The sequence below is a fragment of the Martes martes genome (assembly GCF_963455335.1).
Source record: "Martes martes genome assembly, chromosome: 5".
NCBI classification, from domain to species: Eukaryota; Metazoa; Chordata; class Mammalia; order Carnivora; family Mustelidae; genus Martes; species Martes martes.
In genome coordinates, this window is record NC_137892.1 from 92,739,923 (window position 1) to 92,811,282 (window position 71,360).

General features: G+C 49.4%; 1 protein-coding gene across 2 annotated transcripts; it reads right to left on the minus strand.

The window, feature by feature from the left end:
- Nucleotides 1–12,631: 12,631 nt before the first annotated feature.
- SLC25A48 (solute carrier family 25 member 48) lies at nt 12,632–52,147 on the minus strand. Of its 2 annotated transcripts, none has more exons than XM_080804285.1 (8): nt 51,907–52,147; nt 47,333–47,376; nt 42,675–42,746; nt 40,360–40,618; nt 24,113–24,370; nt 21,618–21,751; nt 14,522–14,651; nt 12,632–13,419 (listed from the first exon to the last, which is right to left on the minus strand). In XM_080804285.1, exons 1-7 carry the CDS (start codon nt 51,950–51,952, stop codon nt 14,529–14,531), a joined length of 936 nt encoding a protein of 311 aa, XP_080660411.1. In that variant the 5' UTR covers nt 51,953–52,147; the 3' UTR covers nt 12,632–13,419; nt 14,522–14,528. The 2 variants fall into 2 exon arrangements, with proteins under 2 accessions (XP_080660411.1, XP_080660412.1); XM_080804286.1 differs by having other exon boundaries at nt 51,156–52,027.
- Between the last annotated feature and the right edge of the window lie 19,213 nt (nt 52,148–71,360).

Below are 71,360 nucleotides of genomic sequence, written 5' to 3' on the forward strand. Positions count from 1 at the left end.
CTGTTTCATTACAATACCATTTCAATGACAATTGTTTCAATGATCATTTATCACCCTCACTTTATGAGAGGAGGAAACAGAGAAACAGATGCTCAGTGAGCTTAACCAATTTGCCTAAGGCTAGATACTTAATAAGGGGCAGAGTTGAGATTGGAAGTCTGGTCTACCTGACCTCAAAGTCCCACTCTTAGCCATGACCTTGGAAGGACAACCAAAAAGAATAATAAAACGTAAAGACTCAAATAATCCTGAGTTTTCCTCTAATGAGGAGATTTAGGACCATTTGATAGGAATGTGTGTGTGTGTGTGTGTGACACCCCAGGAACAGTAGCAGAATGTTAGCCACCTGCACTATCTATGCAACATGCTAGCCCCGGACCTTCCCAAGCATTTGCCCTCTGTCTCAAGCCCCTGTTACCTGCATACCCCACCCCACCTCAGTACTCTAAGCAGGGTGGTTCCTGGTCCACACTGTTCTAGTCACTCTGTCTTCGCTAACTTTTCTCCCCACAGTTTTTTTCCTGTGAACAGCCATGTAACCAAACCACGACAGGCAACACGCTGACGTTTCTGCAGAGTCTCCAGGAAACTCTTCAGAAACAAAGGGCGATAGGCAGAGTCTGAAGATGAAATATTATTTATGCTATTTATTGAATGAAAAAGCCTCCTCTTTAATCTGGGGCCATTAAAAAATCAAGTAAAGCCATGCTAAATCAGAATCAGTTGTAATTAACTTGTTTAAAATTGTATTTTATTTTGGAATAAATATATATGAAGAAAAAGAACACCATCTGGTCTCCAGGTGCTTATTTGCTCCTTGCTGCTCAGAAAAAAAGAAAGCTACAAACACCATGAAGGGACAGAATGGATCAAGGACTTCTGTAATAACAAGATTTCTTATCCTGAGCAGACTGGGAGACCCACTGCCCATGCCTTGGGACACAGAGGGCACAGTTAGGAGGGGTGTGTGGGGATCATCTGAGGGCTGCTCTCAGGGAGGCTCAGGGCACTGTACCTGTGGGTGCTGAGGTAGGGAGGCTGAGGTCACTGCCGAAGAGTTCAGGGTACTAAGAAACCACCTGTGTACCTGAAATGGGAGAACACAGTGTGGTAAGCCCAGGAGGTAGGAGCCTACCCAGGAATGTGTTTGAAACTAAGCTGGGGGAGACCCACAGGACAGACTCTCTGAGTTAGAGCAACCTTGGGATCAATAGTCACCTATTCACCCTCAAAGACCTTCCACTAGTGCCCACCACACGCCGGGCAGCATGCCAGCCAGGGTGCGGAGCCTAACGGGGACTCTCCCGAAGGGATCTTTGGACTAGATTGTTGACTTGGCATATGGGGCTCTCTCTGATGGTACTTTTTTTTTTTTTTAAGATTTTATTTATTTATTTGACAGAGATCACAAGTAGGCAGAGAGGCAGGCGGGGGTGGGGGGGGAGGGGAAGTAGGCTCCCCGCTGAGCAGAGAGTCTGATGCGGGGCTCCATCCCAGGACCCTGGGATCATGACCCGAGCCAAAGGCAGAGGCTTAACCCACTGAGCCACCCAGGTACCTCTCTGATGGTACATTTTATATGTCAGCTTGACCAGGCCACAATGTGCCCAGATATTTAACTAAACATTGCTTTGAGGTGTGTCTGTGAAGGTGTTTCTGGGTGGGATTAGCATTTGAATGGGTATACGGGCAGCTCAGTGTGGATGGGCCTCATGCAAATCCACAGGGGCCTGAAAAGGCCAGGGAAGAATTGGTCCTCTCTGTGCTGACACCCTGAGCTGGGACACTTGCTCCACGTAGACTGGGACTTACACCATCAGCTCCCTGGCTCTCAGATCTCTGGACTCATATTATTCCCACACCAGCTGCTTTCCTGGGGCTAGAGCTTGCAGACAGTGGAGCATGGAACTTCTCAGCCTCCTTAATGGCATGAGCCAATTCCTTATTATCTATCTGTGTGTCTATTGTTCGATTTCTCTGGAGAACCCTAGCTAATACACTATCCACCTGACTTCAATATTCAACCAGGCCCTTCCCCCAGGAGCCCAGATCCTAACTTCTGTTCCATGGTACTGACTACCTTCTAAGATGCTCTGGCATTCCTGACTTGACCATGTTTGTTGTTTGTTGTCTGTCTCTCCCTGCCCAGATGTCAGCTCCCTGAGGGCAGAGAAATTCCTCAGCTCACTGTTGCAGTCCAGATGCCTATCCTGAGCCTGTATTCCTTGTATGCCAGAGCAGAAATTCCATAAATACAGACTGACTGAATGAAAGACTTTCAAGATGAAGAAGCAGAGTATGAACTGGTCTGGCGGTCAGGCATGTACTCGCCTAGAGAAGACATGGCGACACACTTGATGTGCTCACAGAGGTGAGGTCCCTTCACAGAGCTCCACGCTGGCCCCAGGTTGGGGTTCACATTACCTGGTCACTTGGGAGGGGGCCCTCTGCCAGCAACTTCCTGCCTGGCCTGCCTGGCTCTCTGGGATTGATAGGGTGGAGGGAAGGTTAAGGCAAGGATCTTGGGGTTAGGATGGTCTGACTATCACAGTCACTCTCTCCCCCACCATCTGAAGGGTTAGAGGCTTGGGAAGAGCTTACAGGAATCTACCATGGGAAGTAGTTTTCCAGGTACTGTCAAAATCAGAATTGCTTCTCCTCCCTATTGAGCTAGAACACCCTTGGGTACTTTTTTTTTTTAAGATTTTATTTATTTATTTGACAGACAAAGATCACAAGTTGGCAGAGAAGCAGGCAGAGAGAGAGGAGGAAGCAGGTTCCCTGCTGAGCAGAGAGCCCAATGTGGGGCTCGATTCCAGGACCCTGGGATCATGACCTGAGCCGAAGGCGGAGGCTTTAACCCACTGAGCCACCCAGGCGCCCCTCCTTGGGTACTTTTGATGACAATAATACAGAAAGTTCAGAGCATCAAGATTTCCTCAAGGAGCTTCACTCGGCTTTTTTTTTCTTCTTTTAATCAGTTATGATGTTAAACAATATCAGAACTGAACTTACTTCATTTTTTAAAAAAGATTTATTTATTTTAGAGAGAGAGAGGTGGGGGAAGGACAGAGGGAGAAGGAGAGAGATTCTTAAGCAGACCCACAGCCTGACACAGAGCCCAGCACGGAGCTCGATCTCACAACTCTGAGATCACAACCAGAGCCACCGACACCGAGAGTCGAGTGCTTAACCACCTGCACCACTCAGATGCCCCAGAAGTGACCTGTCCTTTAAAAAGCCCTTATGGCGCCTGGGTGGCTCAGTTGGTTAAACCACTGCCTTCGGCTCAGGTCATGACTTGCATTGGGCTCCCAGCTCCATGGGGAGTCTGCTTCTCCCTCGGACCTTCTCCCCTCTCATGCTCAGTCTCTCTCTCTCTCTCTCCCTCAAATAAATAAATAAAATCTTTAAAAATAAATAAATAGATATATAGATAAATAAATATATAAATAAACAAATAAAAAGCCCTTGGCCAAAGTTAAGATTCTCTGAAACTCTAAGTAGCCCTGATCCCCAGAGTTGTGCAAACCCTTTAGGGATGGGAGGCAGGGGGGATGGAGAAGGAATTTTTAGCAAAGACTGCCTCACTCAGGGGGGCTGGGCTATCTTCTGGAGTGCAGAAATTATGGGTCCCTGGGGACATCCAATCGTAATTGTTTTAATCTTAGTTTGCACAGAAAGAAACAAGTTTCTCAATGATTTATTTATAGTGAAATGAAGATGAAAGGGCCAAAGCCGGATTTTCTCAGTCAAGAGGCTTTCAGAAGGGGACCCACAGTTTAGCCTTTGTTCTCTCTCAGTGCTGAAGGCCATAAGCAGTTTGCAGTGGACACAGACCTTAAGACAAGCAGACAGTCGTCACAACTTGTTGATCCACCTGCTCCCCAAGAGAAGTGAGAAATATCATGTAGCAGTGGTGGGTGGGTGGGCCGGGGACATTGGGTCTGCCAAGGAGAATTCCTGAGCATCTCCCAAAAGAGTGGGTGCCAGACTTCATGTTCCACTATGACTGTTTATAATAGTATATCCCAGCATCTCCCACATGATTCTTCCCCCGACACTGGAAGTTTTGAGTACTAAACATCCTCAGCACCCTCCCTCTTTCTACACAGGGCTCCTCAAGCTGGGTGCTGTTCCTGCCAGACACCCAGAGCATGGAATCCAGGTGTGGCTACCTTGTCTGACTCCCTGGCTGGTCTGGGATCCCAGTGCACAAGGTACTGAGGAAAAAGGTCTATCTGGCTAATACATACATTGTTATCTACTCATATTAAGCATGTAATTACTAAGCACTCACTCTGTATGCACTAAGCATGCATTATCTCATTTAATCCCCTAATAAGCACAGGAGGTAGGGATTATTATTTCTGTTTCATAAGTAAGGAAATCAAGACTCTGAATGGTTGAAGACCTTCCCAAAGCCCTATAACTAGTGAGACCTCGAGCACCACCTCTGCCCCAGTGTCTCATCCCAAACCTATTGCTCTCTCCATTCTGTTCCTTTCTTATTTTGTTTATATCAGCTGTGTTTCCTCTGACAACAGTCTAAGGGTAAATCAGATTCATAATAATATGGGCCCACACTCCCTGCTTCCAAAACCTGAGGACCAGATAGTTTTCAGAATTGAAACTGTTTGGCCTTCTAGAAAGGGAACACATAGCTCACGTGCTATGAATTACATAATCCCCAGAGCAGGGCCCAGGGGCAGGATTCTATAATGAAATACATTAATATTCTGAAAAAAAAAAATCCACTTGAGCTGTCACACAAAGTAGTCAGGTTTTGCAGCCAAATGCGTCTCAGCAAATCCTGGGCTTTCAGAACTGTTTGGATTTCAGAATTGTAATAATTCCCTAGTCCTGGCCCCACTTACAGAAGGCGGGGGGGAACTCCCTCCCAAGGGCTCATCTGGGGCCAGGCTGGGCATCTCCAGGAGGGACAGAGGCTTTATGGCCTCCCGAGTCTTGGACACAGGGCCTTCTCTCGTGTCCTTCACTTGGCTTTTCTGAATGGCCCCAGACACGCATTTCCCAGTGTAATTTACAGCCTGAGGCAACTGGGGCCACCCCCTCAACAGAACTCACCCTGTACGGGGATCAGAGCAAGAACAAATGCTGGTGGCTGGTGATGACTTCGGAAGAGGCTGCCGGAGACAACGGGCCCGGAGATGAGCTGCAATCCACTGTCACAGATGAGTCACCAGTGTCGTCTGGTGGTTTCCCTCAGCTGTTCTGCAAAAGTCACATTAACCCACAGGATACACCCCTGCAGGCCAGCTCAGCCCACAGTTCTCAGGGCCTGTGATGAGGCGCACAGTAATTACTCTCCTGCCTTTGTCAGGAGAGTTGAGATTTATCTAAAAAGCCCCTTGGAGAAAGGAGAAGAAGGAACAAGTACCAAGCATTCTGCTAAGCATGTTTTATGGAATATCTAGTTAGATCTTTACAAGAACCTCATGAGGTAGATATACAATTTTTGTATATAGTTATTCCCAGTGCACGGATGGGGAAACTGAGGTCCAGAGAGGTTAGTATACCTTGCCCAGGGCACATGACTCACAAGAAGTGAAGCCAAGGTTCTGACTCATGTAACTGGCTCTAGAGCCCCATCTTCCATCTAACCAACAGGAGAGTGGAAGCTCTCAACACAGCCATCCACCTTGTCCAGGTTGCCCAGCCCCAGGCAGAGTTGTTTCCAGAAGATTCCGGTCCAGGGCACAATAACACTGACCAAAGCCAAGCCCACAGTTTACTGACTGTGACCAGTCCCCATATGTCTGTCTATCTATTTGCCCATCCATCCAATTTGAAGCAGGAAGATATGGTGAAGGCTCAAGACTACCATTCCTTTCCTAGCCTGCTCCCCTCACCTAGTATGGACCAAGAACTCTCTTCCGCTGCAAAGGGAGCTCTCGGAAGAAATGTAAAGACCACCCACCCACTTCAAGCGTAGAATTCAGTGGTTTTTAGCATCATTATAGGGCCGTGTGGCCATCACCACGGTCTATATTCCAGAAAACTTTCTTTACCCCCAAAAGAAACCCTGTACTCATGAGCAGCCATTCCCTAGTCTCCCTTCCCCCAGCCTTATCAACCAATGATCTACTTTCTTCTCTATAAATTTGCCTCTTCTGGATTTTTCCAATAAACAGAATCATACAGTATGTGTTTTTCTGTAGCTGGCTTCTTTCACTTAGTATGATGCTTTCATTCATATTGTAGCATATATCAACACTTCATTCCTTTATTGCTAAATAATATTCTGTTGTGTGGATATGCTGCATTTTATTTATCCATCTACCAGTTGATAGACATTTGGGTTGATTCCACTTTTTGGCCATTATGAATAATGCTGCTATCAGATTCATGTAAAGGGTTTTGTGAGAACATGTTTTCATTTCTCTTGGGTATATACCTAGGAGTAGAATTGCTGGGTCATATATATACATATACACATACACACACACACACACACACACACACACACACACACATATACATATATATATGCATTTTTTTTTGAGAGGACAAGAGAGGAAAGGAAGAGGGACAGAGGGAGAGTGAGAGAGAGAATCTTAAGCAGGATCCATGCCCAGTGCTGAGCCCAATGCAGGGTTCAATATCACACCCCTGAGATCATAATCTGAGCTGAAATCAAGAGATATTTAGCCAACTGAACCACCCAGGTACCCCTATGTCATATGGTAACTCTATTTAACTTTTTGAGGAACTGCCAAACTCTTTTCCAAAGTGGCTGCACCATCTCACATTTCCACCAGCAATATACTAGGGTTCCAATTTCTCCACCTTCTTGTCAGTAATTGATATTTTCTATCTTTTTAATTATAACCCTCCCAGCAGGTATGTGGTGGTATCTCATTGTAGCTTAGAGTTTTATTTCCCTAATAACTAGTGATGAATCTTTTCACGTGCTCTTTGGGCACTTGTATATCTTCTTTGGGGAAATGTCTATTCAAATACTTTATTTTTTTTTATTGGGTCACTTGTCTTTTTATTGTTAAACTGTCAGTGTTCTTTATATATTCTAGATAGTAGTCCCTTATCTAAGATTTGCAAGTATTTTCCTCCATGTTGTAGGTTGTCACCTTATTTTGTTGATGGGTTCGTTTGTAGCACAAAAGTTTTAAACTGTGGTCCAAAGCGTATACATTTTTCACTTGCACTATTGTTATTCTAAGAAACCACTGCCAAATGCAAGTTCATAAAGATTTATTCCTATATTTCCTTCTGTGATATTTATAGCTTTACCTTTTCCCTCTAGGTATATGACCCATCTTGAGTTAATTTATCATATATTATGTGCAATAAGGTCTCAACTTCATTCTTTTGGTATGTGGATGTACACTTGTCTCAATACCACTTGTTATAAAGACTCTTCTTTCTCCATTTTTTTTGTCTTGGCACCCTTGGCAAAAACCATTGACCATAAATGTCAGGGTTTATTTCTGGACTCTCCCTTGTATCCCATTGATCTATGTCTCTCTCTTAATGCCAGCATCACACTCTGATTACCGTAGACTTGTAGTAAGGAAGTGTGAGTCTTCCAATTTTATTCTTCTTTATCAAGATCATTTCAGCTATTCCAGATCTTTTGCATTTCTATATGAATTTTAGGATTAGCTTGACAATTTCTGAACCCCTCTCTCCAAAGAAAAAGCCAAATGGGATTTTGAGAGGGGTTGGAGTAAATCTATAGATCAATTTGGGAAGTACTGCCACCTTAACATTCGTCTTCTGACCTGTGATATGGAATACTTTTTCATTTAGTTAGATCTTCAAAATTTTCTCTCAACAAGGCTTTGTAGTTGTCAGTGTATAAGTCTTGTGCTTATTCTGTTAAAATATGCCTAAATATTTGATTTTCAAAGTGTATTGTAAATGGAATTGTTTTCTTAATTTCATTTTTGGAATGTTCATTGCTAGGATATAGAAATATAATTGATTTCTGTTATTGATCTTGTATCATGAAATCTTGCTAAATTTGTTTATTGGTTCTGACATTTTTTCAATGGATTCCTTAGGATTTTCTACGTACAAGATCATATCATCTGCACAGGAGGTATTTTAGTTCTTCTTTCCAATCTGGATGACTTTTATTTCATTTCATTGCCTAATGGCCCTGGCTAGAACCTCCATATCATGTGGAGTGGAAGTAAGAGCAGCCCTCCTTGACTTGTTCCCAGTCTTCGTGGGAAAGCATCTAGCCTTTCACCATTGAGTGTGATGTTGGCTGTGGACTTTTCATAGATGCCCTGTATCAGGTTGAGGAAATTCCCTTCTATTCTGTTTGTTGAGTGCTTTTATCACCAACGAGTATTACAGAGATGTCAGAGAGGAGAGGATGACAGCAGACACCGGTGAGGGCTCTGCCGGTAAGTGAAGCCAGGGGATAGTGGTAGCAGGACTCCAAGGAGGGGTGAGTACTTGAGAATGGAGGGCTTCTGGATTGCTTATCCTGGGAGACAGCAATCTGAAAAGAGAATGCCTCCTGCCATCTAGCACATGGTGCAGCATATGGAGCCCCCAAGATGGGCTTGATGTAGGCCCCTGAGTAGTTCTGATGGAGAAGCCAAGGCTTTCCCAGAGGACAGAGAGGGGTCTAGGCTTGACAGAGAAGGCTGTGCTTGGACCACAGATCAGATGGCCAAGATCGGAGAGGAATAAAGATGCTTCCCCAGAAGCCACCATGGAGGGGCTAGACAGGAAGAACTCCAGCATAGGATGGAGCACCTCCCAAGAGCCAGGAGCCAGCCTCTCCCTACACCCCAGCCCCCCAAAATCTAAAGTCATTCCCAGGAGATGGAGGAGAAGGAGAAAATCCTGAACTGCTTGCCTTTAACTTGTTTCTGAGTTTTACCCTGAAATGGCAAAATTACTTCTTACTGCCATCGGATGGAATGGAGGGCTGAAAAAAACTAAAAGAAAAAATTTAAAAGTCTTCATATAGGGACTCCTGGGTGGCTCAGTTAGTTAAGTGTCTGCCTTCAGTTCAGGTCATGATCCCAGGGTCCCGGGATTGAGTCCCACATCGGGCTCCTCAGCGGGGAGCCTGCTCCGCCTGCTTGTGCTCTCTGACAGATAAATAAAATCTTAAAAAAAAAAAAAAGTCTTCATTTATTTGTTGTATACCGGAGGGTGTCGTGGAATCATTCAGCAGACACCAGTGAAGCATGCAGAGAGTGCCAGGGTCTGGACTCAACACAGAGAGAGGATGCAGGGGTGTCTCCAGAATGTATGCGTGTGGACCCAAGGGCTGGTCCAGGCAGCTGGGAGGCAGGAGGTACAGGAACTGGGGACCGGTGTTACGACTGGCAGCCGGGACTGATCTCAGAGCATGCTGGCCCCACCCCACTCTTAGCCATGGGAAAGAGCTAGCCATTCTCCTGATGGTTTTTCTAACTCTCAGGTACTAATGGCCTGGATTCCTCTGCTGGATCAAATGTTTTCTGGGAAGCCCTTTGCTGTCAGCCTGACAAGGGGCACTAGAAGTCAGCATCCTGAAGGGCTGGCATCCATAATTCATCAGGCATCCTCAGCATCAGCAAAAACACATCAGTATCTGTACCCACCCTACCCCAAGCATGTGCATTGACTGCCCCTTTGGACATCCAAAGGCCTAGGGGCCAGGCACCGGTACTTCTCGGGTTTCAACTGTTGAGAAAAGGTCCAAAGAACACCACTGCAGCCACCCTGTATGGCAAAACACCCAAACTCACAGAGAGGAAGGGCAGTCTAAACAAGAAACCAGAAACATCAGATAAGCGATTGCCTTCCCTGCCTTCTCGAATTCCTGTTTTTTACTTTGCAGTTTACAAAACCATGTTTGCAGTTGATTCTTACGAAAGCCCTAGTAGGTAAATAATGGAGCCCCACTGTTAAATCCCCCCATTTTACAGGTGAGAAAACGGGCCCAGACGGGGCAAAAGTGGGCCAAGCTCACCAAGATAGTTGAGGATAGCCTCGACCTGGAATGCTAGGTGGAATTCCCTCTCACCTGAGGTTCATTCCACAACAGAGAAGTAAAAAGACAATAACAACGTAGATGGTGAGATCCCAAAAACATGAAGAGAAGTGTCACGGGACTCAGATACTCTCACCGTGGAGGACCCTGGGCACAAGCTACCAGAAGCTGACATCTGTGGATGGTTCTGTTGACCTTTGCTGCCACCAAGTGGTGATTCTTCAGTTCCTCAGCTGAAAGCCTTTGAGTGACTGATTTTTTTTTCTTTTCTTTTCTGTAGTGCTGCAGGAGGGAACAGAGAAATCAAGGAAGACAGTCCCAAAGGGGAAAGGAAAATAATCTAAGGATATTTTCCCCACTGGGATTTAAGCTAAGAATGGCAATTAATCTGTATGCCAGCTCTGCAGGCCGGTGGTGGTCACCCAAGGCCCTACACTGGGGATTCTCAAGTGGCATTTAGCGCGTCAGGAAAAGGCTCTCTGACTGATTAGGGATGCCTGTTGTCAGCACAGAAGTGACAGTGACGTCATGGATCCATGTCACAGGACAGCCAAAGAGCAGTGGCCTTCCCATGTGGTTCTAGCAAGAGGAAAATTCAGAATAATGAAACCATCCTGGAAACCAGACTGTGGACAAAACATTTTATTGTGTTTTGTTCTCCACGTGACAAAAAGGCCCGGAGAATGCCCATCCCAGCACGCTCAGCACCACGGCCTCCGAAGTGCCTTACCAGCGCTTGCCACCCAGGTGGCAAGCCCAGGTGGGAAAGCTCTTACGGGGCTGCCTCTCCTTCCGCGGCGCCCTCCCTGCCCACCTGGGCCAAGAGAAGCCTGACTGCCATCCTCGCTTTCCCTTCTCACCTGCGTGGAGAGGGTCTGTGGGCCAGCGCCACCCACAGAGGTCTAAACAGAGAGAAGAATGAGGGTAGCCAGTGCCCTTGGAAGCCAGGCAGAAACACTGGATTCAGAAATGACCTGAAGAGGTTTTCAGTGTTTTTATCTGGCAATGTGGAGACCGGGGAGCTCCTCCTCGAACTCCCAGTGAACACACAGCAGACACACGGGCAGGGTCGATGTTACCCTGCTTTGTACCCAGGGCCAGTGTGGATCGGAATTAGCTGGTGTCAGTCAGCAGTCCACTGCTCCCTTCCCAGGCAGCCGCTGAGGGGCCCCAGCCAGGAGGTAAGGAACAGAGTACTCAGATCAGGGAAAGAAGGGATTCTGAGGTCTTCTCAGCGCCAATGGCTGAGCACCCACCCAGCCCACAGCGTAGGTGGAGAAGAAGCCTTCTTTCTCTTAAGTAAATTCACTCCCATGGGTTTCTAGATGGCTGCCTTCAGCGGTAGCAAAATGAGGCTGTGGTCAGGTGACACTGGCTCTGGGGGAAAAGGATGAAAAAAATAGCCTTAACCTAACCGGGTTATCAATCAGCAAGATCTAAGGGTCAACAACCCACTGAGAAAATCGTTTTTCTTGAAATTGAGTTTCCTAGGAATTGAAAGTAGATCAGTGAGGTTTGGAGCAAGAAGGTCACAGCAGGAGGTAGACCAGCATTACTCCAGGAAGCTTCTGGGACAGCGGATCCTGGTCTGTGGGTAGGGGATGGCCCAGCTGGCATCATGGGCTTCCAACAAGCTGAAGAGCTGACTGCTGACCCAGGCTGGGACCCTACTTCTACCAGCAAGGGTCGTCTTTCTCATGTTAGTCTGGTATCTCCCTGTGAACAGATAAAACGAACCACATCCCAAAGCACCACCTCAAGTGGCATTCACTGGGTTTCACACAGCCCTTGGGTCACTCATATGTATAATCCTGGGGGACAAATAACGGAGAGGATGAATGAAAAATAAGCGTTCTTCCTCCATGGGAGCTGGTGGGGGGTGAGGGAGAACTCTGCCTCTGCTCACTGGAAGGAGGCTGTAGGAGTTGCAGGTTGGACTCTGCTCCTTGCAGACACTGGAAACAGTCCCAGTCCATCCACCACCTACATCCAGGGACACGAGAAAGTCACCCTCCCACCCGCTCTCAGGGACCACGGGGGCTCTGTGGCTCTCTAACATGGATCATCTCTCACCCCGACCCCAGTCTGGACTCCCGAGGGAGCCACTGTTTCCCACGCCTTCAGAGACTGGACACTGCTGTCACCTAGAGCTTGACTTGCGCATGAACTCAGAGCTACTTGGTAAATTCAAATCCAGAGCTTGATAAAGGGCCTCAGAAGCTGTAACTCCTTGGGTGAGATGATGAGGTCAGGATGAGGCTCCCGCAAGGTCAACGGGGATCCCTCTCTTCCACCAGAGAGCCACAGCCTCCTGTCCCACACCTGTAGGCCAAGGCCGGCCCCTGTCTGTGCCTGCTTTCCCATGAGAGGACTTTCAGAAAGAGGAGCTTCCAACTGGGGTGGTCGCTCTCTGAAAGGCCAAATCCAGGACCATCAGAATTTGGCCTGCTAGAAACTTCTTCCTCCCTCCTAAAGTAGTTAATCAACAGGGTGGTGACAAGTGGCTGGGTGTGACAGCTCAGGCAAACATCCACCTCTCCAGGAACTGCCAGATCTTGGCTCTCAAGCCACCTTGCTGCTGAATATTTAACCACATAGAAAGACGGTCCTGAGCTCTTAAATAGGAAGAACAAGTAATAAAATATTGCATAAAATAGGCGTTTTATTTTGTTCTTTCTGTTTATATTTTGTTTTTTTTTTTTTCTATAGTGAAGAGGCACTGATTTTATTATAGGATTTTTTGGAAAGCCACTTTCTTCTGGTCACAGGGAGATTGGCCATTATCTGAGCACAGCTTTGAGAACCAGACTATTCCTCTGCCTTGCCCCAGGCAAAACCCAAAGACAGTAGTGCTTCACTCAAGGTGTTTAAGTATGCAAAATGTGTGACTCCTCTTTTCCTTTTGTAAGAGAAGGCGAAGAGCCAGGAGAGCCATGAATTTGGGTGCTTTAGTGAAAAGCTAAAGCATTTGATATAAAGCTGCCGTTCCAGGGCTTGTCCTCAGCTCAGGCTTGTCGGCCTCATCCATCATGCCCTTCCCCTGGGTCTAGGGTCTGGCCCCATTCACACATGCCAGCAGGCCTTTGTTGCCCCAGGGGCAACAGCAGGGAGGTTTGCTAGACCTTTCTGACGAAGGCCATCCTTCTTGACAGAATTTGTGGTCACCAAGGCCGAAGCAAAATGGTTTCTTGTTGACTAGAAAATTCACTGACTCATTCCCCTTTGTCTTCTCAGGTCTGCAGTTACCACTGTGGAGCCAGAGAAGGAGAAACAGGGAGGAAGAGAAGAGAAGGAGCTGAGGGGATACCGGAAGTTGATTGTCCATCTTCTCAACGATGTTTCTGACTGGCCGTCTCTGTGTCAGTCTCCATGCGAGGCACCAGCAATAGAGAAGTGAAGAAACAGTCACAGCTCTCCCAGGACTTTCATGCTGGCTGGGGAGTGAGGAAAGTCATCAGGCAGTTATGATGCAAGGGGATGTGGTAGGGGCTGAGCAGGGGCTGCAGGGGAGAGCCTACAGCAGGCACAACTCATCTTGGCTGAGGCATAAGGGCAGGCTTCCTGGAGGAAAAGACTTGTAGACGAAAGCCTGGATGACAAAGAAGAGTTGATGAAACCAAGGACAAGGGGGACGGGGTCGGGCGTGACAAGATGGTGTGAGATTGGGAGAGTTTGTGCAAAGACCCAGAGGCAAGAGTAAGAATGTGATTTTCAGGATGCTGGTGATGATGGGGTTGATGACTAAAACTTTACCTAAAGGGCAATGGGGAGCCACTGAGGGCATTTGATGAAGGGAGTCATTTGCTCAGATTTCGTTTCTTAGATCCCTTTGGCTGCAGTGATCTTTTGCAATGAGAGATGAAGAAAGGGAGTAGGAGGCAGGGACCCAGGGCAAAGGCTGTCCTCCAGGGCTTTGGGAGCCACTGGTGGCTCTCAGACTCATGCTCTGAGTCCAGGAGGGAGGTGGGGAGATGATGCCTGTAACAGGGGGTGGGCAGTGTGGTTTAAGTCCTCATTTCTGGACCTCACCCATTGAATTTGTACAGTAAAGTGAAGTACACTTCTCTCCAAGGGCTGTTGATGCTGCTGGATGGGAAAACAGATCGGTGAGCTCACTATCAACAGGTAAATTCTGTGCCGATCTCAGTTACTGGGCACCAGCCACAGGTGGGCTTTTCAGAAGGGTCTTCTGATGACAAGAAGGGTGGCCATTGTAGCCCCAGAAATGACAAAGATTAGAAAAGAAATGAACGACAGGGACATTGGAAGGGGAGGTGAACCATGAGAGACTATGGACTCTGAAAAACAACCTGAGGGTTTTGAAGGGCCGGGGGGGTGGGAGGTCAGGGGAACCAGGTGGTGGGTATTAGGGAGGGCACGTATTGCATGGAGCACTGGGTGTGGTGCAAAAACAATGAATACTGTTACATTGAAAAGAAATAAAAATAAAAAAAAAGGAAAGTCAAGTGCTCGTGGCAAAGCAGAGAGTGTCAAGCCCTGAGGAGGTGCAGCTGGCTGGGAAGGAAGCACACTGACCTGGTGCTCAGGGGCTGGGCACGGTGTGGTCCCCACGGATCGCCTTCAGTGAAAGCTCATACCCAAGGAACATGGCAGCGCTCATGGGGAAGCCGCGCACGGTGTTCACTGTGATGCCTCTGAAAAACACCTGTGGCAGGAGGCAGCGTTATCACAGAGGACTGACCCAGACCCCCTGCAGGGCCACCACTGAAGCATGGAGGAAGGACTGGAAATGTTGGCTACTTGTCCCAGGCTGGACTCCACAGAGCCCAAAGGACCCTGGAGAGCCAAAACCACCCCAGATGCCCCAGTCATGCCTCTGCCTTGACCCACATCACCTGTGACTGGGCTTTTCCAGCCCAGCCTTGTACACATACATTAAATACTGTGGGCAAACTGTTCACCACGGACACCCACATACACTTGCTTAATTGCTGCTCTTTCTCATGTATATACCCACCTGCACGTGTATACACACACAGACACACACACACACACACATGCATGCAAGCACCAAATTCTCTGGAACCTGGATATCTGAGCTCTGCACTGCCCTCACTTTGCAATGTTAGACAGAGCAGCCAGTCAGGACCAACCATTTTGACAGGGTGTCCTCAAAGGGGCAGAGTGGGGAAGAACTCTGGCCACACTTTTAAGACTGTAGACATGAAGTGGAGACACAGCTTTGGCATTTAACAGCTGTGTTACTTGGGCAAATGGCGAAGTCTCTGGAACTCAACTTCCCAATGGCAAAATGGGGGTAATGATACTACCGAGCAAATATGGCTGCCGAAGGAATAAACGAGATGCTGTTTTCAAAGCTCTTGTACATGCCTGCCATGCAGCCAGTGCTCCTGGAAAGCTAACGGTCCCCCCACCCTCGTTCTCAGTAGCTGTCTTTACACAGAGGGGCACTCAATTTTCAATCATCAGTATGAGTGCTGAGGGTACTGGCCTGTATCGATGAGCTGCTTAACTAGCCATTCATACAAGAACCCTGTATCTGTCTTCCATCCCTTCTGTTGCGAGGGCAGATGATAAGATGTCTCATTCCCTCTGAATCTTCCTGCCCAGTGCTGGGTAGAAGTTGATCAATGTAATATGGTTCCAGCCCTTGCCCGGTTTGAAACTTACCAGGGAGAGATAAGCCGCATGTGGGAATTATTACAATACAGTCTAGAATGTGATGAGAATAGATCAGGGCTTCGGGGTGGGGGGAGGTGGGGAGAGCCTGTCCTTGAATGTCTTCCCTGGGAAGAGACAACACATCTAAGGGAAACACTACCCAAGCATAAATGACCCAGCAAGTGTCAGGAATATGATGTACACCTGTTAGCTGACTCCTGTATATTTACTAAGTGTAATAAATAGAGCTGGTATGGAAATTTTGAAGAAGTAGAAATCCAGCCCCAGTTTTCTTGGTCGTGAGGCACTGTGGTGTGAGGGTAGGTACAGGCCACTGTCACCGGCCAGGACAGCAGGATGTCTTCCTTCAGGCGAGGCTCCTGCCCCCTAGTACTCTGTGTCAGCCTGCAAGACATAGCCTGGTTGTGATGGGGAGAGAATGGCCTTTGTGGGTTTGGGGGGAGTCTTGACCCTCACAGGGAGGGGAGTTGATGGACAAGGATCCCCAAAAGGGAGCAAGTGGCTCAGCTAAACCCAGGACTGATTCAGTCAAGGGGCAAGCAGGACACTTGTAGCATCTAATGTCTAACCTTTCTGGAATTCCCCAGGCTCACCCAGAGTGACTGAATAACAACAAGGAACTGGCCCGAGCTCCAAAAGGAAAATTCCATGCTGGGTGCTCATAAACACTCCCTTGTGGGCCTGTGCTTGGCTCTGCTCTGTGAGGCCGAGCCAGGCAGGGCCCAGATTGGAGTGTGGCCTTCCTCTCCCACAGCGCTGGGCCCTACGGGAACCACAGAACACTCCAGACATATAGACATGACCTCCTTCCAGCAGCCCTGGCCTTCTCTGCTCTGAGACCCAGAGATGGCAAAGTGCAGACCTGCTGGCTTTTACCCTGAGCTTTTGGAACACAAAACCACCAGAGCTGGTCTCTCCTCATGAAGCCTCAATGGCTCCCCACTTCCCAGGGAAGACCCTTATGCTTGGACCCTGCACTTTCTCAGGGAAGCCTCTTACACCTGAAATTCTGGGCAAGTTAACAACCTGTCATTCCTCCAAGAAGCCAGCTCTCTTCCACCACTGGGTGTCTTCTGTTCCGTCTGTTGGAATGTTCCCCAGGCCTGGCTGTATCCTCTAGCAGTCTTCCCAGGGCCACCCCAAGCTGGATTGTGGCCTGCTGTCTTCTGTGCACTCAGAATCTCTGCCATCACAGCACTTCTCACACTGTCCCTAACTATCCATCATTTGTCTGAATCCCTGTTAATCTCAGTCAGGGCAGTGACAGCAGAGCTGTGTGTGGTTTACCTTGGAACCCCCAGCGTCTACACATCCGAATCCCCAACATTTACACTTCAGAACCCCCAGCATCTAGTGCTTTTCTTGGCCCAGAAGGCCCTTTATAAATCTTATAAATGAATCAGTGGACGGATGAATGGATGGATGGAATGAACAAATTTCTTGTTGTGAAAAGGGAACAGTCTCTGAGCTCAAAGAGTCTTGCTGAGGTTAGTGGTAGTGGGGGATTCTGAGAGTGGAGGGACAGCCCCAGTCCCCAGATGGCAGAACCAAATGGCAGCCAGCTCTGCTACCTCAGGAAATGGCTCTTTCTACAAATGTTCCTCTCCACCTCTCCTTAGTCTCAAGTTCAGTCTCAAGCCACTGTCATAAACCCCCTCCCAACAGCCACCTCCGTGCAGCTGAAGGATACCAACTCCCTCTTCTGGCCTCCTGATCTCAATGGTAACTCTCCCAGTGTGTGCAATGGCCCAAGTAGCCCATGACGAATGTCACAGCAGGCAGAGAAGAGACTTCTTTTTTGATTTGGGAATGCCCCCAAAGTCCTAGACTTCTAATTCCCTTTATCAAAAAGGCTGCTTTCCTGATAAGCATGAAGTGAGTTACAAAGAACTGCCAAACTTGGCAGTGATTGGGTACAATCACAATTATTCCACTCCTTCCTCAATCTTTATCCCCACTGAGTTCTCCTTCCATAGGGAGGTGGGGACAGGTTGGCTTACCCTGCCTCAGTGTGCCATGGTACAAACAGTTTGGGAATGGATGTGCCACAGAGCCAGCTGTGACAGGAGCCATCTACTGGGCCCCCAGAAAAGCCATTCCTCCTGCTGCTGGGAAGGACTTAGAGACAAGCCAGCTGTACAGGGCTATGTGGGATGTTGTTGTCACATTACTCTTTGTGTTTACATGCAAACACATATACAAACATATATAAATATAACTATCCACATATAAGCTTGCACAGTATGTGAATGTTTTTGGAGTACATTAGAAGAAACTCACAACAATGATTGCCTTTGAGAGAAGACTGAAGACCAAGGAGGGCCAATTCAGCCTTATATCCTCTTTTACCTTTTGAAACTTCCTATATTCATGCATTATCTATTTTAAAACCAACTAATAAAAAAATTAAAAATGACTTGCAGTCAGTGAGTGATTAATCCAAGCTGAATACTGCTACTTCTATCTAAAACATATCTCTGAATATAAACTATGGACCAATGCTACTGAGATTAAGAAATCAATCATCTGACCTCAGTTGCCTTCCAGGACCTTGTTCTTAACAGAGCACAGTAATTTTTGGATGAAATAATATAAGCAATATATTAAGACTCTGTAGACTTTATAGGATTAGGACACATTAATATGTTGACACATTAACTTGAGTAACTTGACACATTAATATTTTAATTAAGAGCGGACAAGAATATATAAAATAAAAGAGCATCCTGTTTGACTCTCTCTCACATGTCCCTCTGTACACTTCACAAACTGTGCCTCTACTAAAATAATACAAAAAACAAGTGAGGTGAGGATTCTAGGAAGGTGGCAGAATTGGAAATGCCAGGAGTCTCCTTCCTTACCTGGATAAGAGATGCACTGACAGAATCCACCTGATGTAACTATTTTGGAATTCTGGGGTTTGTTAAAGGCTTACAACTTCCAGGAGAAGGTTTGGACAGTAAATCTGGTTAATTTCAGTCCATTTAAGCTCATAGCAAGGTAGGAGCTACCCATCCTCCACCCCCAGACCTGTGGCAGCAGGTGCACACACACTCTAGGAGCAATCTGCACACACAGCTTGTGGAAGCCAGAGTGGACAATAAGGACCCTGTCTTGCAAATATGGGAGGTCTGTGTTTTGATCACTGATTGCTGTTTCTGATCACAGAAGTGCAAAGAGGAAAGTAGCCATGGTTGTTCCTTCTACCCCCACAGATGCAAGTCCTTCCTCCTCTGGCCAATGCCCCTTTCCCCTGTCATTTTTCTCTTTCCTTTTTCTCTTTTCTTTTTGGAAGCTAGATGTTAAAGACTAGGACATTCAAAAGCAACTTCATGTATGGGAAAATTGGAAAGTAACCATGCATTCCCAGAGAAAGGCTCAGAAAAGAACTGAGAAGACCTTAAGTTTACATTTTGGGCTGATCTTTGGCAAAAAGACAGCCTACGACAATCTGAAAAGTGAAACAATAAACAAAAACAATAATAAAACACACTAAACACTGGGGAAAGAGGGGAGAAATCTGATTTCCAGCGTTAACACATAATTAAATTAAAATCATAATTAAATGAAAGTCTAATCTTCAATAAAAAATAACAAGGCATAAAATGAAACAAGAAAGTATGGTCCATTCAAAGAAAAAGTAAATCAAGAGAAACTGTCCCCTGAAAAAGACCTGACAGCAGATCAAGCTGACAAAGACTTTGGAACTATCTTAAAGATGCTTGAAAAACTAAAGGAAGAAATAAAGAAAGTCCAGAAAATGATACACGAACAAAATGAAAACATCAATATGAAATAAAAAATCTAGAAAGAAACCAGACAAAAATTCTTCAGCTGAAAAGCACAGTAACTGGAATGAAAAATTCACTAAAAGGTTTCAAAGGTATATTTGATCAGGGAGAAAAAAGAATGAGCAAACTTAAAAATAAGACAATGGAAATTACTGCAGTTGAGAAAAAGAAACAAAATTGAAGAACAGTGAAAAGAGCCTAGGGGATCTGTGGGAAACTGTCAAGGAAACAAATATATGCATTATGGGAGTCCCAAAAGGAGAAGAGAGATAGGGCAGAGAATGTCTGGAGTAGTAATAGCCAAGAACTTCCCAAGTTTGGTGAAAGACAGGACTATAAACATCAAAGAACATTAATGGCTCCAAGTAAAATAAACTCAAAGAAACCCACACCAAGACACACTATAATCAAACTTTTGAAAGCAACAAGATAGAAGGAGCACGTTATATAGAAATAATCCTCAATAGGTTTAATAGCAGATTACTTATCAGACACTTTAGAGACCAGAAGTCAACAGACCAACATAACCAAAGAGCTAAAAGAAAAAATGTCAGTCAAGAATCCTGTAACCAGGAAAACTATCTTTTGAGCCTGAAGGTCTTATTCCCAGGTTTATTCCCAGATAAACAAAAGCCGAGGAAGTTCATCACCACTTGGTCTGCCCTTGCAAGAAATGCTCAAAGGGGCTGTGGAGGGTGAAACGAAACAGCGCTAGAGAGTAACCTGAATCTGTATGAAGAAACAAAGAGCTCAGTAAAGGTGAATTAATGATGAAAGTGACATCAGCAACAAGACAGTATAAAATGTCCCTATCTTGTCCCCACCCCAACAACATAAAAGGGCATCCATCCACTCACATAGGTTCCTCTGTGGGAGTTCTGGGATCCAGGAGCACATCCCAATGGATGCAAGAGTCCTGCCCGCCTGTGTATCAGGGACTAGGCAGAGAGACCTCAGTACTGGCAGTGGGAGCTTCAGCAGACCATGGACTGGCTCTAGCCCATCTCAGCTGCAGTCTGGGAGCATCTGGAGAAAAAGGACTTGGCCAGCGTGTGTGTGTGTGTGTGTGTGTGTATTTTAGAGAGAGAGAGAGAGAGAGAGAGAGAGAGGAGAGAGTCTGGATGTACTGGAGTGGATAGTGAGCCAAGACTGGAGGGCTGGGGATGAGGCAGCCATGTGAGGAAAGGTCCAGCGTCCAGTAGTAACATTAACACTAGTGAAACTGCTAACACTAATAGTAAAGCCAAGGACAATGCCTAACTCTTTGTAAATAATCTCTGTGTGTTATGCATGAAGCTAAGCACTTTTTAGATGCCTAATTTAATCCTACTAGCAAATATCCCTGTTGTTCATGGTAGGGATGATTATCCTTGGAGAAATGGAGGCCCAGAGGTGAAACAACTTGCCTCGACTTTCCCCAGCTCACGAGTAGCCAGGCTGGCTTTAATTTGAGTCTGCTGACTTGAAGGGGGAAGCCAAGAAACCTGGGGGGGCCTCCCGGAGGTAGAACATGCATGACGGTTTCTCTGGAGGATACTAGGAGTTATCACAGGTGGCGATATAGACAGAGATGATTTTGTTTATAGCCTTAGATGCCAAACTTGGAATTCTGGTTGTCATCCTAGGAGAGTTCAGACACCAGAAGGGGCTTGGATTTAGACAAGCCCTTTGGGTGCAGGGAGGAGGAAAGAGAAAGGAGGCAAGGCCAAGTTGAAGGCTGCCTCATAGCTGAGACCAAAGGTGACAGGATGTGGACTCGAGTGGGGTGAGAGAGAAGAAGACAGACCAGGTGACTAGACACTGTGAGATGTGATGACCAACGTGGCTCTGGGACCCCCTACTTCGAGGACAAGGCACCAAGTACTGAGTGAGGAAGCACCTCCAAGCCTTTCCTGATGAGAAGGCAAGCTTTGGTGACAGGGAGATGTGGCTCCAGGTCCTGGCTCTTCCAGGCACCAGCTGTGTGACCTCAGGTAGGTTACCAGCCTCTCTGAGCCTGTCTCTTCCACCAACCTGGGGCATGGACTAGAAGAGACAAGGATCTAAGTAGGGCTTGATGTGGTAACTGCCAGAACTTCAGTTTCCTGATTCTCCTCTCTGTAATCTCATATCCCCCAAAATGTCTGGCCCACCTTCCCGGGACTGACATGACCCCGTGTCACCGCTGTGGGGCTTACTTTAAGACCTTCCTTCTGGTAACTCTGGGAGATACAATCCAGGACACCTTTGTATTTGTTTAAATAAACCCCGTCAGCTTGGAGTCGACTTTTCACGACATCCATAGGAGTTGCTGTCCCCCAAGAAATTGCTCCTGTAAAGAGAGAGACAAACAGATGTCAGGGACTGGCTGGTTGGGATCTGTTGGGGATGTGGCTCCCTGCCCCTTCCCATCATTTACAGGCTTAACAAGCTGCTGGGGGACGTGGAAAGAGCTCAGTCAGGACCTGTGAAGGCCATCCCTGAACTTCCCTCACCAGTCACTGTGGAACTTTAGAGAAGTCTCCTCCTCTGGGCCTACAGTACCGACCTTCATGGGGTTCCTGTTAGGACGAATAAACGGATGCACACAAAGCATTGAGCACAGTGCCAGGCCCACAGCCAGCGCTTTGTCTGGATGCCTTTATTGGCAGCTTTTACCGGAGAGACAAGAATAGGCCCCACCAATCCTTGGCAGTGCCTTTCCAGGGCACCAAGGGCCACAGCCCAGAGCAAAGGCTATGGCGGAAGGCTTGCAGCTCCCCAGAGACAGAAGGGACTCTGAATACAGAGAAGCTAAACAAATACTTGCAGATAGGCTGCTTGCCAACGAAGGGCCAAGTAAGGACTGGAAAGAGCAGGAAGGTCTTTACAAATCTGGTCACTTTTCTGGATATCTGAAACCGAAGCCTCGGGACAATGTAACACTGGGTCATCCTCACTGGAGAAGCTCAGGTGCCCTAGTTTGAGTACTTTTGTGACTTTAAAGGACTCTAGGAAAACAATGCCAGGTTACTGTATAAACATGAAAACTGGCACGTCCTTAGACAGGAAGAGAAAAACAAACTGATGCCAAAGTCCAAGGCAGCTGGTTTGCAAAGTTTAGTAATTGCTGTCCAGAGACTCCCAAATGATGCCTTAGGCTGTCCTGGACCCACTGCCCACCCCAGCCTCCAGCCGCCATGGCCTCCTGCCCATGATCCTCTGGGAATCCTCTATACCTCCCTTCCCTCTTGCCTCCTGCCAGATAATGGGGCTGCTTCCCCTGAAGTCTGTCCAAGTACTCCCCGGCATACTCCCCTGTCCCTCAGCCCATGGGCAGGGGCAATACAAAATGTACTCTACCTACCAGGCCACTCAAACCTGCTCTCACCAGAATCGAGAATGGTTGGGGCCTTGTCCTCTCAGCCAGCGAGTGCTTAGTAAGCACTAATTAGGATCTGGCACAGGCCAGACCTCACACACATGAGGGCAGAGGGTGGACACTGGTGTTTGGCAGGTAAGAAATGGGCTTATGTTATGTGTTTGCTGAGTTTTGAGCATAGATAATGATAATGATATGGGGGTGGGGGAAGTGGAAGAGGAATATCAATTTTCTTCTTTCCAGAAGATCCTTCCCATCAATATCACACATGCTGTGTTATCAGTCTTTTTAAAAAGCATCCCTCTCTTGATTTCCCTACCTTTCTCTGGAGATAGCTGCATACTACTCTTTCCCATCACAGCACAGCTAAATCCCCTCAGACATGTTGTGTGTCCTCAGACTGTCCAATTTCTTTCATCCGATTCTCTCCTAGTCCCACTTCAGTTGGGTGTTTACACCCCTCTCTTCACCAAAATGGGTCTTGTCACAGTCCCTGATGACCTACATATTGCCAAATCCAGGCAGCAGGTATAGTAAGTGCAAAGGCCCTGAGGTGGGGAGAAGCCAGGCATAGTCAGGGTGAAGCAAGGAGACCAGTCTGGCTGGAGCAGAGCAAGCAAGGGGAGAGGAGCAGAAAAAGACTGCAGAGGGTAACAGGCAGCTGGATCATAAAGGGACTGAAAACCACTGTAAGAACACTGATTTTTACCCGAAACAAGGTGGAGATACTGTGTGGTTTCTGAATAGGGAGGGTGAGTAACCAGCCCATGGTCACCAAATGAGTAAGAGAGGATTTGAACTGGGATCTTGCTGACTGCAGAGTCCCTGCTATGCTGTCTTAATTAGCTGTGTGCCCTTGGGTTGGTCATTTCATCTCTCTGAACCTCAGTTTTCTCACCTCAAAAATGGGAAGACTGATTCTTCCCTTAAAGAGTTAATGAAATTCTCACTTTAGAAAGGTTTGCTGTGTCAACATTCAAAAACGGTGAACCCCAATAATAGATTTCCTCTTCAAAGCTCAGTAATACCTAACACAGAAGAAAGGGTCAGAGTACATCTTCTGACTGGAAGTTCCACAATCCCGAATAGGAACTTGCCATTCCCACAGATCCAGAGGGAAGGAGAGCCAAAAAAGAGGGAGACCATTCCCCATTCCCAGGCCTTCCTCTGTCTGGCTCAGTCTGGCACATAGTAGGTGCTGAATAAAGAATTGTTGGATGAGTGGCTAGATGAATCGTGCCCTTTCCTGGGCTGAGAAGGGCATGATAGGCCTCCCAGTCATTTCAGGACAAGGGTCAGCCCAGGGACAGGGGTCAGTACGGCTGTCCTTACCTGCCATGCCACCGGCCAGCCACACGGCACAGGGGCTGGGGCCCGTGCAGGCCTCAGGTGTGATCCACTCATTCAGGAACACATAGGGGATGAAGTAGAGGCAGTAGCCCGGGACATCCCTCAGCAGCATGGCACCAACGCCCCGGTACATCCCTGCCAGGCCCTCAGTCCGCACAATGGTTGCGATGCAATGCACAGGTCCCTGGTAAATGGGCTGCACCCCAAGAGCCACTGCCCTGGGTTTCAAACCAAGGTTAGCTGCAAAGACAGGGAGGAGAAGATGGCAAGTGACCCAGGGGGCAAGAGACGGGCCCATCTCCAGCGATGGAGCCAGCCTGGCCCATTGACAATTTCCACTCCCGTGGCCTGTTGGTTTTTACCAAAACTTCTGACTCTAGCAGTTCAAACCGAGATTCTCAAGTCCCAGCAGGAAGGCCAACACGTGCAGCTAGCTGTACAGCCAGACTGGAGACTATGCCTGCTGGGTGAGAAAGCACCAGGTGCCTGAAGGGCTTTTGGCCAACCACCGCTATGCCTTTGTAAGCAGCATGACTGCGGAATGTCCAAGATCAAAGATGAACAAGCTATACCAAACTCTTTCCTGAAGCAGAGGTTGCAAAATCAATGTACTCTGTGTGTGTATGTGCGTGTGTGTACTTGTGCACAGTGTGGTTAAAAAAAACATACGAATATCTTCTCCTGTTCTGTCAGTTGTGTAAGGGCTAGTATCCAAAATCCATAAAGAACGTATCAAACTCAATACCCAAAGAACAAATAATCCAATCAAAAAATGGACAGAAGACATGAGCAGATACTTTTGCAAAGAAAACATCCAAATGACCAACAAACACATGAAAAAGTGCTCAATATCACTAGGCATCAGGTAAATACAAATCAAAACCACAATGAGATACCACCTCACACCAGTCAGAATGGTTAAAATTAATAAGTCAGGAAACGACAGATGCTGGCGAGGATGAGAAGAAAGGGGAACCCTCCTACACTGTTGGTGGGAATGCAAGCTGGTGCAGCCACTCCGGAAAACAGCATGGAGGTTCCTCAAAAAGTTGAAAATAGAGCTACCCTATGACCCGGCAATCGCACTACTGGGTATTTACACTAAAGATACAAATGTAGTGATCCGAAGGGGCACGTGCACCCGAATGTTTATAGCAGCAATGTCCACAATAGCCAAACTATGGAAAGAACCTAGATGTCCATCAACAGATGAAAGGATAAAGACGATGTGGTATATATATACAATGGAATACTACGCAGCCATCAAAAGAAATGAAACATTTGTGACAACATGGATGGAACTAGAGGGTATTATGCTGAATGAAATAAGTCAATCAGAGAAAGACAATTATCATATGATCTTTCTGATATGAGGAATTTGAGAGGCAGGGCAGGGGGGTCTTGGGGGATAGGGAGGGAAAAAATGAAAGGTAGGATCGGGAGGGAGACAAACCATAAGAGACTCTTAATCTCACGGAACAGACTGAGGGTTGCGGGGGGTGGTGGGGTAGGGATGGGGTGGTGGAGTGATGGACATTGGGGAGGGTATGTGCTATGGTGAGTGTTGTGAAATGTGCAAGACTGATGATTCACAGACCTGTGCCCCTGGGGCAAATAATACATTATATGTTAACCCCCCCCAAAAAAAAGTAAGGGAAAAAAAATGAGCATATGAGATTTGGACCCAGACTGTTCTGGTTCCAAATCCAAAACCCACTACTTAATAACTTCTCAGCCTTGGTAGGCCACATTTTTCAGCCTTTGGTTCCTTAACTTTAAAAAGATAATAGGCCAGGGGCACCTGGGTGGCTCAGTAGGTTAAGCCTCTGCCTTCGGCTCAGGTCATGATCTCAGGGTCCTGGGATCAAGCCCCACGTTGGACTCTCTGCTCCGTGGGGAGCCTGCTCTCCCCTCTTTCTCTGCCTGCCTCTCTGCCTACTTGTGATCTCTCTCTCTGTCAAATACGTAAATAAAATCTTAAAAAGAAAAAAAAAGATAATAGGCCAACTACTTATTGTATACAAAGTTGCTAAGAAAGTAGATCTCAAAAGTTCTCTACACACACACACACACACACACACACACAGGGTAACTATAGGATATGACTAATGTGTTAACTAACCTTACCTTGGTAACCACTTCACAATACACATGCATATTAAATAATCAAGTTGTATACCTTAAACTTACACAATGTTATATGTCAATCATTTCTTAATAAAGCAGTAAATATTTCTAAAGGAAAAAGAAGAGAACAGGTCAGTATGCATAAGACAATATTATAAAGTGCTGAGCATGGTACTAGGAACACTGTAGGGGGAGAATAATTTACCCACAGATTATTACTGAGACTGAGATGATCGGCATGAACTGGGAGGATACATGGGCTGGAGGGCTGGACATGCTGTCCCTCCAGCCTTGGCTAGCAAGCAGTGACTCTATCTCTTCCTTTTAATCTTTCCACCAGGCTCCCGTCTCCTTCTCTGATGCTCACCTCCCCAGCTGTGGACGCTTTATCTCACTTTGACTCCTGACCAGAGAGGCCCCCCAGTCCCAGGGCTGATGCAGTGCACTCCATTCTTGAGGAATCAACATGGTACAGCCAGGAAAGAAACAGAACGAAGCTTCCCTGTGACACATACCTATGTTACCACCTGGGTTTAGTTACCTGTATGTGGCATCTCACTTTGGTTTTGCACATGCTGACAAAGAGGCAATAACTTTCATTACTGAACAGCTGAATTTCCGAGTTCCCCAAACAGTCCCATCCTTATCACATGAAAGGTTAGGAGCAAAGATTCAGGTTCATGATTCTATAGTCCAAACTGAAGATCTGAGAGTCAAGTACAACCTGTCTTTCTGCTCATCCCAGAGGAGGTAAGGTAGAGGGGGAGATTCCTATTTGCTTGGGAAGTGTGCTTGGACAAATGAATCCTGTATTTTCTTTTTGTGCAAGGGGAAGAGACTAATTACGGACTTGTGCATTCAGCCAACTACAGGATGGGCAGGAGGCTGAGTCCTGTTCACTTCCACAGCAGATCCCCCAGGAAGGGAGCAAGTGTGGTGGCCACCCCAGGGGGCAAAGGGCCTCTGAGCTCAGAGCAAGATCAGACACTGTGGTCTTTGAAAGCCCACTGAGATATCATTGCCCACCCCTTCCTTTCCCAAATCCACTATGATGTTGCCAGTGTCACCCTGGGAAATTCTGGGATGAGACAGAATAGATGTAATTGTCCCAACATCTCAACTTTACCTGGGTCACGCTCATGTCCAAGTAGCACTGACCTGACCCAAGAGTCAAGGTTTTCATGAATCAACTACCGGTAGGATGTGGCTCTCAGAAGTTGCTGATTGAAGGAGAGTGTCCTGATAATATTCTGCTTATGTAGAGGTACAGATTGAAAAAAATACTTGCCCAACCTCCAACATGACTTATCAACAAAACACCTGTACTTTTTTTCCTTTTCTTCCCGTGATAAGCAATAAGGAACTTATCTGATATTCTCCCACGTTTGTTATATAAGCAATCTAGTTTTTACTGCTTAAGAATTCTCCATTTATGGCTATTAAAGCAATATAATTGTCATGGGGATTGCCATCCTCTGGAATACTAACATGAATCTAACTGGCAGCCAGCGCCTTCTGAACACAAAGCCACTGGAACTCCTTCTAGCTCCCTCGTCCCCAGCGTTAAAGCACACACACACACAAACACACACACACACAGACACAAACAAAGACACACACACACACACACACACACACACACACACACTTATTTGGAAATAATTTCCAGCTTGCAAAAAAGGGCAAAAAAGAAAAATTAATACAGAGAACACCCTTATACATCCTTTCTCTGGATTCACCTAATGTTAACATTTTACCTCATTTGTTTTATGGTTTGAGTGCTCTCTCTCTCTCTCTCTCCCCCCTCCCTTCTCACTGAACAGATGGCCCTGTCCCAGTGCATAAACTTTGCCTGGGCTGTGTTCATCTCCAAGATCAGTGACCTGACCCGGAATCAAGGGTTTCATGAATGAGGTATGGGTATGACTTGGCTTTTAGGAGTTACTGATAAGAAAGATACTGATAAAAATCTTCCTTGTTTGGAGGTGCCAATGTTGGAAAAACATCTGATAAACTTTGAACTGGCTTTGTCAACAAGACCCAAACTTGTGCTTTTTTTTAAAAGTCCTTTTCCCCAAGGTAAGCAATAAGGAAATTCTCTGTATACACATGCATATCTTTTTCACACATATGTACATAACATTATTTTCTGAACCATTTCAGGGTTAGATATTGAATGGTTCTTTACCCCTAAATCCTTCAGTAATTGTTGCCTAACAATAGGGATACTGCCTTAAATGCCAGAGTAGTTATCAGTCTCATAATATATGTTGACAACACCTTTACCTAATGTACTAGCTATACTCAAGTTACCACTTGATCTTGTACTGACCTGTTCGGCATTCCTCCCTTCACTAGTGCAGGATCTAGTCCAGCCAGTTACTGCACTTAGTCGTCATGATTCTTCAGGTTCCTTTATTCATTTTTGTTTTTAGTAAGCACCACACCCAACCTGGGGCTGGAACTCATGACCCCAAGATCAAGAGTCACACTCTCTGCTGACTGAGCCAGCCAGATACCCCTAGTTCCTTTAATCTGGAGCATTTCTACAGCTTTTCTTTCTTTTTAACGACACCAGCATTTTTTGAGTGTGCTGCCTCCCTTCTTATGAATAAAACCTTCCTCATTTGCGGTTTGTTTGATGTTTCCTTGTTATCACATTGAGATGATGCATTCTTGGCTGAACTTCCTCCCCGTTCTCACCTCTCCTCCCATGAAGACTAATGACTCTCAGGAGCCCCTGGTCTTCTTCTCTGGCCTCCTGTCCTAGTTTTTATTAGTTTCCTTTTTCAATTTGGATATAATTTACATTCAATAAAAGGTGTAGCTTGTAGGTATATATTTGATGAGTTCTGACAATTGCATGTACCTGGGTTACCACACCCTCCTGAGAAAATGACATCTTATACTTGAAGCAACCTGTTTGATCACAGCGCACTAAGACACAGTGAAGATTCCAAGCCTACCTACCCTCTCCTGATTGTTTTTGAAGGTATAGGAACTCTGTGACATCAATGATGTGTCACTCAATGAGAAACAAATCTTTCAGCTAATCGATGGTTGTTACTGGCCCATCTGCATTAACAATAGTGGCATGGACTGTTCATATGGGACCACAAAGCAGAAAACAGAAGCAACTCTTAATCAGTTCCACCAACCAAGAGATGCTCAGAGGCTGGGCCCATCATGGGGAGGCCCCCCCCTTGGGAGGGGGCGTGGTCCGAGAGGCGTGGCCCGGGGAGGCACAGCTTAGGAGGTGTGGCCCGGGGAGGAGAGCTTGAGACACGACCTGGGGAGGTGTGGCTTGAGAGGTGTGGCCCCCCGGGGGAGGTACGGTTTAGAAAATGTGACTGGGGGAGGCGGGGTTTGGGAGACAGGCTGGGCTTGACAGTTCCACTTAGAAAAGAGCTGAATCAGAGTTCTTGGTAACTCTAGCTGTTTAAAGCAAACTTTGGTGACCTTTAAAAATGGACTTGGGAGGTTGCCTGCAAGCAGCTTTTGGAAATAGGCGCAACAGAAATCCTTAAATCTGCATGTTGTTTACGTGCAAGGAACCCAAGGAAGGGGGTGAGGTGCTTGGTGAGTGAGTACTTTGCTCACACTCAACCACCTGTTCTCAGCCAGTTGTTTTTGATCCTTCAGGGCTTAGCCTGGGGGTGTACACGTGCATGTAAAGGGATTCACATAGGGCATATTTTCTTCTGGGACAAAATGTATTTAGTTTCTCTAATTAGAATTTTTTGTTCCAAAATGGGGATTAAGTTACAAATCAAACTTTGATCATTTTTTATCAGGAGGCTTTGCTATTGACACCATTTTTTTCCTGCACTCTAAATGAAGACTCTGTTACCTTTTATGATGATACATATGGATTAAAACTCTGAAACACTCTGGTTGCTTGTGGTTTTCTTTGTTTTCCCAAATTCACTTAGGACCAATTCAAGCTCCCTATATTAAGACAGGCAGGATGTGGGGGCACCTGGGTGACTCAGATGGTTAAGCATCTGCCTTTGACTCAGGTCATGATCCTGAGGTCCTGGGATTAAGCCCCGCATAGGGCTCTCTGTTCAGCCAGGAGCCTGCTTCTCCCTCTGTTTCTGCCTCTCTCTCTCTCATGAATAAATAAATCTTAAAAAAAAAAAAAAAGGCAGGATGCTCAAAGTCAGTGAAATCGGCCCCTACCTAGCTCTTAATCTTCATCAAGGAGCAGAGGACAGCCTATACAGTTCTAAAAAAAAAAACCAACAACAAACAAACAAAAAAACCCTCTGGGTGCCTGGGTGGCTCAGTGGGTTAAGCCTCTGCCTTCGGCTCAGGTCATGATCTTAGGGTCCTGAGATGGAGCCCCACATTGGGCTCTCTGCTCAGCGGGGAGCCTGCTTCCCCCTCTTTCTCTCTGCCTGCCTCTCTGCCTACTTGTGATCTCTGTCAGATAAATAAATAAAATCTTTAAAACAAAAACAAAAACAAAAACCTCTCCTCCAAGCTCCCTCACCTCGACCAGCTGGCCTACCTTGTCTGTGCGGCTGGGAGGCAGGAGACAACAGAAGCTGGGGACCATCATTCCTTAGACTATACGGTGTGGCTGTTTAACTTCACTGCTCTGCCCACCATTGTAAGGTGTCTTGCTTACTGGCCTCTGACTGGGCCCTCCTGGCAGGTGCCTCTGCAGGAGGTAGGAGTTTTCAGGTTTGGCCTGTCCTAACAGATACCCATGCAGCCACCTCTTGAGAGTTCTCCCACTTCGGAGGGCCTGATCCAGCCTAGGTGCAGGCTGGGTCCCCACAGATTTGCCTCTCAGAAGCCAGGGGTTTAGCCATGCATACTGCTGGGCCCTTCCCAGGCACAAACATGAAAAACTTTCATCTCTTTCCTTTCTCAGATATTGTTCAATGTCTTCAATGGGCCATAACTGTGGAAACAGGAAAGGCAGCTGAAATACAATGGCTGGTCACTGATCCACTGCAGTAAGGGGTAGCCAGCCCTCAGAAATACAAAGGTCCAGCCACTTTCTGGAAGGGAAAGGCCCACGAGACTTCTCCTATGTATGCATAGTCAGGCATGAGATGAAAACCCAACATTATTTCTCAACAGGTCACTTTCTACAGAAAATCCTTAATAACTAAGCCATCCACAGATGAGGTCCCGCTGCTCCCCAGTCAGTGACGTGCAGGGTTACCACATTTTCTGTGCTCAAATACTTCTAGGCCAGGGAACTCCCAAATCAAAGTTGGGAGCATGGACTTATTTCAGGGACCCACAAACTGGTAAGCATTATAGGTTCAGAGGACTCTTAAAGTATCTCACATACATGTGTAACCTTTTTTCTCTTACGTGTACATGCTATTACAGGGAACACAACAAAAATTTACTTAAATATACTAATTATCCAATAGTAACTGATCGTATGCGGCTTCTTAATCCACAGACACTGAAGGTACAGCTGCTATTCTGTGGGTTGGACGCCATTTAACGGATTTAAAAGGCATTCCTGGGAAAATCTGGGATTAGAAGCAGCTGAGATTCACTTTGCTGCTCAGCGGCTGTTTACCATACAATCCAGGGCAAGGGAACCCACCACATTGGCCCGCAGTTTCCTCCGCTGCTTAGAAAAGGGGAAGAACAAATAGCCTGCCACCTCTTTCGCTTTTGTGAAAATTGAGTGACAACTGGCAAAGGTACTTTACTTGAGGCAAATAGTCATTCCTATTTTATTATCCCTCTCCTGATGTGACTCCAGTTTCTGGGAGTGCTGGACCTGCCAACCTCAGGCAGCGGTGGCCTGTAGCCAAACCTACTGGGGGAGGTTGTAGATGCCCACACAGAACCAACGACTACCAATACTAGCATTGAGTCCCCAAATCAGGACCATACTTGCCCTCATCAGTTGATATAAAGACCAAATGGATGTGTCATCTGCACATGTAACCTCACAATGGTGTGTTACGTTGTATGCACCATCATTTCATCTCTGCTAACTGTGTGGGACCACAGTTTGGAAAAGATTCAGCCAAACCACCCAGAATTCAAGGACTCCTCTTGAACTGCACGGCTAAATGCCTGGCCTCTTCACAAATTTCTTCCCTTTACTTTTGGGCTGCTATGGCTCCAGCCCTCACTTCCTATTGGCAGCCCACAGCCTACTTGACAAGAAGGCTCAGACTGTAGGGTCCTGGCTTGTCTCCAGTCCCTTGTCATACTCCAGGGATTCCTCCTGCCCTCCCACATAGATTTTCTTTTTCGGGAGTTAAATGGAGCAACATTCAGGGAGTTTAGCATTGGTTATTCTTGATCTGCAATGGGAAAGTCTTGAAAAATCTGCTATATCAGAAGGCTGCTCCTCCCCAAGGCCAACCTGCCTGGAGAAGAGTGTTTTTCTTGGCAGCCATACATCTTTACGGTAGCAATAAAACTATGTTGCCAAAGAGACAAACTGATGTACATGGTCAGGGCCTCTGAGGCCCAGTTGGTGACCTTCCCAGTCAGACATTGCCAAAGACTCAGAAAAATCAGAGAAATGGTTTCATCCCACTTTTGTCACCCTTAGGCTCAGGCAGGCTTTGTGTTCTGGTGTGTGGTTGATGATCTCTTCCACCCAGATCCACCCCTCACGCAGCCCTCTCTGATGTTACCATTCCAGCCCTATTTATCTCGGCTCGCATGCTCAGAAATTCGGATCCTCTTCTCTCCAAATCCTGGCCACATTCTGTCCCCTTCATTCTGTTTGGGCTCTTGAACATGGTAGAGGCTGGCCTTGCAATGAGGTCTCCCTCAACCTCCTTTCTCTTGCCCTCAAAATCCTTTCTGAATTGTCTGTTTTGTTCTCCTCTCCCAACCCAGAAACGAAAGTCTTGTTCCTTCCCCAGCCCTTGGTCTCTGTCCCTAGTGTCACCTCCCACTTCAGCCACTCTCCCTCTTGATTCCCTTTTGCCTACTTTGGTGACAGGAGTTTCCCAGGACTCTGCCTCTTGGGGTAGTAGAGGTGGATGGGCAAGGGCCATGCCCTGTTGCAGCGTGTTACACCTGAGGGAGCACGTCACCCAACACGTCACCCAACCTGAGCCTCAGTTTCCCCATTTGTAAGATGAAGAGAATGACGGCACCTCTTTTACACAGTTGCTGTGACGATTTAATGGCAGGGGTGTGTTAGAACAGTGTGCATGGTATGGGCTTGGCCGCTGCTGACCACAGCCATTGATGCCACTGGAACTCCTCCCTGAGCTCTTTCCTGAGTCTTTCCCTTCATCTCCACCTCTTCCTATCCATAGCTCACCTTGACATTTGCACCTAATTCATGGCCTCAGTGGTCACTTCTCTGTCACACCCCTGACTCCTCCTCCAGTCCCGACATTCCAGTTGTGGCACTTTCCAGAGGAACTGAGCCAGACTCAGCATGTTCTCACTCAAGACAGCCCTCCTGCCAGGCTCCAGAACAGCAGCAGTGACAGTAATGTGTATGGGTGACATGCCCCACGCCAACTGCTGCCTCACACACTTCGCCATTTCATTCCCCGTGGCAGGGTGCGGGGGTGTCCTCCCTCACAGTCACCCAACTGTGCAGTCCTGGGTCAGTGCAGACACTTCCCTCTCCTGCCTGGCCCACTGATTCTCCACCACAGATACCTCCAACTGGCCACTCCCTTCCATTCCCAGAGGCCAAGGCCCTGGGCCCCCTACTCCTGTTTCTCACTTGGTCTGTGGCAGCACACCCAAATCAACCCCCCACCACTACTTTCCCCACCCTTCCCACCTCTCCTGAAGGCCAGATCCACCTTCCTCCCACACAGCTCTGCTCAGGTCATTCTGCTGCCCAAGAGGCCACACCGCCCGCGGAATGGCGCCTAAGCCCATGCTCAGCTAAGTAATCCAAGCTCTTCACAACTCCCCTCTGCGTCTTCCCCTCCCTGCATTGTAGTTAGAACTCTGACCCTGTGCTACGGTGCTCTCCATTCCCATGTGTCCGTCTCCAAAGCCTCACCAGTATTCCAACACCCTATCAAAGGCCACTTCCTATCTGGAGTCTGACCTGCAGAGCCAGACTCTAAGGTTCCAGAGCCTTCCACGGACCATTCTCATTCTGCTACACATCTGATTCCCCACCAGACTGTGCACTCCCTGAACGCAGGGGCTGTGTGTCTAATACCTCTGATCTATCTACTCTGCTTGGATCCCAACAAGAGCTCGGGACATGTTTGTGAATGACGGAGCCAGAGAGTGAGTCCCAACAGGTGCCACACTCAGCCCTCTACCTCCAGTGGCGCCCTCTGTCTCCAGTGGGGCCGGGTGCAGTCTTGGGCTGGTCGGCACAGAGTTAATGCTGAGTCCTCCTCCAGTGCCCAAACTCTGCCTTCTTGGGGCGTTGAGGCTTTTGTGATTTGCACATTAATTAGGCTCTCAACGAAAACACAGACCAGAAAGCTCCCAGACTGGGGAAAAGTTGAGTGTCACTGGCCATCAGCCTCTAGGACGTGACTTGGCCTGGGCAGAGGAGGGACTGCTGGCCTCTGGGACCACAGCCCTGAATTCCAGTTCAGGCCCAGCAGGGCACCCAGAGAGGCTCATGCCCACACCAAGGGTGATGATGACTTCCAGAGGGAGAGTTTCTTCATAGGAGCCTTACAGTGCAGATCAAGGCCAACTGAACTCAGGCCAGCCTCTCCTTGCTGCCAAGCGGTAGGGACTCCAGGAGCAAACCTCCGTCAAGTTGCACAGTTTTCATGAGGGGTTACTGCTGTTTAGTATGCAACCCTAGTCGGGGCCAGATGGAACTTCCCTCCCAACTTCAGCCACTGCCGATGGAATGTGGTAAAAAAAAAAAAAAAAAAAAAGAAAGAAAAAGAAAAAGAAAAAAACCCTTCTGTATAATAATTTCACAGTATGTGCCAAGAATCTTAAAATGACCAGACCCTTTGACTCATTCATGAAGCAAAGAGCCCACACATTTAGGAAAATAACCCTACATGAAAGCAACTCCATATGGACAGATTTCCTGATCCAATCATTATGTTTGAAAGAGCATGAACCAGCAACAATGTCAAGGTCCATCCCTACGAAGATGTGACCTAAGTTCAGTATTACAGCAAACATCTATTTCAGGTGTTCAGTGTGCCAGGCCTGATGCTCAGATCGTCATGTGAAATTCGTCATCCCATTCCATCCCAGTTATGAGGTAGCTACCATCGCTATGTCTGCTTTGCAGATGAATCAATGGAACCTTGATGACTTGAGGGGAATTATCTAGAATTCCTGGGTTGTGGGGGAGAATTAGAAGCAGGTAATCGAACTCTAGAAACTGAATTTTTGCCACGTTGCACCATCCCTCTCAAGACATGTGTGCGTGAATGGACACAGTGATGGAATAATGCACGTCTATTTTAAATATTAGTCTATTGTTAATCATTTTAGATGCCATTTTCATAACATGGAAAATGTTGTAATACTAAGTTAAAAAGAGGATATGAAACTGGAGGAGAACCACTTCTTAACATATTTTATCTATGCATTTAGAAAAGGAAAAGGGAACACATTACTGTATTCACAGTGACTGGATTTGGGTGGATGGACGTCTTCTCCCTCCACATTGACTGTTCTAGCTTGTGCACATTCTCAATGACAAGTCAGCACTAATAGTTCATCAGGATGAGCTCAGTGGCTTTCTATTTGCAAGACTTCAGGTAGCTTACCTCTTACCTCGATGCGGCCTCTATTCTACCTGTCACATGTCCCAGATGCCAGAGGCCTCCAGCACTCAGCTTCAGTATATGGGGGCACTCCCTCATGGCCCATCGTCTCCACCCAGGAAGTGGTTGGGGCTTTCTAAGGTAAATCCACAGACTATGGACAATCCCACAAGCCCAGCCTGAGGCTGCCTGGAAACACCCATCTCAGCACGGTCACCCCACAGAGTGGGCCTGACCCAGGGCTGAGACCACAAGCTCTCAGGTAGCACTAGCCCCACACTACCAGCTCCATGCTCTGCTAGGCTTCAGGGTGTGGTGTTCACATCTGCTTTTGTTCTTAATTAAATTATATGACAATTTCCAATTCAGGCCACATGGCATCCATCACCTAGAACAGAGCTGAAGCCACCCCCTCAGACAGGATGTGGGCTTGGCTTGCCACAGTCCCCACCACTCCCTATTATCTCCCCAGCACCAGAGCAGACACGTGTGGGACCTGCTGCTTTTGTAACAGCAGAGTCATAGGGGAGTGAAACATGTTTTATGCTCACATTTCGAAGAGGAAAAGTGAGATGTGGGTTAGCAGGGCTATGGGTGTCAAGATAAACGGAAGAAGTTACTCACTTATGTTACATTCTTGGTCCCAGTGAGTCTTTGAACTTTCCGTCTCTGGCCTAGAGGGTCTCTGAGGGACAAGTAAAAGAAAACCACATCCTTTCTTCCTTCGTGGCAAGATTCCTGGCAAAAAGCACTGCCTACCTGCCCTCCTCCAGCCCCAGTAGTGATCCTGCCCAGCCACCAAAGACCTTCCCCCAAGCAGCTGGGGTGGAAGGTGAGAAACAACAGGTCAGGCAGAGAGGGGCTGCCCAAAGCCATGGCATTCAAACCCACTCCTGGGAATCCAAGAGCTATGCCCACTGCCTGAACAATGTTATTTTGGAGACATGCTCCCAGCCTACTTCCCCCTTCCCGTTTGAAGCTGGATTTGGGATGAGTTTGTGCAAAGGTCCAGGTGTTATGAAAGCTGCCATCATCTCAAAATCCCAGGGCAGAAGCAGAAATAGCATCAGTGGGCCGTGAGTCGGAAAGCCTGGGGCTCCATCCCGGCTCCACTTCCCACTAGGGGAGTGACCCGAGGCCAGCAACAGAAGCTGCTAATGCCTCAGGCTCCCCTTTGTTAATGTCTAGGAATTGGGTTGCTAGAAAGATTAAACACTTACAGAGCTCCTAGTGTAGTACCTGGCGCAGGGTAAGGGATCAGTAAATACTGGCTATTCTGCCCCCACTGCTATGACCTGGCTTCGCCCAGATCAGAGGCTTGAGGAACACAGCTCAGGTGGACCCTCCACTCTTGGTTTCTACTCTCCCTGCACTTGCTCGGGTAAACTGTCTTTGTCTCTAGCTGTCTGCTAAGCAGCTGGGCCCAGGTGTTAATGACTTAGAACTCTGTAGGGCTGGGGTGCCTAGGTGGTTCAGTGGGTTAAGCCTCTGCCTTCGGCTCAGGTCATGATCCTCAGGGTCCTGGGATTGAGCCCCACATCGGGCTCTCTGCTCAGCGGGAAGCCTGCTTCCTCCTCTCTCTCTGCCTGCCTCTCTGCCTACTTATAATCTCTATCAAATAAATAAATAAAATCTTAAAAAAAAAAAAAAAGAACTCTGCAGGGCTGAGAAACCCTGGTCTGCAGGAACCTCCCTTGGCTTCTTGTTGAGAGCCTTCCTGAGTTCACACAATGCCAGTTCCTGGCACACTGAAAAGGACAGAATAAACACATGTTCATTTTCTGTTGCTGCCTCAAGGGACTGACAAAAGAGGATAAGTTTCCTTCTGGCACTATGATGAACTGACAACCTAAAGCCACAGACTGTGGCCTACCCACACAGGAGCAGAGCCAGGAACTCACCCTCCTCGGATGCTGTTCAGTGCCTCCTATGGTGGCAAGGGCAGGGAGAGCACCCTGGACCCCATGTTCTCACTGCTCAGAGAGCTTATCCAGGAAACAAGGCCCCAGAAGGATCTGGACTTCCCAGGTAGGCAGTTGTTCTCCACAACTGCTCAGGCCCTGGTGAGCAGGCAGGGGTAACCCTCAATGTAGCCGTGAGCATGTGCACAGACCTGATCTACAACAAGCCCTCCACCCTCCTTCCACCTGCCCCAAAGCCCTTCCTGACCCCCAACCTGTCCTGATCCCTCCCCACCACCACATCTGGAGTTGCCCAATTGCTCTCTGTTGGAAAGAGCATTACAGGACAGATAGGATGTGGACACATCTTCACCACTGCATCCCTAGCACCTACTTCTGTGCCTGGCATACAGCAGGTGCATACGTAGCACATTGGATAAACATGTCCCTAATATTGGCTGCTACTGCACACCCAGCTTTGGGACCCTTCTTGGGTCTACCCATTCTTTGACAGCCTCCCATCCTTCTTCCGAGCTCCAGAGGCTTCTAGCCTAGCCTCAGGATTCCTTGTAGTTCAGGATTCCACCTGCCAAGTTAGTTACCATTCTAGCACCCTCTGCAGGGAAGGCAGGGGTGGAGGAGGACAGGACAGAGGATGCAATCAATTAATTTACCTCCAACTGTCCCAGGTATTTATAAGGAAGGTGTTTTTTTGAGAAACATCTCCTTTGGTGTCCAGGCTCACTGTGCCTCACCTCGCCCAATATATAAATGCATGCCTCCCCTCCTTCCTCCCCTTCCAGGGTCAAAGCGTCAGGTTGTGAAGGAGGCAGGTCTGCCCCCAGGAGCAGAGGAGACCCATCACTGGTAATTCTTCCAACATCTGGACCCAAAGAGTCTGAAGACTTAGGGAGAGAGATTTCCTCCATACCTGAGACTGACACAAGCTTTTCTGAGAGAGGGATAGAGCCAAATGTGAACGTGGGGGCCAGGCCTCCTCGTTCTCAATCTGCTCATGATGCCCTTCATTCCTCAACATGTTTGCTTTTGTCTCTGGGACAGGACCAGATCAGGGAGCTTCAAACACTTCTGTGAGGTGCCACCCTTTGGTGAAACTAAACTATACCAAGACATGGCTCAGTATGTCGAGTAGAGGGATGTGGAAACCCCTTGCCCTGTATCTCTCTGAGTGACCCCAAAGATGGTACGCTGCGACCCTCAGGATGAGCCAGCCTTCTGGGGTCCCCTGTCACCCCACATGCTGACAGTGACCACTTAGTGTCCCTCAGGCATGACCCGACATGTTAGGGCAGCTGGCCCCAGGCTCTCCACGGGCCCCAGTGAGGATAGCAGCAATAGGGGGTATACAGTACTGTCCTGGAAACCTCCTGGGCTGGGCAAGATATGCAGGCTGAATCAAGGCGCCGGGGCTGGGGACAGGAGAGCTGCTGGGCTGGAATGCTCCCGAGTGAACTCTCTGGGCTTTGGCTGCAGAACCCAGATGAGCCCAGCCAAGCCTGGCCTCTGTGGGCAGAGGGCTCAAGGCAACCCACTCAGAAGGCTGCCAGCAAGAGGGGTCTTGTCCACAAGAGCTGTCATCCCAGATCAGATAACTGAGGTGTCAGGAAGGACCACAAATCCAGCCCTTCCCTTATGCAGACAGGAGACGGTGGCCCAGGCAGGAGCAGTGCCTTGCCTGAGGAGACAGAGTGACATCAGAGCCAAGAACCACACCTGGAGAGAGTGAAATCTGTCTAAGACCCCAGCTCATCCTTCCTCAAGAGCTGGCACCTTCTACTCCAAACAGCAAGCACCTTCCATTCTTTCCATCCTCCTTTAGGCAAAGCACAGCAGACACAGACACTCCTCTCTCAAGAGGAAGGAAGTAACACACTCAGCCTGTAGTTCGGTTTAACACACCAAGAAATGAAGTTCCAACCAGAACGTCAAGGAGGGGTCATAGGTGGTGCAGGGGTGAGGCCTCCGGGGACACTCCCTGGTGTTGGGGATGGGTGTGGTTTTGAGACCCATGAGTCCCTCAGGGCCCCAGGCCTGATTTAATGCTCTGGGTTGCTCTTCTAAAATTCTTAATCATTTTTGAACAAGGAGTCCCCCGCTTTCCTTCTGCACTGGACACCACCAATGATGCCACTGGTCCACTGGTCCTCACCTACCAGTCATTCATTATCTGTGTGGCCCTGTCTAAGGGTCTTCACTTCCAGGAGCCTCCACTTTCTCCTCTGTAAAACGGACACGGTCATAGCACCCACCTTACAGAATTGTTAGGAAGACCAATGAAGAGACCGTACCCAGAATGCTAAGCAGGTGGCTGGCATGGAATAAATAATTGGAATAAATAATGACTGTTTACTAAAATTGATCAAAATGCTAACTGAAGACTCTTAGATGACAACGCAGGTTCTCTGCTCAACAAAAAGGAGACAAGCAGCCACATCCCAGATCTGGTGGACCAGGGAAGGGCCACTGGTGCCCAGACGCCAGGCCTCTCCCCTCCTCTTACCTTCCCGAAACGGCTGTGTTTGCATCTGCAGCCGGATCTTGATGAGGTCCACGGGCGTCCCCAGCCCGACGGAGACCACGCCGGCCACCATGCTGGCCAGGAGAAGGTCAGACAGTGTGCGGGACCGGCTGGCCTCGGACTCCCTGCCGTGGTGCTGGCTGAGGAACCGGTGCGTGTTACTGAAGACCCCAAACACCACCGAGTTGTAGACAGCGATGCTGGCAAGGGGAAAGGACATGCCCTTGAAGAAGCCGAACACCTGTGGGAAAACCAGGGGACAGGAGCATGAGGGCCTTGGGCTGTCTTCAGGCCAGGTGCCAGGCTCCCCACGTGGCGCTCGGCATAGACCCTGCCCTCTTGGAGCCCGCAGGCTGGGGAGGTGACACCACGGGAAAACTAAATCATCATGTCGGTGACAAGAATTAAAAAAAGGTTGCTGATGTGATGGGAGGGACCAGGTGGGTGAGTGAGGGGTGGCTCTCCATTCCCCGGCAAGGCATAATCTGGCCCAAGGGAGGAACCCACTTCTGTAGGCAGTTCTGTTTCCTGAGTCTGGGTGCCCTGGGCCTGGAACCCATATTTGCCACCAGAGTGGCAGTGTTCTTGGGCTGGAAAGCTATCAGGCTGCATGGAGCCCTCATGGGCAGTGGACTTGCTGAGCACCCCACATAACTTCCTCATTTGCCACTCGACCAAAAGCATTCTCTAGGGCACTTGCCATGGGCCAGGCCCTGGGGGTCAACTGTAAGAATGAAATACTCGCTGCCATCACTGAGCCCACATCTGGGGGTAGGAGAGGGGAGGGTGCAACAGATAAACTGACAGATGATTAAAATTCAACCTGCTAAGGGTGTGGTAAGGGTCTGAGGGGAAGGGAGCTGCAGAAGGACAGCACCAAGAGGCTTCCTTTGCACATAAGCAGAGACCACAGCAGAGGGTGCTGGAATCTGAGAGGAGAGGGTCCTTTCCACACTGAACTCTCAGGGAATATCACAGACACTCCTCTGAAATCTGGAATATTCCACAGGCCCTTGAAGGAGTCAGGGCAACACTTATTTTCAGCCCCGTGCCAAAAATGAAAAAGTAGCAGGAAGCTATTGTACCAACTCCAGGCTGCACACAAACCTGCTAATCCTGACCTGGTTCAGAGGTAGGACACCGCACACATATGCACACACACCTTCACACACACGTGCATGCATACACACATGCACACACACCTCCTCCCCACCTCAGGTTCTTCTTCCAAAACAAGCTTCCTCAGATAATGAGGGACATCACTCAGCCTTGAGGTGCTGTGTCTCCAAGGAACACCTGCAGTCCCCACAAAATGGCCCAGAGGCAGGGGGGAGGGGTTGCGGCTGGGGCTGGCAGGCACTGTGGAGAGTGTGTGCCCAACAGCAGAATCAGGGGCCATCTCTCAGGGAACTGGGGAATCACACACCACCCCAAACAGTTTGCAGTCCATTGTAAAGCAGCCCAGCAAGAGAGTTTGAGCAATGCCCTGACACAAAACACACCTCTGAGGAAAAGGTTCAGGCACAGGCAGGAGGCTCCTGAACCCCAGGGCACTTGCTAGGATGGAGGCTGTGGAGATGGTGGTCGACAAGAAGGCCACATTTCCAGGTACTCAAGGGAAAGCCCAGGGCTGCTATCAACGATTTCTTTAAATCATCAAGTCATTTCATCATTAATTAGAAAATGTATTTTAAATTCCCCAAAGCAGGGCCTTAGAAAGTCTTTGGAAAGCACAAGTTCATTCTTAAGAAGGGCATATGATACATCTTCCACAAAATATTATTCGCAATTTCCTCTTTGGGAAGGAAAATCCTAGATCCCCTGCCTTCTAGCAACCTGAGGGACAAGCCAGCTCTGGGCATCTGGAATCCCAAGAGCCTGGCTCCCGCCACCCCAGGTGAAGGGACGCCTGTGAGCAAATGGTTTACCGGTCTCACCTTTTGCTCTGAAAACTGACAGGTCCCCCTGTTTCTGCAGGAATTTTCCACTCTGTGATTCTAAATTCCTCAGAATTTCTCCAGAGAGGTTTCACAAAATCAGTTTGTTCCCCCCCAAATAACAGCACACAAGATGGCTGGGTTAAGTTTAGGGGACATACAATATTTGAGGCATGGTGTGAGACAAGGAGAGAAGAAGCAATACGGAGCCAGAAGCGATGAGCAGGAATGAACGGGCCTCCAGCCTGACGGGCTGGTGTCGGGGCTCTGGCCGCAGGGCCCAGGCCCCGGGCAGGCTTCGAGCTGCGTGCAGGAGTCCCTGAGGGGGACAACTCCAGCCCCTGTCCTGGAGGCACTTACACTCTCCCTCCTGTACACCGTGCGGATGCAGCTGAGGGTATTCCCATAGTTGATGCCGGCCTGCAGACGAGTCTGTGGAGAGATGCGAGGAGGTGAGGGCCCAGGCCAAGATGGTTTGCATTCCCACTGCCCCAGAGAGCATGGGCTTGTGGCACCAAGGCCCAGAGAGGGGAAGACCCTGCAGGCCTTTCCTGGCCCAGCCAGGAAGGAGGGCAGGATTTCTGTCCCCACCAGGCTGGTGCTCTGTCCTCTGCCGACATTGCCTCCTTCAATGTCCCCTTCAGGCCTCGCCGAGCGTGGCAGAAGCACTCTTGGGCTGAGAGAAGAACAAAAGTCTCTTTGTTGTTCGAAAGCGATGTTTGTTGAGGGACATGATGCCTGCCTCTTGAGTGCAAACACTTTTCAGGGCTCTGCCCCATCTGCTGCCCATCACTCTGCCATCCTAAGTATTCCCTGAGTGACCCGCCATTCGTAGCTCCAGAACCCATTCATCTCTCACTGGGATGGTGCGGGTTTCCCCACTGGCTCCTGCTCCCTCTCAGGCCTTGGCTTGCATCTACACAACAGTCACACTGATCATTTCTGATAAGAGCGAATCGCTATTTACAGCTCACTGGTGGCTTCCCACCAGACTCAGAGTAAACCCCCCACTCTCTACCAGTATCAAAGAGGCCTGGGTTGGCACAGGCCTGCCTCTCAACCCTGCATGTCCTTTCCTCCATGCCCCTGCCCTCTGAGCCCACCACGTGGTACATCCCCCAGTCCCTGGCCTCACTTTCCCCTCCCCCACCCTGCCTGAACTCTCCACTGGTTCTTCCTTCCCCCAGAAGGCTCTTCCTTCAGCTCCTGCTTATCCTTTGTGTCTGAGCTCGTCATATCTCTGTTTACTCTGGGTTTATTTGGGCTCCCTCTCTATGGCAGGGCTGTCTCACATTTCCCTCTTGTCCCCAGGCTGAGCATGGCCCTGGCACGTATCCCCTTTGCACCGGCTAAATGAGGGACTAGAAGGGAAGACATGGTGTCCTCTATTGGAGGTTGGCTCTCGTGACCAGGGGCATCAGTAGACAGGCACAGAGAGTCTGAGGAGACTCACAGAAGTGTCAGGGCACCCCCTCTGAGCCTGGTAAGAAGGAACTCCAAGAACCACAGGAGCAGTGACCGCACCCTGCCCTTAGTCCGTGAGGACTAAGACCCAGAGTGCAGCCTAACACGTCACACTAACAGCCTGAGCTCAGTGTGTAGACAAGAAGCAAAGACTCTGGCAGAACACACATCATAAAGGTGATGGTCTCTGAGGTGAAAATCACAGGAAATGTTTTTTCTGCCCTGAGTGGTATTTCATGGCTGACTTTCTTATAATAGACAAGGGTTACTTTCATTATTTTCAATTTACATCATTTAAAAATAATGTTAAGTATACAACTAATATGGGAATAAATTTTCTTAGTGAAAAAAATTCAACATTCTCCCTCCTCAATCCACCCTGCCCCCCTGCCTGAGCTAACCAGCATGGCTAACAGCGTGGCTACGAGCTTGATAGGCATTCATTCATCTCATGGGGTTAGAGACCCCGATGGCCGTGGGAAATCCACAGCACTCTCACAGGCATGACAGGTAAATGGTAGTGTGTGTTTTATAAGTGTTACTTTCATAATAAAAGAAATGTAGCAGGTGACTCATTCAACCAGTACGATTGAATGCCTGTTTTCCAACAGCCACTGTTCTACTCTCAGGAGACTTTCAGCAGTAGAGGAAACCAACTTCCTGGCCTCGTGGAACTTAGAACTAAGTGGGGATGGGGGGGTAAAAAGAATCAATAGTAGGTAATTCCCAAGCAAATATCTATGTCTGCTGAGGACAAGTACCATGGCGAAAAACAGACCTGGGGGTCAGAAGTGTGGGCTGGTTGAGGGAAAATGCAGTATTTAACCATCGGGAGGTGAAGACATGGGGGAAGGTGCAGAGAGATGAGAAGCGGGCTCACACAGGTGGGCAGACCCACAGAGCTCTTCCTTGGGGTGGGGTATCCCCAACCAGGACAAGAATGTAGGCGAGGGGACTTGAGCACAGGCCTCCCTCTTTCCCCTATTTAAGGCTGGTGTGGGGGCGATACTCTCCACTGGCCCCAGTGCGGGCAGGGCTGCCTCTGGGGACTGAATCCCCAAGAAGGTTCAAGTTCCACTGAAAAACTCGAGGGCCCGAGTTACTCAAGCAAATCGTACATGAGGAAGCTCAACCTAGGAGTCAATCCTAGGTCATAGAGGAGTTTTAAAACCATGGAGCAAGGGTCTCCCAGCCATACTGAGCCCTTGGGAAGGCTGCCACGGAGGCCAGGCACATGGCACACGCCTCCGGGGCCTCAGTTACAACAGGGGCTGGAATTTAGTTGCAACAATTGCATTCTTGGGGAAGTACTGGGCCTCTTCCAGAGCTTATCTCACAGAATCCCACAAATGCCATGCAGCCTGGACACTCTCCCCATTTTACAGATGGAGAAAGCTGACTTCTTGTGTTAGTTCTCCTACTGCTGCCGTAAAAATTACGACAAATTTGGCGGCCTACCACATGCATATTTTATTCCCTTACCAGTTTGCTGCTGGTCTAAAGGCAGCTGAGCCCCGATCAGGAAATCCTGGGCATACTGCATCAGGCATAAACCTGAAATGCACCAGCTGGGCCAAGAGGCAGGTGAGAATCTGCATCCCAGCTTCAGGGCCACTGTGCAGCCAGGGGCCGGCCCTCCCACTAGTGATGGGGCAGCTATGGGCAAGGAAAGAGCCTCTAACCTAGGTTAGCAGCACAGGAGTTTTTAGCTCGGCTCTTCCCAAGGCAAGCCCTGGGACCTCAGACAAGTCCCAAGGCACTCGCAACAGACAAGCATGTGTGTTCATCAGGATGGGAACTGCTCACTCATGACTGTGCCACAGGGACGATCTTCACAAGAGCCCTGCTGGGAGGTGCTTTTTGCCCATTTTTCAGATGAGGAAAGCAAGGCTCGGGGAGGTAAAGTGCTGCACCCTGGTCACAGGAGAGTAGGTGGGCAGGCTGAGAATGCACTCCAGATTATTCTGACTCTAAAGCTCTTGCCTGGACCTTTCTAAGACAGGGACTCCAGAGAAAATGTTGCCAGAAGAAAGGAAAGAAGGAGCATGTTCTGGAGAGTAACAAGGGCCCTGGGCCACATCCCTGGGTTGGGCCCAGGCCAGCCATGTAAGCTGGCGTCACCTGGCTGGTACCCTGCACGGGGAGGGTCTCAGGCTGGGCAGAGACTGGATTTGACGTATCAGGAAGGGTTCCCTCAGAGACTCCAGGGGCAGAGAGGACAGGAGGAGGAGCACTCCAGCCTTTTCAGGTGGCCAGACTTGCCTCTGTGGGGAGGGGGCACCTTCAACAAGCCCCTGGCCTGGCGGGAGGTAAGGGAAGGATGCTCTACCAGAGAAACACAAGAGGCAGCTTGTGCCAGGAATGTAGCTGGAAGGCCCACGGGGGCAGGGATGGGATTTGCCTGGTCTACCACTGATGCCTTGCTATTCCCGTACCGTCTACACATAGAACGTGTCCAGTATGCGAAAGTACGAGAAAAAGCAAGGCCCATATGGGGCTGATCCCCCATCAAGAAGAAAGCAGGCCTGGGCTCTGACCTAGGAGGGGCTCACTGTCAGAGAGGGAAGAAGACAGGGCAGTGGGGCGGGGGGAGGCCGGTGTGTGATTGTAGCAGCCATTTGGCGAGAGCCAGAGCAGCTCATCTTAGTGCACGATCCAGGCAAAGTTTTAGATATGACTGTGCAAGTCAAGGGTGAGAAGGCACTATTTGAGACCATGCCCCAAGGTATGGCTCTGCAGTCCTGTTCACCACTGAGGACAGGGGGCAGGGATGGGGGTGGTGTCAAAAAATGTCCCTTTGTAGAGCGCCTCATTCCTCAATACTTTGACACCTGGCATGACCTCAGGCAACCCCTTTGCCCTTCCTGGGCCAGCTTCTCCATCTGTAGAACAAGGGGCATGGATGAGCCCCATGCCAGAAGGCCCTGTTGGGCCCTCATGCCTCCCCCACTTCCTGGAGTTATAATGGCTCCCCATTCCTAACCCAAGTCCACAGACCTACTCTGACAGTGAAGGCCTCCCAGGATGGAGTGCTGACCCACCTTTCCTGGCTTCTGATCTAGAGCAGCTTTTGTAAAACCGCTGCATTGGCCAAACTGGCCATGCTGGCTTTTCCCAAGTGTGGCCTGCACACGGTGTCCCTACCTCAGTGCCTTAGCTCTAGCCTGGAGTATCTGTTCTCATCACCTGAAACCCAACCTTAAATTCTGGACTCAGCTGCCACCTCACGCCTGAAGCCTTTCTTGTTCCTTAGTTGCACAGACTAGCAAGGGATACTTAGCATTGCCTTGGCTCCCTCCCTCACAGCCCATGAGAAGCTGGAGGCAGATATGCGACATTCACAAAAACAAAATCACTGCCAAGTAACCAGAGGAGAGCAAGGATTCCAAACCAGTCCTCCCAGCGCCCCACCCCACCCCCACCCCCAGGGTTGGCACAGAGAATCTGCCTTGGGCTGGAGACTGTCTTGGGATCAGAAACGGCAGACACATTCCTGGAGGCAGACTCACTCCAGGCCGCTTTCCAAGAGGTAAAGGCAAACATGGCTGAAGTACCTTGACTGTGTCTAGAGGGTGGCCAACGATGACACTGGCTGCACCTGTTGATCAAAGAAGAAGAAGACCTGGTCACTGAACCCTGGATTCCTCACATGTACCAGCTGGCTCTTGGGATAAGACAGACAGCTTGGGCACTCACATTCACTCATTCAGTCAATGCCCAGTTACCAGAGCCTCCCCCGACCCACTGCAATGTGCTAGGCACTGGCCCAGTCACTGAGGAAGGCAGAGAAAATGAAGTAAAACCTGGGCTCTGCCTCAAGAAACAAGCACCCCCCAAAAAGGACAGTGAAGGTGCTGGGACAACTGGCGATCCACATGCTTAAGAATGAAGCTAGACCCCTACCTCATGCCATATACAAAAACAAACTCAAAAGAGACTGAAGACCTTAATGGAAGCATTGAAACTATAAAAATAATTTGCTGAAACACAGGGGAAAAAACTTAGACTGGTAACAGATCCTTAGATAGAACACCAAAAGCACAAGTCACAAAAGGAAAAATAAATTGTATGTCACACAAATTAAAAATTTGTGTGCAGCAAAGGACACTATCAAGAAGGTGAAGACAAGTTATGGAATGGGGAGAAATATCTGCAAATCATATATGTGATAAGGGTCTTGTATCCAGAATTTATAAGAAATACTAAAAACTAAAAAAAAGTATTTTTTTTTTAACATAGGCTTCATGCCCAACACGAGGCTTGAACTCACAACCCTGAGATCCCAAGAGTCTCACATTCCACTAACTCAGCCATCCAGGTGTGCCCCCCCCAATTCTTTTTTTTTTTTTTTAAAGCAAAGGATGGGAAGAGACATTTCTCCAAAGAAAATATACACATGGCCAAGGTGTACATGAAAAGATGTCTAAAACCATTAGACGTTAGGGAAATGCAAATCAACATCACAGGGAGATTCCCCTTCATACCCATTAGAATGGCTACAATTGTTTGTTTGTTATTGTTTTTTTTTTTTTTTTTCTTAAAGGCAAACATTAAGCGTTGGTGAGGATATGGAGAGACTGGAACTCTTGCTCATTCCTGGTGGGAGTGTAAAATGTTGCAGCCACTGTGACAACAGTTTGTCATTTCTTCAAGAAGTGGAATAAAGAATCACAATATGATGCAGCAATTCCACTCCTAGATAGAGAGCTAAAAGATCGGACCACGGGCACTGGAATAAGTACATGAACACATATATTCACAGCAGCACTATTCGCAATGGCCAAAAGGTGGAAACAGCCCAAATGTCCATCAGTACGTGAGTGGGTAAATGCAATGCGATAAATCCTTGCGATGAATCCTGTTGAACATCAATGGGAATGAAGTGCCGATGGCCTTGCAGTGTGCAGGAAGGTGGAGAACGACACGCCAGGTGCAAGAGACTAGACACAGAAAGTCCCAGGGTGTCTGATTTCAACTACTCGAATTATCCAGAACAGGCAAACCCACAGAGACAGAAGGCTGGTTAGGAGTTGTCAGGGCTTGAGGGGAGGAGAAACAGAAGTGACTGTTTGATGGATCCAGGGACTTCTTTGAGCAGGAGGAAAATTTGGAACTAGACAGAGCTGACAGGTGCATGACACCGTGGATGCACTAAATGCCACTGAATCGGATGCTTGAAAATGATTATTTCTAGGTTATGTGATTTGTGCCTCAAAAAGGGGGGAGGGTGTGAAGAGAAAACCTGGAAACTTTTTGGTTACCTACAGTTCAGTTTACTTCACTTTTTTTAGACCTCACTATTAGCAGGTGTAGGTGGGAGTCATCTTAGCACCTACCTCATGATTCCATTGCAAGAATGAAATAAGCTAACGAAGGTCAAGTACTGGCAGAGTTCTAGCTCTAATAGGCTGTCACTATCCACTTTTAGTTGGGTTTTTAAAATTTGTTTTTTGTTTTTGTTTTTGTTTTTAAGAAGGCTTCTCTGACATGGTGATGGAATCTCTGGATTTTTCTTCTCACAGAAAAATGCCGATCTGCACACACAGTCACAAAGGCCTGAACAAATTCCCTGCCACGCTGAGGAGGAGTGAAGGATTTCTGTCTGCAGGGGTGATTTAACCAGGTAAGGCAGTCCTGGAATATGAGACGGGTAGAGGGGCAGAGGAACAAGCTAACGCCAGAACAGACATGTGCTCTGTCTAGAACCTCCAGACCCTTCTCAGTCCCTCCTTCCCACAGAAGTGGGTGGAGGCAGAAAGGTGAGAGGCAGAAGGAAACGAGTATTCATTCTATAGGAGCCCCTCTTAGCAGGGAAGAAAGGACTTCTGGTTTCCAGATTCTAGTTGCTTCACTATGGGCATCCCTTAGCCCAGGAAAGCAGCCTCCGAGCCCACCTAGGACATGTATCTCCCTGGTCATTCATTAGCCCATGCATCTGAAAACAGGGAATGCAAAGATCAGAAATGGGACCATCAGGTCAGTGGTTTCCAGACCTGAGGGCCTCATAGACCAGTAAAATTTCCAACAAAATGTAAAGGATGTCATGGTGGAATTTTATCCTGCAAGTTCATTAAGAAAGAAAACAGCTAGAGATGAGTACAGGGGTTAGGATGGCCCTGGTACCAGGCTGTGTGGGTTGGAATTCCAGGGCTCCAGCTAGACGCACGGCCTTGGGCAAGTCACTGAATGTCTCTGTGCACCCATTTCCTTGTCAGTAACATGAGGATGTAATAATGGTAGCTACCTCACTGGGGCTACAAAGAAATATACACTAACAGACATGAGACCATATACTGTCTGATTCAATTTGCATAAAATGCCAAGAAAAGGCTAATTTATTGAGCCAGAAAGTAGATTCAGAAAGTTGCCCAGAGGGAGAAGGAGGGCACGGAGTTTAACTGTGAATGGGCATGAAGGATCTTACTGGGGAAGAAAATGTGCTAGAATGAATTTATGGTAATGGTTGCACCATTAGTAAGGTTGCTAAAAATCACCGAATTGTATACAAAATTGATGCACAAAATAACCTCAGTGAAGTCACTTTCAAATTACCTGTGGCACTTCAACAGCACCTGCTATTGACTTAGCATTCAGGTATGATCCTCATCCTCACTCCAGGGAAGCAAGAAAACCCCCAAATCAAAAGACAACAACAAAATGATAACATCAACTCGCAGAATAAAGGACAATCCACTATTTACTGTGTGACTCGGGGAGGGTCCCAGGATCATCAGAGACGTGAAGCTACTCGGACAGCCTTACCCTCAAATCCAGCCAGGGACAGCCCTTCTGAAGTTGGTCTGGCTATGTAAGGGGACAGCCTGAAGTAGGGACGGCTCTCCCCTAGAATAGCTGACGGTTGTCCAAAAAGGGTCTGAATAGGGCCAGTGGGCCCCTGGGTAGCACCCCTGACCCCATGGTGAGGTTAGGAGAGGAAGATCTAGAAAGCCTGTACAAAAGAACTGCTTATGGTGAAAGGGACCACCTATGCTCATGACAGCGAGAGGCAGGGGCCCTGCAGCCACCTGCTGGGGGACAAAGACAGGAGGAACCATCAGAAAGGGATCCTGGAATGCTATCTGGTCTGTTGTTCTTTTCGTTTCATTTTCATTTTCCTATAAATCTCCTGGTCCCCATTTCCAGAACACTTGGTGGGGCACAAACACACTAATTATAGCCTCTGCCTCAGCACCTCAGGTTTTTGGTTTTGTTTTTGCTTTTGACTTTGGGCAGAGGTTGCAATTGCCAACATCCCTTTTCCGAGGATCCTCTTAGATGGGGCCAAAAGAAAGATAACATTTTACAGTAAGGGCTAGTGCTTCTGATCCCCTCCCCAGGCCCCATCAGTAGCTGGTAAAAGTAGAGAAATAAACCTACTGTAAAGAGACGATCAGAGAAGCGAGGAAATGCATGCAACTCTTGCCCAAGCAAACCCATCCGGGGCCCAGCAGACACCGGCTCCAGGAGCGGCTCCAAAGCAAAAATGGCTCCAAGAGGGCCGGGAGGAAAAACCGGACAGTCAGTGAATAAAAGCTGAAAACTGGAAGGGTTTCTCCTATCTGGCAATGGGCACCTGCAGCCAGGCGCTGGGCTCCCAGCTCTGCGCCCCGCACCCTTCAGCCGGGGCGCCCTCTAGGGCCGGCCTGATCGCGAAGCCGGACTCCCCATCCCGCGCGCAGGACAACCGATACCCTCACCCAGAAGTTCTTGCAGCTGTGTCCTCAAACTCACGCGCACACCCGGTCTCCGAAGGGTGTGTGCGCGCCTGGGCGCTCCATTGGCTGTCGGCTTCGACGGCGGGTTTAATAGTTACCGGAGACAGTCCTCGGGATCCTCACTTTGAGGCAAAGCCGCAGCTCAGAGGGAACCTGCGAAGCTGGCGGGGCAGCGGGCGAGGGACAGCAGGCATGGGAGAGCGAGGCTAGCAGGTGCGGGGCGGTGGAGCACTCCGGCAGCAGGCGGCGAGCACGGTGTGCGCGCGGTGGAGGCTCAGGGGTGCGGGGCGCCCAGACGTATCACGGCACGGTCTGTAAACTCGGCCGGGTCTCTCTTTTTCTCCCTGGCCCGGACGTATCCTGCAAGCACACTCACCTCCCGGAGGTTCCCTCCCATCCAGGCTGGGGCTCACCTCCGATCCAGCCAGCCGCGAAGTCCTCCAGCTGGAAGCTGCCCATGGCCGGAGCCGCGGCGCCTCGCGCTCCCAGAGCCCGGTCGGTGCCCAGAGTCCGCGGCGCATGCCCCACCGGCCCGCGTGTCGGGGGAGGAGGTGGGAGACTGGAGCGCGCCCCAGGACCTCCCGCTAGCCCTGACTCTGAGCCGCGCGGCGATTAGTCGCCGCGCTCACCTCTCCAAGCGCCCGCCGCCGCGGCTAGCACGCCCCCAGCGGACCTTAAAGGCGCCGCACCTCGCCGCTCCCGGACACTGGGGCCCGGCGCGGCATTCCCTCAACGCCCCTTTCTCCATCGCGGACGCCGGGCCACCTCACACCCTCCACGCCTCGAGGCGAAGATGCCGGCCCTGCCTTGTTCACACTTTCCCCGAGACACTGCAAGAGATGTCAGGGACAGTTTTGCAAAATTCATTAGAGGTGGAAAGGGAGGCTTTATCCCAAGTCTAGAAGAACGTGATCACAAACACCAGGAGGTGGTAGGATCATTTAAAACAGTGCTGGAGGACTTCTAACTGACTGCGCAGGGAGCAGCTTAGCCCCAAGTCCTTAGTTTTCTGAGGAGCTGATTGAAAGCTAGAAGACGGTTCCGCTGTGAAAGACACAGGACACAATTTTGCAGGCCCTTTTTGGAGGTCAAGGACTCTTCCTTGGCCACACCCTCCACACCCCTCTGGCTAGTCCCAGGCTGCAGAACCCTATCTATTCAAGAATAAAGAGTGTGTGGAAAGCACCTAGCCCAAAGTTAGACTCAAGTCAGCTCAAAATAAATACTTGCTATCTGGATGTCTTCAGGCCAGAGTCTGTGCCCAGGGCCCTGTGCATGGTTCCACTTCCTCCTCACAGCAGCTGGGAGCAGGTATTAGGATCACCCCAGCCATGGGTCAGTTTTGTGTGTCTGCCTGGCCACCCAGCAGTACCCAGTGATTCCATCAAACACTAACCTAGGTGTTGCTGTGGAGGTATTTCTATAGATAAAGTTAACATCCAAAACCAGGTGACTTTAAGTATGGGAGCCTATCCCTGATAATCTGAGTGGGTCCCACCCAGTCCGTTGAAAGGCCTTAAAGAGCAAAATGGAGAGGCACCTGCCTGGCTCAGTGGGAAGAGCAGGCGACTCTTGATCTTGGGTCTGGAGTTTGAGCCCCTGTTGGGTGTAGAGATTATTTTTTAAAAATAAAAATATAAATAAATAAATAAATAAATAAATAAATAAATAAATAAAATTAGCTGCACCTGGATGGCTCAGTCGGTTAAGCCGCTGCCTTTGGCTCAGGCCATGATCCCAGGGTCCTGAGATCAGGCCCCACATCACGCTCCGTACTCAGTGGGGAGCCTACCTCTCCCTGTCACTCTGCTGGAACCCCTTGTTTGTGTTCCCTCACTTTTGCACTCTTTCCCTCTCTCTCAAAAAAGTTAGAATTAATTTTTTTCATTAAAAAATTTTTTTAAAAAGCAAAATGGAGGCTTCCCTGAGGAAAAAGAAATTTTGCCTGTGGAATGCAGGGTCAGCTCCTGCCTGAATACCTCCAGCTTTCCAGCCTGTGCTCCAGATTTCAGACTTGCCTAGCTAGACCCCACACTTAACGTAACATATATATGTACCCTGCTGATTACTTCCCCAGTGGAACCCTGTGTGCACCTGACACAGCTCTGACAGCACTGATTCCAATCAGCCGTGGGCTTTCTCTTCTGTCTTCCAGCCCCGGGAGCTGATGCTTACTGCCTTCTCAATCATGTACCATGCAGCACCCAAGCAAGCAAGCACCTGGACATTCAGGGTCGTGTCAGATTTTCAGATACAGCTTTCCAGGGGCCTAGCTCCCCTCAGATCCAGGCTCAGCCTACACGGTCTGCTCTGGGCCACCCAGGAAGGCTGAGAGGTTTTCCTCTGTCCCTCAAATATCCTCTCTGCAGGTAGGCTCTGCACCTAGCCAGAACCCAGCCAGAACCCAGCCAGGTTCTGGGGCACGTGGCCAGGCTATGTGGAGGTGCTTTTGGTGCAGTGGGAGTTCCCTGACCTCCTTCCAAGAAGGAAGGTGATTTGATGCTGGTTTCCAGCAGGACACCAGCCCTGGCACCCCTCATGGTGAGGGGCCTCTCTAGAAGGGGCCTCTGCTGGGTCTGCTCTTCTCCTGCTGGCACGTCTATGTCACCTCCTCCAGGCCATCATGCAATAGCCACCCAGGCCTCCTTCTTCCAAAGCAAGATGAAGTCTGGCCAATGAGGCTTGCTGATAAGGGCCAAGAAGCCTGCTGAGGAATCAGGGCCCACCATGGGCACTGACCCCCAAGCTGTGCCCTACCTACCAGGCCTGAGCTATGTGCCAGGACAGTTCCAAGACACGAATGGTCTCCCAAGACGGGCCCTTTTGTGAGTTCATCACTGAACAAGTCAACAGGTGGAAAGGCCCACTGTCTCAGAGGACCACCAGGCCGATTGTCATTTCTCAGTCCCGTGTCAGCAGTAACTTAAAGTTCCTGAGTTGGCAGGCAGTGGCTCTGAAAGCTATTGCTTAAACTGCTAATGAGTGCAGCAGAATGGAAGGAGTGGGCTCCTTTCCAGAATCAACCACTATGCTCCATTCCCAGATGAGTGCCACAAATCTGCCCACGAGGCACATCACCCAACAGGCAGGGGGAGGACCCAGGTCCAATGGCAGTCACAGGGCCGGCCTGGAGCAACCCAGACCACTAGGCTGGGGGACCTGGCAGAAGGCTCACTCTGAGTAGTGGGTCTGGTCTGTGGCTGACTCCCGGCTTCCCTGCTTAGGAGCATTTGGAATGCTGCCATGCACATTTATAGTCTACCCTTGCAAGAGAGAGGGTTTGGAAACTGAGGCACAGAGAGATCAGCTCCCTGAGTTGCCAGGGCCAGAGAAGTCCCCCATTTCCTTTCTCCCTCAACTCTTCCCGAGAGGTACCCTCCTGGAGCGTTTCCCGCTGCTGTGGGGTATGCACGTGGGATGTGCTGCTAACACCTGACAACCAGCGGCCCACTTCCCACCTCTCATTTGCCTTTTCAGGTGATGACTTTCCTGAGCACCTACGATGGGCCAGTCTCCACTCTTGGGAGCTGTCAGAGAGGAGGCAGTCTGAATTGCTCACAGGGAGGCAACGGTGAGAGCCCTGGGGAGGGAGCTGTGTGCCAGGCAGCTGTCAGGGAAGCCTCCAGGCCTTGAGTCTCTGGGCTACACCCAATCTATCCAGCCTCATGGCTCTGCCTCCTCAAGGCTCTCTTAGCCAAGCCCTCCCCTCCCACCCCCAGACCCCTACACCAGCCATGCCTGAGCCACACATGCCTGAGCCACACAGTCCTGAGCCAGCTGCTCCTGCCTCGTGGCCTGTGGCTGCGATCCTGCCTCCTGCTCTCTTCCCTTCTGGAAGCCCAGCCCTGCTCAGCTATTCTCCCCTTCTCTGCTGTTCCGCTCTCCCTCCTTGGTGCTTCCACCCCTGTGTGGACCTCCATGAGGTCCTCAGGACCCTCATCAGCACCCTGGCCCAACCATGTCTGCATCTCTCCACTCACAAGCCCCACATCTCATCTCCCACTCAGACCTCACACCTTTCTTTACCCAACACCTCCACCTGGGTGGCCCCACATCATCTCTAATGTGACATGTCCCTTGATGAGCTATGTAACTCCCCAAGTATTCCTCTTTTCCCACCCAGCCAGTCACCCGAGCCAGACCCTGGGTGTTGTCTGTGATTCCTCTCTGCCCCAGGCCTCTTTCCAAAAGCGCTCTCCTCCTTGGCCCTGACGTTCAGCCCTTTCTGGCCTCTCCCTATATGGCTGAGCCCAGGCCTGTGCCACTGCCTGCCTAGATGAGGGTGACAGAGGCCCTCTGCCCCATCCCCTGTCTAGCCTCCCGCTGCTGCCACAGTGAGTTTCTGAAGCCTTGCACCTGCTCTGGCCCTCCTCTGTTGGGGGACCTCCAATGACTCCCCATGACCTTGAGCATAACTCCAACACCCCAGCTAGGCATGTGGGCCTGGGTCTGGCAGCCTTTCTACTTCTTACTTCATACCATACCTTTCTACTTCTTACTTCATACCATACCATACCTTTCTACTTCTTACTTCATACCATACTCATACCATCTCCCCTCAATTCCTACCAACTCCCCCAATTCCTACCATCCCCCCCAAGTTGGGCAACATGTCCTCCAAATCCCACCTGCTTTCCACATACGACTGTGCATGCGTGTTCCCTTCCTGTGAATGCCTTCCCCTCAGCTTCTCTGGCTAACCCCTCTACCTGACCCATTTGAGACTCAGCTCAGCCCCCACCTTCTCCTGTCACACCTTCCGTGAAGCACTCAACACCACGCTCTGCCCCGGATCCGCTCTCTCTCAAGTGTATTTCCAGAATATCTCGGGCCTATCCATATCACAGCTGCCACACTCTAAAGGTTAGTCTGTCTTCCTAAGAACAGGGCAGTGCCTTATTCTCCTGTAAACCTGCAGTGCCTGGCACAGGCCTGGTGGCCAGTCACCACTCAGTGGGCTGTGGAAAAGAAAAGGCTGTGGAGCAGAATTCTGAAAGGCCTGCTGACTACAGACAGCCTCAGAAGGAGTCCGGATGGAAGGCAGAGCAGAAGAGGCCCTGGTCCTTTCTTGGCATGTCACAGAAGCCTGGCTTCCTTCAGGTCCTCAAAGCTACCAGATGTTTTTCCACCTCAAGACCTTTGCCTTAACTACTCCTGCTTGTGGCTCCCTCCTCTTGCTTTTCTGGAGGAGAGCTCCCACTTCCTTCAGGCCTAAAGTGAAACGTCCTCTTCATAGAGGGCTCTCCAGGCCCCTGGGCCAAGGTCAAGTCCTTGTCCCTCTTGAGGCATCCCTGTTTCTCATTCCACCCCTTACCATGTTGGTCAGTTCTCGTGCAATGCCCAGGAAACCTCGGAGCAAAGGACTCTTCTGAATCACCCACCACCACTGTGTCCTAAGCCTTGGCCATGGAACAGATGAACAGGAATTCCTGATCGCTGAATGCAAATGAATTAAGTGGAAACACATGTGTATGCTGTATTTTTCTTTGGGCATTTGTACCTGCTGCATCCATCCTGTACTGGTCTCAGACAGTGGGAGGTCTCTGGTTCCTTCCAACTCTAATGGAAAGGGAAAGAGCTTATGGTGGTTTTTAAGGTGCTGTTCAAGCTTCTCACTTGGGGCGACATTCCCTTCATTATTGACAGTTGTTTGGGAAAGTCTATTCAAAGCATGTTCAGACTGTATTTGGTCCAGCATTAATTCAATTTGATTCCAAGTCAAGAAACAGAGTTGCAGGGCTGGGAAGGGCTGGGAAGGGGCAAAGCAGCCACTGGGAGAATGGGCAGCCTGGGCTCTGCTTCTGGTGCTGCTGCTGCCTCCCTGGGCCCCATGGGCAACTCCAGCCCTCAGTTTCCCTTCCTGTCTTTTGGAGAGTACAGATAACTTCCATTGTAGGCAGTAACCAAAAAGTATGAAATTCTGGGCCACCGTGACACCAGCTATGCATGTCTTATGAAGATGTGCCAGCAGAGAGTGCTGTTGTCCAGCACTTGGGACTCTCAGGAGGAAAAAACCAGCTTGGCCTCTCCAGAGGGAGTTTCCCGGCCCAGATTCCTCTGCCCTGGGGCTGGCAGTGCATACACTTGGGCAGTGAAAGAGGAGCTGAGCTGGGAGGCTCACAGGGATCTGAAGGTGCCAGAGGGGACATCTGAGGGGACTGAAGAGGATCCATCTGAGGCTGTGAGGAGCTGACTGTACTAGGGGGGAGAATGCCCCAGTAAAGAGAGATGACACCCCCAATCTCTTCACCTGCCTTGATTCAACAAGACGGCAAATGTACCAGGGTCTTTTTTTTTTTTTTTTTAAACCAGGGCTCCAAGCTGGCCCAGGACTATATGCTCCACCTCCAACATCTCATTGTATTCTGTGAGTAAATTCCCCATTTTATAGCTCAGAGGAGTAAGGCTCAAGGAGGTTAAGCAATTTCCCCAGAGCCACACAGCCAGTGAATGGAGGATTATACACCTGCTGTATGACTCCAGGGCCCAGCTCTTAACTAGAGTGCTGCCTCTTGGCCAAGACTCAGAAAGTGGAGACGACTTTTTCCAAAGCCCTTTCTTGTCCCCATCCCTGCCCTGGCCCATCTGCATAAATGTCCTAACTTCTGTGATTAATTTCCCCACCACCAATAAGATGGTATGAATATTTGCCAACCACACTCATATTCTTAGGGCTTCTGCAGCAGATGCCCCAGTAATCACGGGGAATGCCCTGTGATATCCTCTGTCCTATCCTCCCTGACAGACTCCCCTGGGCTGAGCTGGTTCTGTGCACATCTGAGAGCAAGGACACCCTGGTCCACCTCGGGCTTTTCTTCTCAATTCCTGGACATCAGTGGACTGGTGCTGAGGACACGTGGAGGCTGGGCAGGTCAGGGGACCAGGTAGATCTAGAATAGATGGGTTTCTATAGGAGGAAAGGAGCATGGAATGGAAAGAGGGGTGGAAAGATCCAGAACAGCAGTTGAGACCACATCCCAAAGCCCCAGCTGAACACCTACTGGGGACCAACCTGCCAGGGATACAGAGGGCTTGAGATGCTGACAGCAGGAGAGAAGTTTGTGTTGAAGATGTGTGGCCAAGCTCTGCCATGTGGTAGGTCTCCCCAGCATGTGTTCTTCAAACATCAGATACAGGGTCCTGCAGGGGAGGCCAGGAAACCCCCTACTCTGGATGATCTGAAAAGAATATAGGCCAGGAGGGACAGAAGAATGTCTTGAGGACACACTCAGAACCCTCAGGAGGGAGGTGACCTCTGGGTGGATCCTAAAGAGACAACCTGGGCTTTGACCCATGAAGATAGTAGAGAAAGGCAGGTGGGCAGAGGGAAGAGCCTGAGCAATGCCAGCCAGGGACAGCGGGGCACCCTGAGGAGCCTCCTTGCTGTGGAAGGGGAGGCTGAAGGCTTGGGGTCTCATGGCAGAATATTTTAGCCAGCAAACTGACTGTAGGTGGTCTCAGTCTTTGTGCTGCTCCCTGTGAGGGGACAGAGGACCCGTCTTGCAGCCATCTGCATCTCACCGAGACAAACCTCCCTGGCCCTTGGGCTCCTTGCAAATTAGCTTTTGCTCTCAGCAAGGACCTGGTCATCTTGTCCCAAAAAAGCGGAGGCCTGTGCTGGTCAAGCCTCTCAGAAGGGCTATGGTCTCCCTCCCCACACCTGCCTGGACAGTTCACTGTCACGCCAGGACACGCATACCTGAATGCCCTCTGCCTAAGGGTGGTGGCCAGGGGACAGGCAGGCAGGAACTAGGACCATCAGTACCTTCCACGCCCAGGGAGAGCACAGGTCTTCCCACTTGCTGTGCATTGCCTTAAGGAGAGCCACAGGGTGTGATAAAACCCACAGCTCTGAACCCACCCTAATCCTACTGTTCTCTGCTCCAGGGTCCCTGTGAACGTGGCAAAGAGTAAACTTCCCATTGTTGAGCGAGTAGATATTTTAAAGAACTCCAAAGACATAACAATTTTGTATAAAGCACAAAGGAAAAATTTGAAAGAACAAAATCCCAAACCATATGGATTAGATTAGAAAAGAGAGATTTGCTAAGTGCCAAAAGCTGTGGCCAGGGAGGAGGCTCAGGGGAGCCAGCCCTAAATGAGGTACAAGGCCCCTTGGGGCCCAGGCAGAAGCGAAGCCACCCACTGCACCACGCCTGCAGCTCTCCTGTGACATCAGCCTGTTCTCCTCAGGGTGACTGCCAGCCACAGCCCCACCTTCTCCCTCCAGCACGCCAGCCTCAGTGAACGAGCTCGCTCCTGACGTGAGTCACCAGAATTGGGCTCTGTATCTCGTATGACAGCGTTTCGGTAGCCATGTCCAAGAGGGCACCCGCGTTCACCATTCATGCCCTTGTGAGGTCTCTCCACACTGAATGACAACTCATCGGCGTGATCAACAGAGTATGCCAAAGGTAACAAGCCGTGACTTTCGAGGCTAGGTGGGAATCAACATTACAGCTCTGTCTTGGTCTCTGGGATCACTTGCTCTGGGGGAAGCCAGTCACCATGCTGGGAGGCCACGCCAGTGCCCTGTGGCGAGGCCCACACAGGGAAGGACGGAGGTCTTCTCCCAAATCACCGGCACCAATTTGCCAGGCATAGGAGTGAGCAAGCAGAGCCTCCAGCCCCCGTCCAGCCTTCAGATGACCGCAGCCCTGACTAATACGCTGACTGCAACTTCACAAGACACCCCAAGCCAGAGCCACCCAACCAAGCTGCTGCCAGGTCCCTGACCCTCATAACTGGGAGAAAATATGTGTATGTCATTATTTTAAGCCACTAAGTTCTGAGATGATTTATTACAGAGAATTCAATATCTGATAGAAGTAATGTAAGCATTATGTTAATGTTATGATCTAAGCGTAACAGTCAAGGGCATGGGGTCTAGATGAGACGTGTTCACAGCGAGGCTCTACTGTTTGCTGTGTTCTCCCCTCGGCTACTTAATCAACCTGCATCTTGACATTCTCATTTGTGAAATGGGAGCGCTAATCATACCTAAATGAAATCATTCTTCTTTAAAATTTTTTCAAAGATTTTTATTTATTTGAGAGAGAGAGAGAGAGAGAGAGAGAGAGAGAAAGCATGAGCAGAGGAGGGACTGAGGGAGAAGCAGACTCCCGCTGAGCAAGGAACCCGATGCAGAGCTGGATCCCAGGACCCTGGGATCATGACCTGAGCCAAAGGCAGCCTCTTGATGGACCGAGCCACCCAGACACCCCTAAATGAAATCATTCTTAACTCATCATCAATGCCCATGAGTGCTCAGCCCCATGGCAGGCACACAGAAAACACTGGAAGTTAGTTGGTGCTTATCCTTTTTATGGCCTCTGTGTCCTGCCATGTGTTCGTGCATGTGTCTGTGTCAGCACAGAACTCCCAGCCGATGCCACCTGGACCGACGAGCAGCAAGCCACCTGCTCTTCCACATAAGCCCATTCCTTCAACTGGGACCTCTCCTGCCCCAGATCCTTTCTGTGAACCCCTCGCTCCAGAAAACTCTCAGTCCTGAAACACGGGAGGTTCTCTTCAGCATGCGAGCCAGTTAGGCTCGTTCAGCTCTCTTGGGAGTGCTGGCAGGTGGCCCTGCTGAGGCTTGGGAGGCCACTCGCATGGGAAGAGGAAGCCACATGGCTGACCCAGCTTGGACTGCACAAGGAGAGTTCTAACACGCAGCCAGACACTTCCCAACCCAGTCCGTTTCTCTGAGGGCAGCGAGAGCCCAGGGATGCCAGCTGGCTGGCCCCAGCCCTGTGGAACGTGAAAGGGGAAAGACCAGTCACCCCCTCCAAGAACAAAGCCAAGGAGCCTTCCAGCAAGGGCACCTAAATGTCTTCACCCTACTGTCAACCCAACCCAAAGGGAAGTCATACAAGTGCCTCAGAAAAAAAAATTTTTTAAGTGCATTTTAAAAAAGAAATTCTTGGATGTGACTGAAGTACAACCGACTGATTTCTAGCGCGCGTCCTCTCAACTTTGCCATCCTCGGGAAGACTGGGGAGCCGGTGAGGGTGTCCTCCTGGGTGGAGGAGGAACAGGAATCCAGCCATCAGGGGTGTACGGGTCAGAGGGGAGGGGAAGGGACATGAGACCAGTGCCGCGGGACAGAGTGGCTGTGAACGTGGGTACCAAGAGACTGTTTCGAACAGGAGCCAAGTTCACAGTCTCAGGGGAGTGGGGGCATGTGCTGTCATCATAAGCACGTGCTTCAGCCTCAGGGCCATCCACCGTGCTCTGGGTGAGCCTGGAGTTTGGGGTCAAGGCTGGGGCACCAGAAAATGTTATCCCCAGAGGTCAGGGAGGCCGGTCCTTGGTAGACATGTGTTACGTTGCTTTCCCCTGCTTGCTGCTCCAAAGTGCAGTGAGCCAGGCAAGGGAAGGGGGCCTGTGGAGGAAGGGAAGGTGGGATGGCCTCCAGGGAGCGTGACAGGTGGCAGCTGGCTCTTCCCTTGCTGTGTGAAGACTCACTGAGGAACGGTGTAAAAGAAAGGGTTTTAAGTACTCAGGCCCCAAGGACAGACATGGGTATGAATCCCAGCTCCACTATTGGTGAGCTGTGTGAGCCCAGGCCTGTAGCCTACCTCTCTGAGCCTGTTTCTTTAACTGGAGGATAGAGTTGACCCAGTGTCTATCCCTAACCCATAGCAAATACTCTATACATGGAAGCTGCATGTATTTCTCCAAAGTATCACATTAGGGCATCAATTCCAACCCTCATAATGCAGTGACTTAGTCTCTGGTCTGTAGCCCTCCATTGTTTGGTGGACCCTGCTCTCTGCCCCTGAGCCTGGAGCTCAGGCTAGAGCAGAACCAGGACCATGGGGAGGTCTGAGTGCTGGGCTAGGCTGACATCCCCTTTATGGAGCCCCTTTTGGGCTGCTGCACTCCATTTGTCATCAGGAAGTTTTTCTGGCTAGCAGACCCAAGGGAGCCCCTTTGGCTGGGGGTGGGGGTCACTTCCTGAGGTTGTGGATGCAAGGGGGCACAGATTGAGTCTCTCAATTCCTTGGAGAGAAGGCAGCTCCCAGGCCTGCTGAGTCGGACACTGGTGTGGAGCTACACACCGGCAGGTTATGGGGTCCCCTTGTTTGCCCCCACCAAGTAGACTGAGGGGGATGGAAGGGCCTGCCGGCCTTTGGGCTCCTCCTGCCCTCTCTGCGGGTCCTAGGCACTGAAGCAGGAGGTCCCAGGTCAGTTCGGGGAGCCTCATCCCCAGCCACCTTCACCTCTTGCTGAGCAGGTACTGGGGCCCATTCTTTGGGGGCTCCTGCTCCCTCACACTGTGGCCGTACCAGGCCTGGGCAGCTCCCCTGCAGGGTCCCGGCTCCCTGACAGAGAGGAAGGAGGCCCAGGGCTGGTATGCAGCTTCTCCTCAGGGGTTCTGTAGTATGGCACAAATCCCGATGCACAAAGGCCGGGGCCCCTGAAGGCAGCATCACTGGAGAGAGGGACAGTCAGGCTGCTGTCATGAGAGTGACCTGCTGAGACCAGCAGGATGGGGCAGCAGGGTGGTGTAGAGAAGGACACAGGGAGGACGCCTGGGCTTGCCGAGACAGCCTGTATGGGAAGGAGACAAGAGGGTGAGCCAGGCCCGCAGGTTTGGCTGGAAATCCAGGACTGGCCTTGGGCCTGCAACCGCACAGCAGCGGTAGGGTTAGGAGGCTGGCCTGTTCTGTAGACCGGGTGACACTGAGCAGGGTCATCCGGCCTTCTGGGCCTCCCTGCAAGAAGGAGTGCATCCAGGATTAGAACCCACTCATCCTGCCTGCTCTGTCTTTGCAGTCAAGGCATTGCACCCAGCTTTGTGGGGCTGCTAGTGGCTGGTAGTGACATGCCAGGGTGCAGGCTTGGGGTCAGATCCCAGGTTTGCTCTCGCTAGTAATGTCTTTGGCCAGTCATTTAACTTCTCCGAGGCTCATTTTTCTCATCCGTAAAATGGGAATAACAATCAGGCCTCTCTCATAGGACTATTACTAGGACAAGTGAGATGATGCACAGGAAGCATCTGTCTGGGTGCTGGGCAGGTCATGAGGACTAAGATGTTCCTGTCCAGGAACACAGGCTAAGCCTGGTGTAATCAGCGCATTACTGTATGTAAGTCTCACCGGGGCTCTAAGAGCAGCTAGCTGTACTATTATCTCTCTTCTGCAAGGAAACTGAAGCTCAAGGGGCTTAAAGACACCACCCACCCACCCCCCCGCCACAAGTGGCTGAGCTGGGATGAAGCGAGGTGGTCTGTGTCCAGGGGCTTAAAGACACGCCCCCCCAACAAGTGGCTGAGCTGGGATGAAGCAAGGTGGTCTGTGTCCAGTCTCTGTACACTTTGTTCTGGGAGGCCCAGCAGACCCCAGTAGTGGTGCCGGCCTGGCTTACTGGGTTAGGTCCCAGGACAGAGGTCTGAAGGATGCCCGGGGCCCCTCCCCATACACCCCCACTCACAGAGCACCCGCAGCTGACGGTCATCCTGCAAAAGCAGCCAGTCAGGACCTCCTTCCTGGTGTGCGGGTGTCGGGAGCCCCCATACAACCTATCAGGAAGGACCAGGCTGGGAAAACTCTCCTCCTTGGAGCGGTAGTAAGGGAGGAAGCCGCTGGGGGGTTCTGGGTCCTCAGGGAATGGTGCCTCTCTAATGTTCTGGTCCCTGCAAACCTCAGGCAGCGGGGCTGGCTCCTCCACAGTCAGGAGCTTCCCATAGGTGCGGAAGAAAGGCAGGTACTCCGAGGCCACCAGGGAGCCATGGGGGAGATCCAGGCTGCTGAGAGGCTCACTGCCTCTGGAACTGCTGGCCTAGAGGTGCTGGGACAGGGCCTCTGGGCCGTCCTCCTCCGGGAGGCTCTGGGAGACCGAGACCCTGCGCTCAGACTCACAGCTCTTCTGGGATGACTGGGAAGAGAAAGGGGTTCCACCTGTTATGGCAGCCCAGTTTCCCTGACCCCGAGCTTCCTCCCCATTCCTGCTGACACTGGAGGCCAGAGGGGTCTTTCTTTCCAAAGTATAAACCTGAGTGCGGCTCTCCTTTGTTAGAACCCAGCAGGGGCAGCCATCCATGAGTAGGTTACCCAAGAGTCCTGGAGGATCTGGCCCCACCAGCATCTGTACTCTGCCTTGCATCCCTCTCCACTGATTGCTCCACTCTCTACACACCAGTCTCCTTACCCTTCCTCAGTCACGCCAAGCTTGGTCCAGCTTTAGGGCCCATGCCCAAATCTGCCTTTTGCCTATCAGTTCAGAGGAACCTTCCCAACCCCTGCCTCCCCCCACCCCGGCTTTGAGTCCTGACCATTTCCCCCCTCACATCTCCCACACTGGAATGTTCTTGCTCTGTGGTCAGCCTGTTCCACTGTGTGGTGGTCTTGTCTGTCTGATGCTCCTGGCTCATTGCAGGCTGGGCTAATCTCCTAACTCTCACGCCATCTCAAATTCCCTTCATTGTCTAGTCCAGCCACACAGAACTCTTCGTCCTTCTCACTCACCTAGCAGCCTCCTGCCACAGGGCCTTTGCTAATGCTCCCACTTAGAATCCCTTCCTTCTCCCTCCCTGGTTGAGAACTTCAGCCCTTGGCTCCAGGCCACTTCCATACTTACCTGGTTTACTGCATCACTCTGTTGTTGACTCCCACCACCCTGAGGCCCCTCACTCAGAGCACCCACCCCTCTGCTATGAAACATACATCTGCATGGTTACTTATTAATATCTCTCATCTCACTCGTTACAAATTCCACTGAGGCAATATCCATCTGTCTTCTGTATCCTCAGGACCTAGAACAGCCCCAGCATATGGCAGCATATACCAAATATTGGAATAAAGGAAAGGAAGGCGGGAAGGAGGGAGAGAGGGGAGGAGGAAGAATGAGAATATTAAACTGGGTTTGGACAGGAACAAAGTCCTTGCCAGACTCCATGTCATAGGAAGGGGAAGATATGTCTTGTGGGGAGATTGGGGAGAGGAATGAGGAGTTACTTTCCAGCCCCAGATGGGACAGAGAAGCCCAGAGCACCTGTCAGTAACCTTTGTCCACCTTTGCCTGTCAGGATCAGGCTCAGAGCCCATGGGTACATGGGAAGGCCTGGGGGTACCATGTGGACTCTGAGTACCACAGGAAGGGACTTATGGTCTGGCCCTTGTCTTCTTGATCCTTGCTGAGGCCTCTGGGCTTGAGTTTCCCTCCCCGACCTCATGTCATGTGGTCATGCTGGTCCTAACTTCTTATGTGCCTGGCCAGAGTAATCCCCCCTGGAAGTCCTAACCCTGGATAAGAGCCAAGGCCCCACAGACTGAGAGTTCCTGAAGAGCAGAGACCAAGCCCCCTCCCCCCGAGTGCTGGTGCCCAGTTCAGCACCACCTGTGCTAAGTTTCTGCCCCTCCCCAGACACCCCATGGACCCTGTGCAATCCTCTCTCAGGCCAGCCACAGGAACCCCGTCCCAGCTTTGTTGGGCCTAGGAAATAAGATGGGCTAGAGACGGTGCCAGAGTTTGAGGCCAAGTACACACTACTCCAAAGCCGTGACCTATGTAGTATTGTGGTCTGAACTGTGTCCCCTATAAGATATGTACCTGTGGTCCCTGGGAATGCAATCTGTTTTGGAAATAGTCTGTGCAGATGCAATCAAGTTAAGATCAGGTCATACTGGATTAGGGTAGCACTAAATACAACGACTGCTGTCCCTAGGAGGGAAATGTGGACCCAGACACAGGGGGAGCATCCTATGACATTGGGGGCAGAGACTGAAATGATGCTGCCACAAGCCAAGAGCTGCCAGGGAGTGCCGGCTGCCAGAAACTGTGAGAGGCAGGGAGCACATTCTCCTTGAGCCCCCGAGAAGGAGCCTGCCTTCAGAACTGCACAAGAAGACATCTATGCTGTGTTAAACCATCCAGTTTGTGGTGACTGGTTCCGGCAGCCCCAGGACACTAACACGCACAGGTGGGTCACAGGGCTGGTTGTATGGGCGAAAGGATTCGACACAAGAATGAAGGTTGGCAGGGCTCTCCTGGCACTACCTCGTGAGCAGCTTCTGGAGAGAGGCCCATCTAGGACCACAGTGTCCCTGCAGGGGCTGGGTCCCCCGAGGCCTTACCCTTCCTGCAATCCTGTGGTGCTGGCCCAGCAGCTCTCCCACACCTGAGTTGTTCCTGCCTGGGCCCTGGATCTGCTTCACCCGTACCAAGGAGACTTGGTACGCCCCACCTACTCTCCAGGGGGCTAGGCAAAGCAGCCCGTGCCCAATGCCACATATGCTATCCCTTGGGCCCCACCTCCGGCATCCATTCTGGACCCAGCAGTAGCCCCAATTTGTGACATGATCAAGGCTAATCTTCAAACTCTGGTGAGAAAGACAACGCCGCCCTTGGCAGGTCCCTTCCTCCTGGCCTGCTCTTCACCCTGGCGAATCCCCCTCTGCCTGTCAGAGAAGATTCTACGATGAAGTCACAAGGCCTGGTGCCAGGCAAGAAAGCCAGATGGCTCTGTTACCACGGAGACTCCAGCCCAAGCGCCCAACACCTGTGATCCTCACCTGCTTCTAATTCCACTTAATCCAGATCTCTCCAGAGACTTAGGGGAAACAAAGGACAAGTAGGCATTTTCCGGAATGAGATCAGCTCTCCACGATAGGGCCAGTGAGCTCGCTCAGGGATCTGTGCCGGGAGAATCAGAGAGGGCCCCAGCACTGCCCTCTGGAAGCTGAGGAGGGGTCCCAAGGATCCATGCTTTCACCGAGGGCTGTCCGGACCTCTCCTTCCGCAGGGGCCTTAGTCCCCTCAGGTCTCTGCTCTTGCCTCCTCTCCTCTGTGGGTCTTCCGCAGTCACTCGTGCACACCAAGTGAGAGGGGCTCATGCTGAATGCCCACTTTCCCCCACGGAGCCACCACCCCCAACTTCTGTCCCCAGCTGATGCTGCTCTTCCGAGGGAAGAGACCAGCATTTGTTGTCAGCTACCACGCTGGGCGTTCTCCACATGCTGTCCTCACTACAGCCCTTTGAGTCAGGAATGGTACCACTCTGGGGCCACGTTTCAGTCTGGGGAGCTGAAGTTCAGCACTGGGATGGCCTTCAGAGGTAATCCTTAGCCCTAGGGCTGGAGACGGGAGAGCCCCCACACACTGCCCAGGGCCACGAGACCCGGCTATCTCCAGGACCTCAATCTTCTCCAGTGCAGGATTCCAAGCACAGGGTGACCCAGCCAGGTTCTTCCCTCACCCCCATCCTAGGCCATGAAAGCCTTCTTTTCTTTTTTGATAGACATAACCCTTTAATCCACATGGAATTTATTTTTTGTAAGTGGTAATAGATAAGGCTCTAATTCTATTTTATATTTTCAGTTACCTATGTGGATACAACATCATTTATGAATGACGTATTTCTCCACCAACCTGATTTGAAATACCAAAGTAACTGCCTTCGAAATTCTTAACTATTGTAAACTCAAGTCAGTTTCTCCAGTTTATTGTTCTGTCCCTCTCTGTCTCTCTTGCTGCCAATACCATATTGTCTTGAGCTTTTTAGTTTTATCATAATTAATTCATGATACAGTCATATTCATTATTTTTAATTTATTTATTGGAGAGAGTGAGCGAGTGAGCAGGAGGAGGGGCAGAGGGAGAGGGAGAGAGAATCCTAAGCAGACTCCACACCAAGCACAGAGCCTGACATGGGGCCCAATTCCATGACCCTGAGACCACAGCCCAAGAAAAAGCCAAGAGTTGGATGCTTAGTGCCTCAGGCTACCCAGGTGTCCCCATTATAGGGACATATTTTTAAAAATCAGCTTTTCTGAGGTCTAGTTTACATACCTCATAATGTGTATCATTCACAATAAAAATCCACATAACAACCCCAAAATTAATATACAGAAATGCCTCTCTTCAGGTAGTCCCCCACCCCAGCCTCCCAGCCCCATGGAACCAAGTGATTGATCTGCATTTTGATGTCATAGATTAATTTTGTCTGTTCTAGAACGAACGGACTCTCACAATCCGTACTTTTGTGTGTGGCTTCTTTTACTCAATATTTCCTTTTTAAGACTCATCCATGCATTGGTGTTCTGTTTGTGCCTTTCTACTGAGGAGCAGGACATCACTGTATGGTATAACAAGATTGTTATCCACTCATCAGTGTACAGACAGTCCAGGTGCTTCCATCATCAATAAAGCTGCTATGTTTAGTAATGTACAAGACTTTGTGCGGGCATAGTTTTTGTTTCTTTTAGGTTGATACCTAGGATTTGAATAGCTTGGTCATATGAGAAGTGTATAAAAAATTGCCAAACTGGGGCACCTGGGCGGCTCAGTTGGTTAAGCGACTGCCTTCAGCTCAGGTCATGATCCTGGAGTCCCGGGATTGAGTCCCACATCGGGCTCCCTGCTCAGCAGGGAGTCTGCTTCTCCCTCTGACCCTCTCCTCTCTCATGCTCTCTCTCTCTCAAGTAAATAAATAAAATTAAAAAAAAAAACTTAAAAAAAAAAAACCTGCCCAACTGATTCCAAAGGTTGCACCATTTTACATTCCCAGCAGCAATGTGGAAAAGATCAAGTTGCTTTCCATTTTTGCCATCACTTGAAAATTTTGCCATTCTAGTGGGAATGTACTGGTATATCATTATGGTTTTAATTCACCTTGATGACTAATGACGTTGAGCATCTTTCCTTGTGCATATTGTCAATTTATATACCTTTTTAAGTCTTTGAATCTTTTGCTCATCTTTATTGTTCTAATTAAAGTACAACAAACTGCAGATATTCAAAGTATGTAATTTGACCAGTTTCCATATATGGACACACTTGGGAAACCAAGTGCACACAATCAGAACAACAAATATTTCTATCAGTCCCCAAAAGTTCCTCATGCCCTTTTGTAATCTGTCCCTCCCTTTCCAGGCAACTACTGGCCTGTTCTCTGTCACAGCAGTATTCTATATTTTCTACAGTTTTACATAACTGGAATCATACGCTATATATTTTGTCTTCTTTTACACAGCATAATACTTGTGAGATTCCTCTATGTTTTTGCATGTACCAATAGTTTGCTCCTTTTTTATTACTGAGTGCTATTTCATTGTATGGATATACAATGATCATTAGTCCACTATATGTAGTGGGTCATTTTTTTCTAGCTGTTCTGGTATTTTTCTTTATCTTTCATTTTCTGCCATTTATAATGTGTCGAGCCATGGTTTCCAATGACCTTATCCTTTTGGGGGTTTGGAGAGCCTCCAGAATCTGTCAATTTATGTATTTCACCAAATCTTGGAAGACTTTATTTCATCAAATATTTTTCTGCAGTTAATTTTTCCTCTCCTTCTGGTACTCCAGTGACACCTCTGAGGGGCAACCTAGCCCCTGTTTCTGGGTTTCCACCCTGAGGGGCATGGACTCACCTGGGGACTAGTCCACAGAATTATTTGGACGGGGCAGGGGGCTGGGTGTAGGAACCAAGCTGCAACAGCAGTGGGAGTTCTTAGTGACTCTTGTGAGCTGGGAGTTCTTTCTGCCCCTTCTTGTGCTCTTTTCTGTGGCCCTTGCACCTTCCCCATGTTTGTGACCCTGAGCAACCATCTGTCCCTCTCCAAGCCACAGCTGCCCACCTAAAGTCACATGGCAGAGTGGACAGGGGATCCTTGGGCTCTCTCCTCCCTGCAGTGGCCCCAGGACCTCCCATGGTGGGGTCATATCTCCATATCTCATATCACCTCCCCTTCCTGACTCGCCTGTGCCCAGTCCCCCAGGACTGCCTCCTTCCTGTTCCATGTCACCTCCAAGACACCTTCTCCACAGAATTAAAAAAGAAAAAAATTTAACTTAACAAAATTTTTTTTAAATGTAAATATCTTTCCCACGGGTCCCTGGAACACTTCTCATTTTTTCTGATTTTCTTTTCTCTCTGTTCTTCAGAGTATGTAATTTCCATTGATCTATCTTAAAGTTTATAGGGTTTTTTCCCCTCTCATCACCACCACGCTGCTATTGAAATCAGTAAATTTTTAAATTTCTGATTTTGTATTTTTCAGTCTTAACATTTCCATCTGGCTTTTTTTTATAGGTCCTATGTTTCTGTTGAAAACTTCTATTCTTTTATTCATTCCAAATGTGTTTTTCTTGACCTATGGAACATGGTTATAATAGCTTCTTTGAAGTCTTTGTTTGATAATTCCAACGCATGGGCCACCTTAGGGTTGGCATTCATTGTCTTTTCCCTGGAGAACTGGCCACATTTTCCTGGTTCTTTATATCGTGGGTAATTTTGATTTATCCCAGACATTGTGAATGTTATGTTGTGTAGACTTTGGGTCTTGTATATAATCCTCCCAAGAAATCTATATTTTTGTTTTAGCAGGCAAGCAACTGGGTTAATTAGGTTCAAGCTCCATGCTCTGCCTTGCTTTCCATATGTAGTGATCCAAACCTAAGTTCAGTTCTCTAAGCCTATGCTGGACTGGCTTGGTTCTGTCCTTGAGCATGCACTATTTAGTGATTAAGCGAAAAAGATGTGTGCACATGGTTTAAACCTCAGCTTGGTTTTCTTTTTTTTTTTTTTAAGATTTTATTTATTTATTTGTCAGATAGAGCAAAAGTGGGGGAATGGCAGGCAGAGGGAGAAGCAGACTCCCTCCTGAGCAGGGAGCCTGATGCGGGACTCAGTCACAGGACCCTGGGATCATGATCTGAGCCGAAGGCACACGCTTAACCAACTGAGCCACCCAGGCATCACATCAGTTTGGTTTTCAAAGACTTGCTGTGCTGGTTTGGGTCTGTCTCACTTATGAATAGCTCAGAGGTTAGGCTGAGATTGGTGAGTACTACATTACAGAATTAAGGCACCACTTTCCTGGTTCTCTTTCCTCCTGGATTCCTCCCACACTCTTTG

What these genes read in the sequence shown, in the direction of transcription:
- SLC25A48 (XM_080804285.1), bottom strand. Translation starts at nt 51,952, where the DNA reads ATGGGCAGCTTCCAGCTGGAGGACTTCGCGGCTGGCTGGATCGGAG. An exon ending in AACACAGCCGTTTCGGGAAG is followed by an intron (nt 24,371 to 40,359) that starts GTAAGAGGAGGG and finishes CTGTCTTTGCAG; the next exon opens with CTAACCTTGGTTTGAAACCC. An exon ending in ACCAGAAGGAAGGTCTTAAA is followed by an intron (nt 14,652 to 21,617) that starts GTAAGCCCCACA and finishes CTCCTGCCACAG; the next exon opens with GTGTTTTTCAGAGGCATCAC.